Source organism: Zea mays, chromosome 1, assembly GCF_902167145.1.
Source record: "Zea mays cultivar B73 chromosome 1, Zm-B73-REFERENCE-NAM-5.0, whole genome shotgun sequence".
Taxonomy (NCBI): domain Eukaryota; kingdom Viridiplantae; phylum Streptophyta; class Magnoliopsida; order Poales; family Poaceae; genus Zea; species Zea mays.
Window position 1 is genome coordinate 92,848,646 of NC_050096.1, and position 72,089 is coordinate 92,920,734.

Consider the following 72,089-nt stretch of genomic DNA (forward strand, 5'->3'; position numbering starts at 1 on the left):
CTATTTCATCAACTTGAGCTTCATCCTCATTATGAGTTGGTGGAGATGCTTGAGTGGAGGAGGATGGTTGATCTTGTGCATTTGGAGGCTCTACGGATTCCTTAGGACACACATCCCCAATGGACATGTTCCTTAGCACGATGCACGGAGCCCCTTCAATACCTATCTCATCAAGATCAACTTGCTCTACTTGAGAGCCGTTAGTCTCATCAAACACAACGTCACAAGAAACTTCAACTTGTCCAGTGGACTTGTTAAAGACTCTATATGCCCTTGTGTTTGAGTCATATCCTAGTAAAAAGCCTTCTACAGTCTTAGGAGCAAATTTAGATTTTCTACCTCTTTTAACAAGAATACAGCATTTGCTACCAAAGACTCTAAAATATGAAATATTTGGTTTTTTACCGGTTAGGAGTTCATAGGATGTCTTCTTGAGGATTCGATGTAGATACAACCAGTTGATGGCGTAGCAGGCGGTGTTGACCGCCTCGGCCCAAAACCGATCCGAAGTCTTGTATTCATCAAGCATGGTTCTTGCCATATCCAATAGAGTTATATTCTTCCTTTCCACTACACCATTTTGTTGTGGGGTGTAGGGAGAAGAGAACTTATGCTTGATGCCCTCCTCCTCAAGGAAGCCTTCAATTTGAGAGTTCTTGAACTCCGTCCCATTGTCGCTTCTAATTTTCTTGATCCTTAAGCCGAACTCATTTTGAGCCTGTCTCAAGAATCCCTTTAATGTTTCTTGGGTATGAGATTTTTCCTGCAAAAAGAATACCCAAGTGAAGCGAGAATAATCATCCACAATTACAAGACAATACTTACTCCCGTCGATGCTTATGTAAGTTATCGGGCCGAATAGATCCATGTGGAGTAGCTCAAGCGGCCTGTCGGTCGTCATGATGTTCTTGTGTGGATGATGGGCACCAACTTGCTTCCCTGCTTGGCATGCGCTACAAATCCTGTCTTTCTCAAAATGAACATTTGTTAAACCTAAAATGTGCTCTCCCTTTAGAAGCTTATGAAGATTCTTCATCCCAACATGGGCTAGTCGGCGGTGCCAGAGCCAACCCATGTTAGTCTTAGCAACTAAGCAAGTGTCGAGTTCAGCTCTATCAAAATCTACTAAGTATAGCTGACCTTCTAACACTCCCTTAAATGCTATTGAATCATCACTTCTTGTAAAGACAGTGACACCTACATCAGTGAATAAACAGTTGTAGCCCATTTTGCATAATTGAGATACAGAAAGCAAATTGTAATCTAATGAATCTACAAGAAAAACATTGCAAATAGAATGGTCAGGAGATATAGCTATTTTACCAAGACCCTTGACCAAACCTTGATTTCCATCCCCGAATGTGATAGCTCGTTGGGGATCCTGATTTTTCTCATAGGAGGAGAACATCTTCTTCTCCCCTGTCATGTGGTTTGTGCACCCGCTGTCGATAATCCAACTTGAGCCCCCGGATGCATAAACCTACAAAACAAGTTTAGTTCTTGACTTTAGGTACCCAAATGGTTTTGGGTCCTTTGGCATTAGAAACAAGAACTTTGGGTACCCAAACACAAGTCTTTGACCCCTTGTGCTTGCCCCCAACATATTTGGCAACTACTTTGCCGGATTTGTTAGTTAAAACATATGATGCATCAAAAGTTTTGAATGAAAAGTTATGTTCATTTGATGCACTAGGAGTTTTCTTCTTAGGCAACTTAGCACGGGTTGGTTGCATAGAGTCAGATGTCTCACCCTTATACATAAAAGCATGATTAGGGCCAGAGTGAGACTTCCTAGAATGAATTTTCCTAATTTTGCTCTCGGGATAACCGACAGGGTATAAAATATAACCCTCGTTATCCTGAGGCATGGGAGTCTTGCCCTTAACAAAGTTGGACAATTTCTTAGGAGGGGCATTAATTTTGACATTGCCTCCCTGTTGGAAACCAATGCCATCCTTAATGCCAGGACGTCTCCCACTATAGAGCATACTTCTAGCAAATTTAAATTTTTCGTTTTCTAAGTTATGCTCGGCAATTTTAGCATCTAATTTTGCTATATGATCATTTTGTTGTTTAATTAAAGCCATGTGATCATGAATAGCATTACAATCAACATCTCTACATCTAGTGCAAATGGTAGTGTGTTCAACGGTAGATGTAGAGGGTTTGCAAGATTTTAATTCTACAACCTTAGCATGCAATATATCATTTTTAGTTCTAAGGTCGGAAATTGTAGCATTGCAAATATCTAATTCTTTAGCATTAGTAAACAATTTTTCATTTTCAATCCTAAGGCTAGCAAGAGACATGTTTAATTCTTCAATCTTAGCAAGCAAATCATCATTATCATTTCTAAGATTGGGAATTGAAACATTACAAGTAATAGAATCAACCTTAGCTAACAAATTAGAATTCTCATTTCTAAGGTTGTCTATAGTCTCATGGCAAGTGCTTAGCTCACTAGATAATTTTTCACATTTCTCAACTTCTAGAGCATAAGCATTTTTAACTTTAACATGCTTTTTGTTTTCCTTGATTAGAAAGTCCTCTTGGGAGTCCAAGAGATCATCCTTCTCATGGATGGCACTAATCAATTCATTTAATTTCTCTTTTTGTTGCATGTTTAAGTTGGCAAAAAGAGTGTGCAAGTTATCTTCCTCATCACTAGCATTTTCATCACTAGAGGATTCATATCTAGTGGAGGATTTAGATTTAACCTTTTTCTTTTTGCCGTCCTTTGCCATGAGGCACTTGTGGCCGACGTTGGGGAAGAGAAGTCCCTTGGTGACGGCGATGTTGGCGGCGTCCTCATCGTCGGAGGAGTCGCTAGAGCTTTCGTCGGAGTCCCACTCCCGACAAACATGGGCATCGCCGCCCTTCTTCTTATAGTACCTCTTCTTCTCCTTTCTTCTCCCCTTCTTGCCATCGCCCCTGTCACTGTCACTAGAAATAGGACATTTTGCAATAAAGTGACCGGGCTTACCACACTTGTAGCAAACCTTCTTGGAGTGGGGCTTGTAATCCTTCCCCCTCCTTTGCTTGAGGATTTGGCGAAAGCTTTTAATGACAAGCGCCATCTCCTCGTTGTCGAGCCTGGAGGTGTCGATAGGTGTTCTACTCGGTGCAGACTCCTCCTTTTTCTCTTCCGTCGCTTTGAATGCGACCGGTTGAGCTTCGGACGTAGAAGGACCGTCAAGCTCGTTGATCTTCCGTGAGCCCTTGATCATGAATTCAAAGCTCACAAAATTCCCGATTACTTCCTCGGGAGTCATTAGTGTATATCAAGGATTACCACGAATTAATTGTACTTGAGTAGGGTTAAGGAAAATAAGAGATCTTAGAATAACCTTAACCACCTCGTGGTCATCCCACTTTTTGCTCCCGAGGTTGCGTACTTGGTTCACCAAGGTTTTGAGCCGGTTGTACATGTCTTGTGGCTCCTCCCCTTGGCGAAGACGGAAGCGACCGAGCTCCCCCTCGATCGTTTCCCGCTTGGTGATCTTGGTGAGTTCATCACCCTCGTGCGCCGTCTTGAGTATGTCCCAAACTTCCTTGGCGCTTTTTAGTTCTTGCACCTTGTTGTACTCCTCCCTACTTAGAGAGGCGAGGAGTATGGTTGTGGCTTGGGAGTTGAAGTGCTCGATTTGGGCCACTTCATCCTCATCATAATCCTCAGCCCCTACGGATGGTACCTGTGCTCCAAATTCAACAACATTCCATATACTTTTGTGGAGTGAGGTTAGATGAAATTTCATTAAATCACTCCACCTAGCATAATCTTCACCATCAAAGGTTGGCGGTTTGCCTAATGGAACGGAAAGTAATGGAGTATGTCTAGAGGTACGAGGATAATGTAAGGGGATCTTAGTAAACTTCTTGCGCTCATGGCGCTTAGAAGTTATGGAGGGCGCGTCGGAGCCGGAGGTAGATGGTGATGAAGTGTCGGTCTCGTAGTAGACCACCTTCCTCATCTTATTTATTTTGTCGCCACTCCGATGCGACTTGTGGGAAGAAGTCTTCTTCTCCTTCTTCTTTTCCTTCCTCTTCTCCTTGTTGCGGGACTCTCCCGATAGGGCTTTCTCGTTGCTTGTAGTGGGCTTTTCGCCGGTCTCCATCTCCTTCTTGGCGTGATCTCCCGACATCACTTCGAGTGGTTAGGCTCTAATGAAGCACCGGGCTCTGATACCAATTGAAAGTCGCCTAGAGGGGGGTGAATAGGGCGAAACTGAAATTTTCAACAATAATCACAACTACAAGTCGGGTTAGCGTTAGAAATATAGTCGAGTCCGCGAGAGAGGGTGCAAAACAAATCGCAAGCAAATAAGAGGTGTGACACGCGGATTTGTTTTACAGAGGTTCGGTTCTTGCAAACCTACTCCCCGTTGAGGTGGTCACGAAGACCGGGTCTCTTTCAACCCTTTCCCTCTCTCAAACGGTCCCTTGGACCGAGTGAGCTTTCTTTTCTCAATCACTTGGAACACAAAGTTCCCACAAGGACCACCACAAGATTGGTGTCTCTTGCCTCAATTACAAGTGAGTTTGATCGCAATGAAGAATCAAAGAAAGAAGAAAGCAATCCAAGCGCAAGAGCTCGAAAGAACACAAGCAAATCTCTCTCACTAGTCACTAGGGCGTTGTGTGGAGTTTGGAGAGGATTTGATCACTTGGGTGTGTCTAGAATTGAATGCTAGAGCTCTTGTAAGTAGTTGAAGTGGGAAAACTTGGATGCAATGAATGTGGGGTGGTTGGGGGTATTTATAGCCCCAACCACCAAACTAGCCGTTTGGTGGAGGCTGACTATCGTATGGTGCACCGGACAGTCCGGTGCACACCGGACATGTCCGGTGCGCCTGCCACGTCACCAAACCCGTTGGGTTCCGACCGTTGGAGCTCTGTCTTCTGGGCCCGCCTGGATGTCCGGTGGCGCACCGGACATGCACTGTAGAGTGTCCGGTGCGCCAGCATGGGCGTGCCTGACTTCTGCGCGCGCTGGCGCGCATTTAATGCGCTGCAGGTAGCCGTTGGCGCCAAAGTATCCGTTGCTTCGATGTCACACCGGACAGTCCGGTGTACACCGGACATGTTCGGTGAATTATAGCGGACTAGCCGTTGCGAATTCCCGAAGCTGGCGAGTTCTAGAGCCGCTCTTCCTTGGAGCACCGGACACTATCCGGTGTACACCGGACAGTCCGGTGAATTATAGCGGAGCGCCTCTGGATTTTCCCGAAGGTGACGAGTTCGACTTGGAGTCCTCTTGTGCACCGGACACTGTCCGGTGCGCCAGATCAGAGGTGCCTTCGGTTGTCCATTTGCTCTTTTGTTGAACCCAATGCTTGGTCTTTTTATTGGCTAAGTGTGAACCTTTTGTACCTGTATAACTTATACACTAGAGCAAACTAGTTAGTCCAATTATTTGTGTTGGGCAATTCAACCACCAAAATCATTTAGGAAATAGGTGTAAGCCTAATTCCCTTTCAATTCCAGTAGGGAACTTCCCATCTGGTCACCCATCCTAGATTTCTCCAAGTTGAGCACGCTTAACTTTGGGATTCTTTCAAGCCAGACTTCCAAAAAGAAAGGCGAACCATGTTTGTATGGATACGTCTTCAATCCTATAAAACATGGCCCAAGATACCACATCCCACTCGGACCAGAATACCACAGCATTCCAGCTATTTAGGTCCCGCCTCACTGCTGTCTAATGTGACACAGTAGGTAGGAACAGTTTCCACCAACATAAACCTCTGCCCAAGAAAAGCCCAAAAAAATTCCTCGCACCCCGCCCAAAAATACATTTGTATTTTTGATTTTCCAAATATCTCTAAATATTCAAATTCTAGAATATTCCAAGAATATTCCTTTTCTTTTTCTCCCTATGCTTACAAAATCCAAAACTCCTCCATCCAAACTCATATTTCAGTCATTCTTGTTTCTAAAATTCTTGTCAAACTATTCCCTATCCAACCATGTCATCCCTTAAGCATGGTTCATATTCCAGAAAACTCCCAAAATACTCTTGTCCCATATTCTGCCTATAACTCTCCTATTCATATTAAGTCAGACGATTCATTCGTCACTATTCTCACCAACAGTGAACTTCATTATGCTACACCACATACACCAAGCTATAAATACACCCAGCTACCCTCTCCCTCTCCACACACACTCAACACCCTCGGCCAAGGCAAACACCCCACCCACTCAGTTACTCCGCTCTACCGGCTACACGCATAGTGTCGCTTCGTCTCCAGTCCACCCTCCTGGTAAGCACCTTTGCTCCACCACCAGCAGTATCTCAACACCACATGACACATATTCTACTCAAGACTCTACCCATCCATATATCGCTATTCTGACCACTATACTAAATATTTGTTGGTATACTTGTTGGTTTGTATGTTTGCTTGTTCATGTTGCATAGTTATCGGAGCGTTCGTGTCGTCTCGTGGAGGCCAGATCTGCAAGTCTACGCCAGACAGTGGAGCTAGAAGCCAGTTCCGCGAGCTCCTCTTCCCCCTTCGCCGAATAAGCACGGCAAGCTCACTGGATCCCTTTGATGCATAAATTACCTATGATTTTTCAACCACAACGCTCAGCCTGTTATTTTATGCATGATATGATTTTGACACAAGTTATTATGGCCACCCAGCCGCTTGCCGCAACCAATCCTTGATATATTTGTTACAAATGATTTGAGAAAAGGTGTGAGTTTTCAAAAGAAAATGTTTTTCAAAATGTGTATGATAAAGGGTTTTCACCCTTATCACCTTTGAGTAGGGATTATCAGGGACTCCCTGGTTTAGGGGAGGGCCTAAGGTGAAGGCTCAGCAGGTTTATGCATGAGCAGAAGGATTGTCCCCTCATATAAGGACCGGTTTGTCATCTTTCACTACCTGTACTCACGATAAGTACAACCACTCGAGACTGTGTGGGCAGTCACTCAATCTGAACTTGTACGGTCCAACCCCAGGGTTATGAAGGCTGGGGAGCACCGGGAGGATAAGGAGGGGGAATGTTTTGTCCGGTTTGGGCATGGCGGTGTCTTGACTCCTTCCGGTATAATCGTTAAGGTTAGGACGTGCGAGGAAAGAAAGAGATTCGGCATTTAGGTCTCATGACGGTGAGATCACAGAAACCGAACTAGTGGGTAAAGTGTACCCCTCTGCGTAGAGTTTGAAAACCTACTCGAATAGTCCGTGTCCATAGGAATGGACGAGTCTAGTATGGTATGGCAATTAATGTTTTGTTTTAAAAAAAAGGTGCGTATGAGAAAAGTGGTTTTTTTAAAAGGTCCGGCGGTTGAGCCGTGAGCTATGGTGGACGGGAAGTCCAGTAGCTATTTTTGAAAATGAAAACCAGTGGGAAACTGCTGAGATACCTGGATGGTTTAGTCCAGGGGATTTTGTTCTATATTGAAAAACCTCCTGCTCCTTTGGGAGAGGATGCGCTTTGCAAAATACAAAATGTTTTACAAAACAACCCTGCATAAAATATTGCTATTTCTGCAAAATATCCTAAGCTCCAGATATTCCATGCATTATATCTGATTTCCCCATTCCGCGGGTGAAGGTGGGCTGCTGAGTACGTTTGTACTCACCCTTGCTTATTTGTTGTTTTTCAGAAAAAGGAGATCAGGTAAGAGTTACGACTGTTCCCAACCATGCCTGTGGCTGTTGGACCGCTGAATTGCTTCGCTGCGTATATCGGGCTGCTTCAGCCCCACTCTGATGATATGTCCCGAGTTGTGGACCAACTCTTAAAGTTGTTCGCCACCTTTATAGGTTTGTATCGTTTAAGTAGATCTGTAATCATATGATGTATAAATGTGTTTACTAGCCTCCTAGGACTAGTAATTGTATCACATTTGAGTCCGAGAGGATTGGGGCGCTTCAATGACGAGGCATATGGCCAGTTAAAAGGTCCTCGGTCAGCAAGCCCACATCGACACGATCCTTAAGTGACTCAGACGGAGACACTACACCGAGACTCTCTTCTCATGCAAGTCACTCGTTCGGTCTCGTCTTTATCATTTACAACCCAAAGTTTGGTACCTGACAGAGGTACATCTTTTCCGATGTTGAACCCATCATGTCGATCCATGATGGATTCACCATCAAGTCTTTTCTTTGAAAACTTTCCATCCCATATGAAGCATCATCTTTGTTTAAAACAAGACATTTTGTTTTCTAAGGCAAGACTAAGCATTAGAAAACTTTTAAATAAAACAGGTATCAAGGAATGGTAAACAGTTCCAAGGAAAGAAATGCAGCAATTGTTTAGCACTCAACTCCTATCACCTAATGCATCATCTCAAGTGATAAAGAGTTTAAAACAACAAGGAAAGGGGTAAATGCACCGAGGCTTGCCTTGTGTTGTAGGAGGCTCAATGTCTGTCCCACAGATATCAAAGTAGAAGTTGTTCTCGATAGGTGGAATTTCAGCCTGCGCGGCAACTTCTTCTTCGACTACCACTTCTTCTTCGTTTTCTATACATAACAATACATATACATGAATGCTTATGTGATGCTATGAATATGCAGTTATAATAGAAGCACACTAAGTTGTATCTTGAATACAACTTTCCTTCAAGGTACACACTAGTCACTAGAGTTTCCTTGGGTTAGTACTCTATTAGGGTTAGGCAATTATACCCTAGGAAGCTAGTGTCTTAGGTTTGGGACCAAACAATGTCCAAAGCATGTCAAACTTTACCCAAGGGCTTTAATCATCAAACTAAGCTTACCCAAAAAAAAATTATTATTTTTGGAGCTACCAAATTAATTCTAAAATTCTAAAAGGCTAGGTTTAGGTATCTTTAAATGCCAAATAAATCCAGGTTTGGACTAAAAATCTTGGAACTATTTTTATTAAATACTAGATGAATTTACGAGTCTAGCAAAATTAGTTTCATAATTTTACCATTTTTCTATAATTTCCTATAAATTTCCAAGTCTAGCAGAAAAAAGAAAAAGAAAAGGAATGAATAGTACTATGCTTATTCTAGCCCGATCCGGCCCACGATCAGGGAAAACCCGCGCCCACGCGTGCCTGGGTTGGCAAACTTGCACAGAGACCCTTTGTTATTTGAATAACCGGAAAAGAATCCCTGGGACTATTCCTTTGTCTCACTTACGTTTGCACGAAGACCCCTAGACTTCTATTTCTTCACTGGATAAGCCCCTGGTGACGGCGCGTTCACCCACCGGCTATCTCTTCACCGGAATCCATCCTAAACGACGACGACCATCAGAACTAAGCATCAGATCACCATCCTGGAGCCCAGGCGAGTCTAGTCCATGCCCTAATTGAACTAATCCGACCCTGGATTCTCCTACCCACGACGACGGTGAACACCGAGGACGAACCGAGGCGTTCCCGACGATTAAGCGTGGTCTAGCTCAATTGGTTGAGCCGACAAGAATCACAAGCATGCGAGAGTGCTGAAACATAGATAAGGAGGGCGAGAGCGGACCAGGAGATGGTTGTCCACGGCGCGGCGTCACACGGTGGCGCGGACGACCGATTTGGGGGAAGAACTAAATTAGGGCGCTACGGTGGCTAATCGGAGGCGAGGGTTGGTGCTCTGGCTTCGTAACAACCTAGTGGAGCTAGCTGTGCACTCAATTTATAGCATCCGAGAGCGGTGGCTCTGAATTTGGAAGAGGAAAGCTGGCGGCCGGAGAGAGGGGGTGAGTCACCAGCGCGAACTACCGTGGCTTTCACCGGGGTAATGTCTCAAGCGATGGATAGGCTACCTACGGCGATCTACTATGATGTGGTAACTCTTCTAAGTACATGGCACGGCTACGAAGGGCCGCGAACTCCGGCGAGGACACTTCGGTCAATCGCGTGGCAAGTGGCACAGTGAACAGTCCAGTGATAAGGCTCCAACTCTTCCCTGTGATGAGATCTTTCACCGCCAGCCGTTATCCGCACACTAGGGCGCATGAATCGTGACGCCGACAAGGATCGCGGCGTGGAGTTCACCGGCGGCACGTTCATTGTATCTGAAGATCTTTTCGTTCACTGTACCGTGGCTATCTTCGTCACTGTGTCTGACCGAGCAACTTGTAGGGCTTTGTTCTCAAATTTTTGTGTGGAAACTCACTAATCCATCTGTAGGAAAGTTGATCTCCTACAAACCAGCTTTGATTTTGTTATAGCAACCATAATCAAACACTCACTGGATCCTACTCGAAATTGCTCCCAAAGTTTGTCCCAGTTCACTGTCAGTCAAACCCTGACACCTGATCCGACTTACAGCCTGACTTTTAGTCCATTTTTCTCCAATTTTTGTAGGCACCAATGCTTAGTCTCTTAATCAAACTTGTAATAGCTCTACAAGTTTATTGTAATGATTTGGGGCAAAATCTTCATGGATTAAGAAATACAAGGTTCCAAAGTCAGCTCAATCACACTAATTTCAGAGTTAGCCATATGGGTGTCCTTGTGGCTTTTTGCAATTAACTCCAATTTGTTCCACATTACTTGAAAATCCTCCAATGTAAAAGTTGTTTGGTTTTTGATGTTCTACCACTTTTATATATACACGTTGGTCCAAAAGTGTATAGAAATTGAAATCACTCCATATGACACAAATTAGGGTTTTCTAGGGTTCCTCTTAGGGTTTTGAGCACTCTATGGTTTTTGGGCCACTCAAATCCATCAAACTTAATCTCTTGTGAACATTTTCAATAACCTTTGAGGTAATACTCATTTTGGCTTCACATTTACCCATATGCCTAATCTCAGGGTTACGTAGCACTTCAAGACATCACATCACACTTGTTTTGAAGGTTTAACCTAGTGGATGCATTCTAAGTGTAACAAACATAATGACATGTCAATTCATATGATGCCATGCCCAAATTTTAGTTCTGGTAACACCAGGGGTGTTACAGGTATGCTGGTTTGTTGGAATCAAGGTAAAGCTTACCAAATTTCGAAGACTTGGTTTTGCAGAAAAGCTTACTAGTAATGAATCCTTATGCCAAATTTTTTATTAGCAATTTGAGTACTTTTCCTGAATCTAGATTTGCCTAATCTAGAGCATTCACTTGTCCTATACTAGCTTCATTTTAGCAGATTTAGTTTCACTTGTTATTACGATGAGGGTCAAAGATCCAGTCTTCATATCCGATAAGTTCTGCGATCCGAATCGATTAATACCCAGCTGGGGATCTCCAACCACCCGACATATGTAGCACTTAACCCTTGCATTTGTCAACTTGCCACCGGGTTTCTCAAGACCAGAACGGGTCCCCGCCAACCGAGAGCTCAGTACCCCACCATCCAGCCTCTTGCCAGGTGAATACATGATACTCTCGCCATCTCTCACTCCCATTGCGGGCTGACCTTTCTGGTATTGGTCCAGCCAAAGCTAAGCTTACCCATGATGAGGCATGTGGCCAGTTAAAGGGTCCTAGATCAGCAGGCCAACAATCATGCGGTCCTTAAACGACACAGACGGGCGACCTTTCCTACTCAACGTCTGGTCTCAAATTCAACTATTTCTGAAAACCTGGTACCTATCAGAGGTACCATTCTGAAATGATGAAGTCATCAAGGCCTTTGATACCTTCATCACTCCAGTCTCTTTTTTCTTTGTAAAACATGATTCATATATCAAAACATTTTGTTCCTTGTCTAGAAGCATACTAAGCATATCTAGCTTTTCAAATCAGGTATCAAGGACGATAATCAATAACTCAAGGAAGTTATGCAACAAAGGTTTAATCATTCAACTCCTACCACCTAATGCAACATATAAGTGATAAAAAATTTAAAACAACAAGGAGGTGGCAAATGCACCGGGGCTTGCCTTGATGAGGAGGAGAGTCAGGCTCTTCTACTAGGATATTGCAGTTAGCAGCAAACCCTATCGGGGCACCTTCAGAGACAACTTCAGTTGGAGCAGTTTCAGATGTGGGAGCAGACTCCTCTTCCACTTCCACTTCAAATTCTTCTTCTAGGTGCTCTACAAGTCAATTGCAAGTATATGAATGCTCATGTAATGATAGGCTATGCAATCTCTCACTTAGGGAGAGGTGGAAAGCTCACATACTCTCAACTAAGCATATGATAATTATACTCATATTTCTAGGTAATATAATCTTTGCCCAAAGGGATCAAATTAAGATTACTTTAGAGAATCAGAGAACTATATATATACTAAAGTTGATCAACTTGCTGCTTAGCATTTTGTATAACTTGAGTTTGACATAACCCTAGATTAGTATCAAAACTTTGGGTTTATAATATTTATACTTAACTAGTTGTTGGTTCTTTGGGTAAAACAACTCCAAACAGGCTCAAATTTTTACCAGGAGCTATTCTAAGGGCATATCATCTTTCTACAATTTTTTTATGATTTTTGGACCTATGGTTTTATTTCTAAAATTCCGTAAAGACTCCCAAGGGTACTTTTAAATAACTAGAAATTTACTTGATGCTGCAAAAATCTTACAACTAACTTTATCAAAAGTTACACAATTTTGTGGAATCTAAAAAATTGGTTCCACTATTTTATCATTTCCTACATTTTCTATTGTAATTTACTAGTTGGCAGGAAAAAGAAAAAGATTCAACAGCAGTGGGTCGAAACCAACGGGCTCGGCCCACGAACGTAGCACAGGTCGCCCGCGCCCATGTTATAGATTTGCGCGAAGACCCCTAGGTATTCTAATAACCAGTAGAGAACCCTAGGTACTATTTACGTGTCTCACTGACAGTTGCGCAAAGACCCCTGGACTTTTGTTTCTTCACGGCTCTAGGTCCTCGACGGAGTTGCGTCGAACACATAGCCAAACTCGTGGTTTCCCTGCAGCGGCGACCCCTCCATGAGACAACAAGCACTCGGACACCAAGCGTGAGCCTACCCAAGCATATGCCCTCACTTAATTGGACTGGTCCAACCCTAATTGATGCTTGTTCATGGCCACAGCGACACTAGAGCTCAGGTGAGCGCGTTCTGAACAACCAAATGTGGTAGTGTTTAAATTGGATCTAGGGTGAGTTTCACTGATTCACCAGAGGGAGGGTACACACGTGAATTTGAACGGAGCGGGTATGGGAAAGTGGGTCGACGGGAGCGCTCTCTCATACGTGTTTTGCGGCGGCGAGGTAAGGTTCTTGATGCCCTATCGCGGTAATATTCAATTGGTTGGGCCGACGAGCTATATTAACATTCAAGGATACTAGAACATGGCACAAAGGGGAAGGAACGAACCTGGGAACAGTTGGTCATGGACGGGTGCCTCACGGCGGGAAAATGACCACGATGGTGAAAATCTCGAATTTGTGAGCTCTAGTGGGTAATTGGAAGCGAGGAAGGGTGCGCTAGGCACGTAACCAGAAGGTGGATCAGGGAGAGCCTTTAATTTATAGTAGCTACGTGAGTGCTTCGCGAATTTGGGATGAGAAGATCTCACGGCCGAAAGGGGGTGAGTCACTGGAGCGCAACTGTCTTGGCGCTCGGTGAGGTAAGGCCCCAGGCAGTAAATGGGCTGTCCAGAGCGACCTATTGCGATGTGGTAACGTCTCCAAGCACGTGGCATCCTCGCGGCGAGTGGCGGATGCCGACGAGGACATTCCGATCGGTCGTGAAGCAAGTGGTTACGGTGGCCAGCTCACAAACTTATCCATAGTCATGATCTTTTCACTTGCCCGGTAATATCCGCGCTGATCCGTGCACGAATCTTCACGGCGAGCTCAAATCGCGGCACCCGATCACCGGCGGTGAGGTACACTGCACAAAGAATATTCTTCAGTGTATTGTACCATGGCAATGTTCATTCAGCGCACCTGACAGAGCCATTTGAGAGTCATTTCTCTTCGACTTTCGTTCAACAACCTACCAAGCCAACCATAGCAGAGTTGTTGTCCATCATGTCAACTTTAATTTTGTTATAGGGTTCTTGTTCATACCTCCACTCGATCAATTCAGCTCTCAAGTTGATCTAATGCCACTTTCAGTCTAACCTTCAGGCCAACCCCTGACTGACAGTCCAACTTCCAGGCCATTTTGCTCTAATTTCTATACAGCTCTAGGGCTCCATCACTTAATCAAACTTGGACTACTTTAATAGCTCTACAAATTTGTTATAGTGCCCCATGGCAAAATCACCATGGATCAAGAGATATAGGGATCAAAATTCAGCACAATATCACTGTTTTTTCAGAGTTAAGCATTTAGGTGCCTTTGGGACTTTTTTGCAATTTACTTCAATTTGTTCTATAAAACATGGAAATCTCCAAATATAAAAGTTGCCTAGTTTTTGTTACTCTACCACTTTGATATATGCACTTTGGTCCAAAAGTGCATAAAAATTGGAGTCACCTCATAAGGCACTAATTAGGGTTTCTAGGGTCCTCATTAGGGTTTGAGTGTTCTAGGGTTTAGGTGCCACTCCAACACTCTAAGTTTAGTCTATTTTGAACATCTTTACTAACCTTTGAGTTCATAATCAAATTGCTATCTCACACACCCACATGCTTCTAGTCATTGCGTAAGCACCCTACCCTAGGGTTAAGGATCAATTCAAGGCATCACATCACAACTTGTTTTGAAATTTTACCTAGTGGATGCACTCTAGGTGTTTCATACATAATGAAATGCTAGTGCAAATGATGTCATGCCAAAGTTTTAGTTTTGGTAACACCAGGGGTGTTATAGTCTCATTCATCGAATGCTTCTTGGCCCATGGTGAAAGTTCCCTTTGCCCAAGAATAGGATATGGATGTCACCTAGAGGGGGGTGAATAGGCGAATAAAAAATAACACTTAAAAATGGAGTTTCTTACTCTACTCGAAAACTGGATCGTAGGGGAATAAAAAACGCTTCGAGTAGATCGCAACGGGGATGAAGTTCCTATCTCAAAATACCCTGCACTTCAAAGACAACTTATACCATAGATAGGTATTGAAGTGCAAGTATAAAAGCAATAAAGACAAAGAGACAAATCACAGCATAGATCAGAGCACACAAACACAAGGATTTATTCCGGGGTTCGGCCAAGCCTGAAATGCTTGCCTAGTCCTCGTTGGAGTTAGCCACACCTTAGCTTGGAGTCTATTTCAACTCCTTGCTTCGGCTACTCAGATAGAGCCTTCCACTATGTTGATGTCGGTTACAACAATATCATGGCTGCTTACAATCTTCTCGATAGCACTCCGACAGAGTAACAATGCTAAAGATCTTGCTCTTGCACTCAGCAGCACTTCCCCTCCCTCTAAAGGCATATAACCAAGACTGTACACAAACTAGAGAGATACACAAGACAGGGAGAGAAAGAATATAATCACTTGATGTATCAACTTGTTGGCTTCACTTTCGCTCATCTTCATCAAATCGGTGCATGGGGTCCCTTTAATAGCCTCAAGAGAGCCCCTAGCCATTGCCCCTTTCCTTGTGAAGATCTCAATTTCCTTCTATCTGCGGGTGCACCAGACACTGAGTAGTCTCCGATTGCTTTCCTTGAACGGCTACACCAACCGTTGAGCCCACCATTGCATGCCACAACATTCTCGAGGCCACATCTCACCCGAGGCTATGACTCGCCTGAGGCCACAGCTCGCTCGAGGCCACGACTCGCCCGAGGCTAACCTCGGTGGGAGACACAGTTTCGATTCGCCCGAGCACAGTCATCGACTTGCTAGAGCGCAGTCACGACTTGCCCGAGGGCGTCTCGGGTGACTGCCCGGTGAGGCCTAGACAGAGCCAAACTTCTCCAACTCTTCTCCACTTGATTTCAACTCTTGGGAGGATCTTCCTGTGACTTAGACAACACACATGGAGTATAATTCAATTGACTGAGTCCCAGAAGATTACCTCTTCTCCCAGTTTTTCTGTTTCGCCTCAAACAGGGCTCTAGATGACACTTTCTTTATAAACATGGTTAGATAGCAAAACCAAAGTGCCATATGCATAGTAGAAGGTGTATGCAACATATTTGAACACTCAAACCTGTATACTTAACCTTCTTCACAGTTTTTCTCCTTTTGGCTTGTTTGAGGTCGATGTTGGACTCCAAGTCTCCAAGACTTGAATCAGATTGCCATCTATGAGCTCCAACACCATACATAGCTCACACATAACATATCCAAACACAGGAACAACCCAAACTAAAGGTCAAAGTGAACTTAGCTCTTTTGGGTTGCTTCCAGGTTCTGGCTTTGACACTACTCCTCATTCTAGTGACCTTGCTCTATGCCTTGAGCTTGATCTTGAGCTTTATGACTTACACCACATAACCATAGAATTACCTCATTGGTTATAAGTCACGTTCTTTAGCTCTGATCCTCGATGCACCATATCTCTTCTCAACTCGATGAACCTTGACTTTGCAAGTCTTCTTCTTTACCCCTGTCTTTTGGTTCCTTGGCCTCCATGACCTTCTCCTGTGCACTTAGTACCTCGAAGCTCTTCTTGCCTCCATCCTTGGCTTGACTGGTTGTCTCCAAGATATGCACACCAATTATCACATAAGCAATGTTTTTCTTCTCTTGTGATGTCCATACCCATAATCAACTCAGGCTTTGGATCATCACTCTTAAACACTTGTGGTGAACTTTACAAGCTTTACATTAAGCACATGTCCAACACTTAACACACCTATCAGTCCTTTAATTGGGTTGTCATCCAAACCACTAAAACCCACAAGAGAGCTTTAAATCTCCCCCTTTTTGGTGATTGATGGCAACACAATTAAAAGCTTACACAAGATTAAGACTTAAAGCACAATTTTGAATTCTAAGGTATAAAATGCTCCCCCTAAATATGTGCTTACATAAAAACCTCAACTTTGGCCTTATATGCCAAATAGCACATACTTAAACTAAGTGTGAAGCATTACTATAACGTAGCATCTGTGGTGTGCAAAGTGTCAAGAATCAAACTATGATGCGCATGACACACAAATGCACAAAATCAGAGTTAAACACTAATTAAACAGATACTATTCACCATCAAGATACTAATTTAAAGCACCATAAACACAAGAAACACATGGATATCTATCACAAGATAAACAACAAGCACAATAGATACCAATTGATCGATCTACACACCAAACACCAGATGATATCAATACTTAAACGTCGATTCACAACGAAAGCACCATTTATGCATTATCACCATATAATGCAACAAGAAGCATGTGATAAGAATTATCGACAACTAAAGCATTCTCCCCTTAAGATCAAAATGAACTCAAGGAAACCCCACCTTAACCAAGGTGAACTCATCCTCATTACAAGTTTGAGCTTTGAGCCCTTTAGCACACAAAAATCGTCACCCTAAAGATAAGCTTTCCTCTCAGGTCGAGGTAAGATTTAATGCACAAATTCTCCTCCTTTGACATCAAACACCAAAACATTATTCAAACAAGAACATAGGTGTCAAGGGACAGTAGGGTATGAAGTTGTGGCAGAACCTCCCAAGTTATCGGGCCCACATACACCTGCCCTTGTCTCAAAGACCTTATATGGCTATGCATGTGCACTAGATAACTTAACAGGATCTATCCGAGTGTCCCAAGGACCCCGGATAAACCACTTACAACCAGGACCGCAGGATTAAGTAAACACAAATCACACACCAACAATTTGCAGCGAAAATCTTATTACCAAATTTTACAAGTTACATCAAGTTTACATTGTACATGATCGGAGTGATTACAAAGGTGACTCAAAGAAATAACTTTAAACTGTTATAAATTATTTATAGTTTTGAAATATATGCTAGCTCAAGTGACCATCCTCAATAAGAAGTATAGAAGAGTTACTTAGACTTATAAGAAGGTCGTGCCCACCGGCGCTTAACACCAATCACAATCAAGTGACTTGTAACCTGTAGCAACAATGGTAATAAAACCCTAAGTACGCAAGTACTCAGCAAGACTTACCCGACTAAAGAAAAGATTCTCAAGGGTATGCTGGTTTTAAAAGGAATCAAGGTAAGGCTTATCAAGAATCAAGGACTCTGTTTGCATAAAAGCTTACTATGAGTGGATCCTTAAAAATCCATTTTTACTTGTCAGGATAAGTAAAGTTACCTGCATCTAGAGTTCTTTCTACCCTAGTTCAAGCACTTGGCCTACACTAGCCGTCTTTTTATCATCCCTTCAATTCACTGGATTGCTACGTGTAGGGCAGTGACCAAGTCTTCATGTCCGAGAAGTAACGGCGATCCAAATTGATTAATACCTAGCTGGTGATCTCCAATCACATGACATATATAGCACTTAACCCTTGCATATGTCAACTCGCCACTGGGTTTCTTAAGACCAGACCGGGTTCACGCCAACTGAGAGCACAGATACACCACCGTCCAGCCTCTTGCCACGGAGGGTACACGCTACTCTCGCCATCTCTCCACTCCCATTGCGTGTTGGTCTTTCTAGTATTAGTCTGCCCGAGGCAAAGCTTACCCATGATGAGGCATGTGACCAGTTAAAAGGTCCTCAATCAGCAAGCCTACATCGAGACGGTCCTTAATCGACTCAGACGGAGACACTACACCGAGACTCCCTTCTCGTGCAAGTCAACTGCCCGGTCTCAGCTTTATTATTTAAACCCAAAGTTTGGTACCTGGCAGAGGTACATCTTTTCCGATGTTGAACCCATCAAGGCCTTTGACGGATCCACCATCATAAGTATTTTCTTTTTGAAAACATTTCCAACCACTGAAACATCACTTTTGTTTTAAAACAAAACATTTTTTTGTTTTCTAAAGCAAGGCTAAGCATCATAAAATTCTTCTCAAAAAGGGTATCAAGGATGGGTAATCAATTTTTCAAGGAAAGAAATGCATCAACGGTTTAGTACACAACTCTTATCACCTAATGCATCAAACAAGGTGATAAAGATTTTAAAACAGCAAGGAGGTGGCAAATGCACCGAGGCTTGCTTGGAATAAACACTACGTTAGTGTTTGTTAAGTGGCGATCAGCTTTTGTTCTGATACTTGCTTCGTCTGTCCATCTTTAGTTTCATCCGTCAACATCATCTTGTGGAAAAGCTCACGCGTAACATTATCTTGTGGTCGACTCGGCTCTGGTTCTCCGTATCACGTGGTTAATTCACGTACCTGAATGAAATGCATTATGCACATAAATGCATATAGACAGGAATATTACAAACCTAAATAGTGCTACGCGATAGCGAATTAAACACCTAGCGGCGAGGCGTTGTAAAATTTCATATGGAAACACTAGTTATCGACATACGACTACGCACAATAATCACAAAATAATAAACTATACATACTAATTACAGCACGCGCATTTCTCCTGTTCAATCACATCTAATTTTATTATCAAGCAAGAACAAATTATAAACACACACTATCATTTTAGTAAAATATACTTCAGAGGTCTAGTAAAACCTGAACTCGCTATTATTAAATGCCAACGACTTAAAATAGTTATAGAAACAATCTAATTAAATCTAATTAACTCTTTAAATTGTGTATCTTAATTAACCTGATTTACCGATTTATCTAAATCGAACATCACAATATACGTATATGTTAAATTAATAACAATTATCGCGATCAACAATTCTATCTAATCTATTTATATACCTAGTTGACTGGAATAACAAATCAACTTACCATCAATTAAATCCGACTTGAAACCACGAAATCGACGATGCCTTTCAGCTCAACATTTCACCGAAAATAGGGTGAGTGCTGCGTCGAATCGCGCTTCATCTTCATCCACATCGAGAATTCTCCGATCGCGTACTGATTTATTTTCTTCTGCGCCTAATCTTCTCGGATCTTGGCGTAGACGAGGATGACGATCGACGACTTGTTCGAGCTTTTTGTCGAGCACTTAGTGAATATCACGCTATTAGCTTCGTCTTCGCCTGACCCATGAGATTTCTTAATGACATACAGAACGACGACGAGATCGAGTCTAGAGCGAACTAGTGAGGTGGGGTCGAGCAGGTTAGCGCGAGCTCCGGCGAGGGCGAGGACACAAACTCAGTGAGGGAGAGGGCGACGCGAGCTTCGGCCACCGGCAAGCGCAGTATCGATGACAATGACCGAGGTGGGGTTGACTAGCGCGACAAGCACGTGCAGGGGGCAAGGGCAAGCGGTTGGGAGACAGCAGCACGGTTCGGGCAAGGTCGTGCGAGCACTGGACGAGGAAAACAACGGCACTGCAACGAGGTGGTGAGATGAGGATGGCATCCGGCGATAGAGGGCAACGACGCGCGAACTTGCAAAGCTTTCCCACTGGGAGCGGCGTTCAGCAAACTCCGAAGAGGGCGATCGGCGAGGGAGCGTCCACGTGGATGTTGAGAGGGAGACGACGGCCACGAGCAGCAAACAATGACCACGGCGAGCTGACACCAAGTGAACTGCTGCAGATGACCGAGCACGAGCATCAAGCACTCAGCTGACGGTTAGAGCCCACGCCGGGTTGACAAAAGGGAGACGCACGGCGCGCGACGCCGCGGACAGGAGCTGGGCGCAGAGATCAAGGTGAGCGACTCCGGCCACACATGCGAGCAATCCAGGGACACACACAGAGAGAAAGAGAGAGAGGGAGAGAAAGAGACCGCACGACACGGCGAGCTGGAGCAGGGAAAGAAGCGACCGGCGCAGGGGCGAGCTCGGGGAGATGGGCACCGAGCAGGAACACGGTAGGGAGGAGCGCGCGCGGCGAGCAGAGCAGGCAGCTGAGGGGCGCGGCTGGAAGAAGTGGGAAGAAGAAGCCGAGAGAAGGGCGAGCTCGGGGAGCAGGAGCAGGGCGCAGGGGGGGTGCTCCACGGAGGGGAAGCAGGAGCTCGGCAGGGAGGAAGAAAGTCGAGCAGAGGAGGGAGATGGGCGCCGAGCTGGAGGAGGAAGCCACGGTCCGAACGCCGGCGAGCTCGAAGCCGGCTATGGACGAGCTCGGGCAAAGGGGCCAGGGGCACGGTGCAGAAAGGAGCGCGCGGCAGGGAGAGGGCAAAGGGAGCAAAGGCGCTCGCCAGGGAGCTTCGCGAGAGAGAGAGATGGGCGCGGTGTGCAGGGGAAGAAGAAGCCCGGCTGCTGGAGATAACGACGACTGGGGCGGCGGAAAAAAATATGTGCGCGGATGAGAATGATGACTGGAGAAGGAAAGAAAAAAATCTGGACATGGGGGCGGCGGCCGGCGGGGATGGGATATTTTCCCCCATTTTTATTTCTATAATCCTTTCTCCAATGTATTTTTTAGCACATTAATTATTCCCTGTTTGAATCTCATGGCTATGATTCCTCTAGATTAGAATTTATACTGCCATATTTTAAACAATCCGTGTTTGACTCTCGAATTTTTAAATTCAACACACGTCAGTCTGAATTATTGTGACACGAACCGCGAAAATCTAATCTGAGTTCTAGGGTTATGATTTAGATCGAGGCGAGAAGCAACGGACCAAATTAAATGGATTTCGGCTTCGATAATTTACTCTGCGTGATTCGACTAAAATTAGCCGAAACCATATCTGCTATTGTATACGCAATTTTGTCACCAAAACAGCGTGCTGAAGAATGAATGAGATCATAACCTCGCGCACGATTTCTCTCAGACAATGCACGATTCAGATTATTTTGCCCCGAACATTTTAGTCGTCGAGTTCAACTTAATCTGGTCGGGATATAAATCAAAATCATTCAAGTGGGTTGAGCTTCCGAATTCGTATTCGCGCGGACGCACTGATTTTTGGGACAACTATGTTCCGAACATCACGAAAATTTAGGAAGAGCCCGGATAGATAAAAACGATGTAGAACTCACGACAGACGAAACAGATGCGATATTAAAATCGCGATAGGCGAAGATGATTAAAATTTAGCATCTGTTTTATCCACTGATATTACATGCTTAAATCCATAATCGTTGTTGAGCAGAATATAAACACCAGGGGTGTGTGATATCCTGGCCCCTGGGATGATGATTTCCTGGCCCAAGGCTTAATAGAATTAATAGAGTATCTATACCAACAAGATGCATCTTCTTTTTCGGAAGCTTATCTCGAAAGAACCTCAAGTTAAGCATGCTTGGCTTGGAGCAATTTGGGATGGGTGACCGATCGGGAAGTTTTCTCGGGTGTGCATGAGTGAGGACAAAGTGCGCACAAAAGACTTGTGTTGGTCTGTGAGGACGATATTTGATCCTAGAGAGCTGCCAGGAGTAAGTATCGTTGGTCCAGTGATTGGATGGGGTGTTACAAGTGGTATCAAAGCCGACCCTCGAGGTTTCACGGGCGTGTGTGGGCTAGGGGGTTCGGGTATATGGTGCATGGCGCATGTGGGCCCGGAGTGGTCACATGGCATGGCATATGACGACACTAGACACACAGACGTGGCTAAGAGGGGAGGTTCCTGGATTGGGATTGACCGACGAGGACGTCGGTCTTCTAAGGGGGGTGGATTGTGATATCCTGACCCCTGGGATGATGATTTTCTGGCCCAAGGCTTAATAGAATTAATAAAGTATCCATACCAACAAGACGCATCTTCTTTTTCGGAAGCCTATCTCGAAAGAACCTCCAAGTTAAGCGTGCTTGGCTTGGAGTAATTTGGGATGGGTGACCGATCGGGAAGTTTTCTCGGGTGCGCATGAGTGAGGACAAAGTGCGCACAAAAGACTTGTGTTGGTGTGTGGGGATGATATATGATCCTAGAGAGCTGCCTGGAGTAAGTACCGTCGGTCCAGTGATTGGACGGGGTGTTACATAAGTAGGGAAAATGCAACACACTAACATTATTCTCCCTTACATATTAAACATATGCAACACCAGTATCGAAGGGAAATCAAATACAAATACTTAATATAAGAAAGTCAATACCTACTTTTGTACCTTTACCATGTGATGGTCTCCTTTCCATCTAGGTTGGCGGAGTTCCCTTTGTCATTAGTTTAAGATTTCCACCTTGAAAGCTTTATCTCTAGGGAGCTCCTCCACACTTATGCCTCATCCTTTATCTTGATCTTTTCTTGTTACTAAGACACCAAACTTAGAACAAGTTATAACTTTGTGGCACAAGAGGAAACTTCTATTCTAGCGATCACCAAAAGGTACAAATTGGAGCACACTACCAAGGCTACCAATTGAAAGATCATCACTAACATAGCTCCATATCTTGCTCGACTTTAAATACGCTAAACCCTAAACGAGCAATATTTAAATACCTTTAAATGTGCAATTAGTCACAACTTTAAATACACAATCAGTCACAACTTTAAATACCAATTACTCAACTTGCAGAGGTACTCAAGTCCTGATTGCTCCATATATTGCTCATCTTCCCTTTTCCACCATGAGACTATATAGGATCACTCAAGATAGAGTTATTCTCAAAAGACACAAGTTATGTGTGCTCCCCCTAAAGTTGTGCATCAGGTCTTTGAATGACTTGCACCCAGCACATTCTAGCATCCTCAGAACTAGAGGGGATCACAACATACCTTGGTCTAGGCATAATATATTAATTGCATCACAAAAAGATACCAATTGAAAAATGACATAATACAACTTATGCCTAGTGGAAACAAAGCATGCTTCTGGAGATATGACACTTTAAAAGCAACATGTGCATGTTATACACAAGATGATCATTACAACACATATACCAATTGAAAAGGGCAAGATCATACATATAAAGCCCAATATCGTAGCACACCATGATTAAGAAGAATTTTTCTTAGGTACACCAAATGAAAAGAATCAACATATTAAAGCACCTAAGCCAAGACACTACCAATTGAAAGGCAAGAAAACATTTATGATCATAATCATTGGAACTTCAAGATTTTCAAAGAATTACATAGTTCCATACTCCATACCTTTGCTTTTTACCTGAATACCATGAGATCCACTCTTTTAGGTAGTGTGGAGAGGACGACAACTTGAGAACTAAGACAACAATATCTCTTGTTCTCCTTGGTTTTGGCTGAACATGGAGAAATATCTCTTGTTTGGGGGCGGCAGCTCCGTTGCGGCGAGCTCCATCACGACGAGCATGTGTGCGTAAGCCGTCGTCTTTTGGATCTTGTCTCCGATGGCCGGAGGTTCAACGTGTCGCTTCGATTTAGTGCTATTGTCACCAATTGAGGGCTCCTTTTGCTCATGCACCTCCTTCCTTAAAATTACCTCGACATAGCTCAAAGGGGGTGCATTAGACACACAACATGGATTTCTTGTTTTGGTATACACAGAGTACCAAGACAAATAAATCATGTTAATATGGGCTAAACAACACAATCAAGCTTACACATAGATCAAAATTAATTGAAGCATAAACACTGCATGATTTACAAAAGATACAGGTTTAGCCATAAACATCAAGAGAGCTAACCATGGCGCATAAATATATCAAATGAAAAGCTACCAATTTGAAATTTTCAAGAGATATAAACTATAAAGCACATAGACATGATCAAGCAAGCATGATTATTATATTCAAAAACATAGATTGCAAGAATACCAATTGAAAGATACACAACTCAAGCATATATGAAAGTCATAATTACTCTAAGGATAGGTCAAGCAAGACAACCCAACTTAAGAGCAATACCAATTGAAAATAATGCACTTTAAAATACAAGGTTACCGTTTGTGCTCGCCCTCGGTGCGGCTGTGCCCACCCTCGACGCAGCTATGTCTGCCCTCGACGCGGCTATGTCTGCCCTCGATGCACTGTGCCCGCCCTCGGCGTGGCTATGTTCGCCCTTGGCACGATTGTGTCTGCCCACGACGTGGTTGTGCCCCAACATGACCGAGCCGCCTAGCTTGGTCCCACTAATGCCCTATAACCTTGGTCGTTCATATGGTTCGCATTCGATTTGGCTTCTGAAACCAGATGTGACACCGTCCTTTGGAGAGCAAGTTGTAGATTCTCATCAAAGTCCTTTGCTTGATTCACCAGTAATGATTAAGGACCTCTACAATTTATTTAACTCGAGATGAACATGGGATTAGTATTGCACAATAATTCAACCTTGGGTCAATATATAGACAATAAAATTGATGACTTAAGCATAGTGTTTGAATTAACCATTTTAAGCTCTCCCAAGGTCTCCAGTCCATCTTAGGGCACCTGCATGGTCTAGGTGGCATAGTTTGGTACCCATCTCAGGATGGGTCCATAGAGATCATTTAAAAGAGCCTTGGGTATCCAAATAGCATTTGTGCTAGTTCTAGGTGATCTCAACATGGGTCTAGCACAAGTGTATGATTTGGGTCTCCTAAGCGAATAAGAATGAGATGAATTTATTTGCTTAGGAACCTTACCCTTTTACATACCTTTCATAGATGACCTTGCTCACCACACTTGTATAAAAAATGTCGCTCAACCTTACATGACGCTTGTTGTTCATTCTTTGTGTTGGTGAGGGTCATCATGGGGGATGCACGTCCTTGATTCTTCATGAGCAGACATGAAGCAATCACATGGTCCTCATTGTTGCATCCAAAGCATCTTCTCATCCATTCCTCCTCGTCTTTGTGTGGACAAGACGCAATGAATTGACCTAGCTCCTTACACTTGAAGCATCTCCTTTTGCCTCTTCCCTTTTTGTGCTTGGAGGACATAGAGGTATTGTTAGCGCAAACAACATGACTAATTGAATCTTTACCTTTTTCCTTGTTCATGTTGATTGCTTCATTTATTGCTTTAGGAAATTCCTTCTTGTGGAGTTTGACACTTGCTACGGTCTCTCCCTTCTCAAGCTTCTTCACCACGCGTCCTTGGATATCTTGAGGAGGTTGAGCAATGCATCTTCTCCTTAGTTGCTTTGCTTTCTTGTTCCTTTCTTTATTTATGAGCTACTTTTCTTTGGATCCTGCATCTTGATGCTCAATCAAGGATTGTCCTTCCTTGGAGCATCAGGGGTTAGCACATGACAGAATATTATCTTGATGTGCACATGTGCATGAATGAGGTTCACCATAATCTAAGCTAGTCATTACAACCTCATGAGGAATGTTAAGCATGATATGATCATCAACCAATTCATTATGAGAATAAGACAACATATCATACTTTTCACTAAGAGCAAGTTTCTCAAGACTTAGCAATTCTACTTGACTTTTAAGCATGACATTTTCAATCCTGAGTTGAGCAACACAAGATAAGACATCATCATCATTTCTTTGCTCAATTAAAATTGAATCATACTGTTGGACCAAATCATCATGAGAGCACCTTAGCTTCTCATGTTCTTTAGTCGTCTTCTCTAGGCGGTTGTTTGTCTTGATGAGTGTTTCCTCTAGCCCGAGAAGTGTCTCGCCTTATTCCTTGTTCATTCTCAACAACTTCAGCAAGAGCACCTTGTCTTCCTTGTTGAGATGTCCATAGAGCTGGTGAAGCTCCTTTTCTTTTATGTCCTCTGTCTCATCTTCCCTATCATCATTATAAGCGGAAGCATGCAAAACAATATAGGAAGATGCACCTTGTGATGATGTGGATTTGGTTTCATCCTTGCTATCATCCTCATATTCCTCCTCATCATCGCTTTCGTCTCCACTAGCATTGTTAGCAACAAGGCATTTATAACTAGTGGGAGACGAACATCTCGGTGAGGTAGATTCATCGTTTGGTTGACATCGTTCTTGTTCTTCTCCCTTTGACAAGTTAGTAGCACAAGCTTTAGAGGGAGCAGGAGCAATGCATATGGACTTAAAATATTTTGACTTAATTCTAGTCCACAAATCATGAGCATCAACAAAACAATCATTGTCACTACTCATGATAGCAAAATAAGCATCTCAAGAAAGGGACTCAACTAAGATGTTGCAAGCATGGTGATTGAGAGATAAACATCTTAGTTCTACCTCAGAAGGATTTTTACTAATATCGAAGGGAAAATACTTATACTATAAATATGTATCAACTCTGGATTAATATACATGAAATCATTATAAATAGAGACAGACTAAGATTTATAATTGGAACCATCCTCTAAAAGAAGTTGTAGAGTTACCTCTTGTGACGACATCATCTTCTCCGGACGGCTCAGCCCACACTAGAGAGCCAAGCTCCGATACTAATTGAAAGTTCCTTTTGCCCATGAACATGATCTGGATGTCGCATAGAGGGGGGTGAATAGGCGAATAAAAAATAACACTTAAAAACTAGAGTTTCTTACTCTACTCGAAGACTAGATCATAGAGGAATGAAAGACACTTCGAGTAGATCGCAGCGAAAATGAAGTTCCTGTCTCAAAATACCCTGCACTTCAAAGACAACTTATACCATAGATAAGTATTGAAGTGCAAGTATAAAAGCAATAAAGACAAAGAGACAGAACACAACACATAGCAAAGCACACAAACACATGGATTTATCTCGAGGTTCGGCCAAGCCTAAAATGCTTGCCTAGTCCTCATTAGAGTTAGCCACACCTTGGCTTGGAGTCTATTTCAGCTCCTTCCTCCAGCTGCTCAAATCTATCAATGCGACAGATAGAGCCTTCCACTATGTTGATGTCGGTTATAATGATGTCGTGGTTGCTTACAATCTTCTCGACAACACTCCAACAGAGTAACAATGCTCAAGATCTTGCTCTTGCTCTCAGCAGCACTTCCCTCTCTCTAAAGGCTTATAATCGAGCCTCTACACAAACTAGAGAGATACACAAGAGAGAAAGAGAATATGATCACTTGTTGGCTACACTTCTGTTTATCTTCATCAAATGGGTGCCTGGGGATCCCTTTTATAGCCTCAAGAGACCCCTAGTCGTTGCCCCTTTCCTTGTGAAGATCTCAGTTTCCTTCTATCCGTGGGTGCACCAGACAGTGTGTAGTCTTCGATTGCTTTCCTTGGATGGTTGCACCAACCGTTGAGCTGATCATTGCATGCCATAACATGCCCGAGGCCTCTGCTCGCACGAGGCCATGACTTGCACGAGGCTACAGCTCGCCAGAGGCCACGACTCACCCGAGGCAGCAGCTCGCCTAAGGCCAACCTCGGCGGGAGACACAGTTCCAATTCACTCGAGGCCAACCTCGGCGAGAGACACAGATCCGATTCACCCGAGGCCAACCTCGGCGAGAGACGCAGATCTGATTCACCCGAGGCCAACCTCAACAAGAGACGCAGTTTCGATTCGCCTGAGCGCAGTCACCGATTCACCCGAGCATAGTCTCTGACTCGCCCAAGCTTAGTCATGACTCGCCCCAGCGCAATCAGGACCTGCCCGAGGGCATCTCGACTGACTGCCCGGTGAGGCCTAGACATAGCCAAACTTCTCCAACTCTTCTCCACTTGATTTCAACTCCTAGGAGGATCTTCCTGTGACTTAGATAAACACACTTAGAGTATAATTCAATTGACTAAGTTTGAGAAGATTACATGTTCTCCTAGCTTTTCTGTTTCACCTCAGATAGAGATCCAGATGACACTTCCTCTATAAACATGGATAGAGAGCAAAACCAAAGTGCCATATGCATAGTAGAAGGTGTATGCAACATATTTTAACACTCAAACATGCATACTTAACCTTCTTCACCGTTTTTCTCCTTTTGGCTTGTTTGAGGTCGATGTTGGACTCCAAAACTCCAAGTCTCCAAGACTTGAATCAGATTGCCATCTATGAGCTCCAACGCCCTGCATAGCTCACACAGAACCTATCCAAACATAGGAACAACCCAAACTAAAGGTCAAAGTAAACTTATCTCTTTTGGGTTGCTTCTAGGTGTTGGCTTTAACACTACAACTCCTTTCAGTGACCTTTCTATATGTCTTGAGCTTGATTTTGAGCCTTACGACTTACACCATATAACCATAGAACTACCTCATTGGCTATAAGTCACATTCTTAAGTCGTGATCCTCGATGCCCCATATCTCTTCTCAACTCGATCAACCTTGACTTTGCAAGTGTTCTTCTTCACCCCTGGCTTTGGGTTCCTCGGCCTCCATGAACTTCTCATGTGCACTTGGTTTACCTCAAAGCTCTTCTTGCCTTCATCCTAGGCTTGACAAGTTGTCTCCAAGATATGCACACCAAGTCTCACATAATCAATGTTCTTCTTCACTTGTGATGTCCACAACCATAATCAACTCAGCCTTTGGACCATCACTCTTGAACACTTATGTTGAACTTTACAAGCTTTAGACTAAGAACATATCCAACACTTAACACATCTATCAGTCCTTTAATTGGGTTGTCATCCAAACCACCAAAACCCACATGAGAGCTTTCACATGGACATCACAAACATCACATATTGTTCAACATCATAAGCAATTATTACAGACTATCAAATAGTTCATTACATAAATAAAGATAAAAGTCCCACAACTCCCAAATAACCACAAACACATAAACATTGTCTTCATCTTCATCTCCTCCAAGCGCTCCAAGCAATTGACTTCTCCCCATTTTTTGCACCAAGCACCAAAAAGAGAGGAAAAGCAACCTCACTAATTAGAACAACTAGGGCCACCATAAGAACCAGAAGGAGGGTAGGAGGGAAAAAGAGTCTCAGCCCAATCATCCGTAAACAATGACTCGTGAGGAGGACCTCTTTTTTTATCTCTTGAGCTTGTTTCAAACATCTCTTGTGCAGATTTGTTACTCTTGGAATCTTGGATTCCTTGATGGTTGAGGTTGCTTGTGAGTCTCCAAATTTGTGGATGACCCTAAGAACTTTTTTCACCTGCTCGTTGAGCACGATTGAGAAAGTGGTTGCCTTGACCTTGGTGGTTGGCTTGTGGAGGATTAGGGTTGGAAAAGACTCGACCTTTATGGAATCCTCGATGGGGACTAGAACACCTTTGTGGTGTGACCGAACCTCAGGATAAATCTCGTATCTTTGTGTTTTTTCTTCGATTCATTTATTGCGCTTTATCTTTGGCAAGAAAGGCATTGAGTGATTTACTGTGTGTGTGGATTTTGTGGAGTTGCTCCACATGGATCCACCATGATTTTCACTTAGATTATTCCTTGTGTTCTTCATCTAAAGTAAAATCTCATTATTCTCCATGTTGTTCATGGCCTAGATCTATTCTCATAGTTGGACTGGTTCAGAGTAGTTCAACTGCCACTGGTAGCATTTGAACTGGCCTGAACCAGTTGAACTGTTAATGTAACTTTATTTCGAAACTTGCAGTGAAAATTTCAGATGTAGCCTATTCACCCCCTCTAGGCTACTTTCACTATTGTTGGAGGTTGTGGAGGGTGAGTATTTATATCCTAAAGCGGGACTAGCCATTTTTAAGAATCTGCACTTTTTTGTGTGCATCGGACCTCCAATAATGCTAGGCCAGTGCACCATTGGACCCCACCACATCATCACCACGTTAGCTCGACTGTTGAACTCTAGAAAGTAGCCATTGAACTCAATAGGTCCAGTGCACACCAGACTAGGTCCGATGTGACATCGTCTTCGTGCTCAAAAACATCCATTCTATGTAAGTGGTCCAGCATACCATCAAACTAGTTTGGTGCGCCAGCCAACCCAAGCCTATAATAGGTCTTCTCTACATAAGTGGTCTGGTCGACCACCGGACTAGTCCAATGTGCCAGCTGACCCAAGCCCAAAGAAAACCTTCTATGTGTACTCGGTCCGATGCACCATCGGACTAGCACATTGTGCCGAAGACCAGCACACTTAGTCCATTTTGGGCTTCTCTTATTGTTCTCGATTTGTCTCTTCTCTTGGACACTTCCATGACTTAGATAAATGTTCCTTGAGCGTATCCAACCATTCTAAGTCATCATATTGGCTTAACCAAATCCTCCAATTCATTCTCCATGTTTTCTTCAACTTTTTGTTCCAACTAGCACTTGGAAACTCAAACTCCAAATCTGAGCATTCTTGCCATTTCATTGAGTTCCAATACATTGAAATGATCATCAAGAACTTTTCCAAACATTAGAATGACCCAAAGTCCAATTCCTTCTTGATTTGTCATTTTTGTCTCTTTTGACCAAAATTTGCAAAACAAGTGAACCCTTCCAAGTTCTATCTTTGATACCTTCTGCTTGAACTTGTGACCATGCTTATCACTTAAGCTAGCAAACCTTGAGGCTTATGATTTGAACCATCTTATCACATGTGAGTTAAACTAATGGCTTCAAATCATGTCTTCTAATGATGTGATCTTTAGCACAACATAACTCTTCAACAATTTGATCAAACCTTGTCTTCCTACAAGTATTCTCTTCTGTGTCTCAACCTTGGTCCTCTGTCCCCAAAAGCCTTTTGCTTTGACCTCCACAAGGCTAGATCCTTTTAAGCCCTTTCCTTGCCTTGTCCTTTGTTTGTTAGACTATCTTCAAGTCACATCACATTGAATAGTCAACATAATTAATGTCCATCAATATCCTTTGTTCATAAGTAGACCTACTTGAGACTTTTCCAATTCATCGTCGTCTTAAGTCTCATATTGAATCTATCAACTTGTTTGCTTTCTCATATCGCTTAAGTTATTCCACAGTCATATATCCATTTCACCTTATGTGGAATATCCCAATATTGCTTTGTGTTAATCCTTTGATTGCTTTCCATTGCCATGCTTAAGTATATCCTCTATGCTTAACTTTTCAACACTTATCAATCTAGTTAGACCTTTAATACTGTTGTCATTCAATTGATCAAAACCCACAAAGGGCTATATACACTTTCACTAGGTAATCCTATTAAACCCTAAAAGTTTGAAAACAAAAAAGATTTGTACCTAGGCTCATAGTTTAGGTAGGATTTTTCCAACAAGAGATAAAATGATAGATCACTTATTATACTATGACACAATCAAGACTTAGGACCAATTTAATGCATTAGTGCTAATTGTTAGTAGCTTAAATTAACACAAGTAGATACAAGCACACTACCGAATAGTTGAACTAATAGTTCATAATGGATTATCTAGCTAATAAAAAGTACTAGCTATAGCTTCCTGTCACACCCGGGTTTCAGGGGTCCAAAACCCAGGCGCGAAATAATCACCAAGTGTGCTAGGACCAAGTCTTACACATATGATGACTCATGGTACAGAAACGAATGTCACAACATTAATATATAACATAGTTCTGTACAAAATAGTTATATAATTACATCATATGAAGACAACGATCCAGCAACCAAAGTTGACTGGGAGACAACGACCTAGACCTCTCACGATCTCATCGCAACATCCTCCATGTGCCTCATCCTGTGGTACCTGTTCTTGACTTGGGGGGGGGTGTGAGTATAGCAAGGGTGAGCTCACATACGTTTATCGCTCAACAAGTTGTGGGGAATAATGTGCATGAACTCACCAAAGGTGGGGGCTCATGTGAAGTGTAAGGCTTACCAAAGAGGATGGTTAAAGCTGAGCATTACTTTTAACATTGGTCAAAATTTTATTAGCAGTTACTAGGTATAAGTAGGTACCAACCCAATTAAATAAGAGTTCAAGATAAATTACAACACACACAATGCAATGCAAATGACAAATTGAGTTTAATTCCATAAGTTAATCATGTGAGGGTCCGAGCCGCTCATGACCGTGAGCACGCTGATATACCAGGTTTACACTCTGCAGTGGTTGCACATCTTTACCCACAAGTCATGTTACCCATTTGCCACGGGGTTGATTGGACCCATACATCTCTACCAAGGAAGCGAGGCAGGGTACCACTACGAGGCCTTAACAAAGTTCCACTAGCTTTAGAAAACACGCTACAAAGAGTGCAATATAGGAATCCCCCCGTCTTAAAAGCCATCGCAGCAAAATCAACCCAAGAACCTCCCTATAGCAACCACTCCCCTACTTCCCTTGCCCCTTTAAGGTAAGGTAGTCGTCCACTAGCTTTCCTAATTAGTCAGCCAATGGCATCCCAAACCACCCTTGTGGTAGCACTGTTTTCTCGGGTGGTCGCTCCATGTTCCAATTAACAATATGATCTTATCATGAACAATAATTAAACAACAACATAATTGGAACATGATCATAATATAACATTAGTTTCCCAAACTAGGTAGAGCAATAGCAAATCTACCCAATAATTCATCTGTTTGCAAGGTGGGGGAAAACAATGCTAGGAAAACCTATTAGGTCCCATCAAATTAACTTAAGCATGTCACAGTGATTAACAACAAACATTATTAGGTAAAATGAGTGATCAAGGGCACAACTTGCCTGAGACTCAAGATTCCAGGTACCAGGATGATCTTCAGATTCTCGTGACCTCACTGCTATTCGTAGCCATACAAACAAACATGGTATAGGCACAATTAATATCACACCAAACATAAGCACAAACAATATAATATTATTCTACGCGCTGCTATGAGGGCGTAGGCTCGAGAATTACTAGAATTAGAGTTACTGTTATAAAGATATGATTTTCGGAAGATCTTTTGTGATTAATTTATAATAACTATAGTCTTTGTTGATTAGTGTAAATCATATAGGAAAAGATATTAAAGAAATAATTAATTCAACTTTTATCTAGGTTATAACTTAAATAGAAATCTATTTTAGTCAAATTATAACTCTAGACAGGTTGACTTGACTAGATTGATTAATCAACTAGCATAAACTAAATAAATATTCAATCATAAAAGTATGCAGAATGATAAAAATAATGTCCTTACCATATAAACAATTTTATTACGAAGTTAACGCAATTTGTATGTGTCAAATTAGAGTTAGCACACAAAAGATATGGATTATCTAAGTTTCTAGGCTATTTTTATTATTAAAACCAAGTTCTAGGGGTTCACTTGTAAATTCTAGGGGCCTAACTGCTATTTCTTTCTATAGTGGAGGGATGGCGGGTTGATTTTGTGAACTTCTAGGGGCCAAGGGGTACGCACTGATCTGAGCCATTAGATCCGAAACACGCGACCTAGATTAAATCTTCACCTTATCGAACCGGTACGCAACGCTATCCGTCGGATTCCAATTCAGTGCTTAGGATTTTAAGACACCGAGATTGATCTGGATCTGTCCGATCAGATATCAATGTCCCTAAAACACTCGCCCGAAACGGTACGGGCCCAACATATACTATGGCATGATCTAATCTCCAACGTGAACATCGATCGACGATCCAGATTGAATCTGGCTGAATCGTTATCACATTTTAATCGTGGCCACATGCCCACGATCCAACGACCCCTACATTTCTTCCTCCTTACACCCTCCTATCGTCCTTTCTCTCTCTTCATGGCCGCCTGACGCCGATAGCCCCCCACGGCGATGAGCACACCGGCGATCACGGCCCACGGCGAATAGGTGACCAACCACTGCAGTAGCAAAGACGCATGTTACACGGGTACAAGACTCACATGAAGGTGACGTACCGAAGATCGAGATGGTGACCAGGATGATGGCCGCCTGCGATGTCTGATGAGGACGACCAGCCCCGGCAAGCACCGCAGCGGCTTTGGCATGAGTTTCCCTCTCCCTCCTTCTCACGGGTCAACGATACGCCCAGTCTTTAAGGTCAGTAGGCCGCGCGCAGGTGCGCCAGGCACGGAGGCCGTTGGGCGAGTATTCAATGGAGGCGACCCGCGGCACTCCCACGATAACTGGGCTCTCATTTCAGCATCACCCTGTTCTAGCTCGGCTCATGGACATAGGGATTGGCGCTCGAGTTTTATGCCCCAAGGGTCCCCATCCGAAGGATTAGGCTAATCCCCAACAACCCGCTCGGATCACCACATCGCGGCGAACTCCTCACAACAGACTCCAGAGTAAGAAGGCCCCGAGCATTGGGTCCCACACGTCAGCGACTGGTGCGCTTGCGTGAGGCCACAGTGAGGGGCTGACTCCCCGGACCCACCCGACAGCGACCTAGTGATGGAAGAGAGAAGGTGAAGAAGTGGGCCGCGCAATGGGGCCCACTTGGCGGTGATGGGTGCAGAGCGCAACCGCGTGTGAGGATGGGCCGCGAAGTGGGTTTGGCCCACACGGCGCGCTGAGGAGAGTTGGGCTGAAGGGGAGGTTCTAGCCCAGACTCGAGGTAAGTCTTATTTTTTTTTTCTGATTTCTATTTTAAATTCAAATCAAACTCAAGTTTAAATTCCAAACTTTTACTTTTAGATGCACAAATAAAACACCAGCATGAATGAAAACTATATTTTTTATATATTTGTTTTATTTTAGTTCTTTTATACATGATTCCAATCATAAAATAGAGAATAGTTCACATCTTATGAATTTTAGGGAAATATAATTTATATTGTAGATTATATATTAAGAAATAGTTTAATCATAATTCTTCTATATAATTTGAATCCAAGGATAATTTAGTTTATCTAGATGTCTTTTAAAAAAATATTTATATTAATTTTGGGAGTAGTAACTCCGAAATTATGAATATTTTTAAGGAAAGGTGTTTTGATTTAAAACCTTTGGGTAATTTTCCTTATTTTCACAAGATTGAACTTTAGGGTGTTACACTTCCCAAACTAAATACTAACGGTCTATTTGGATCACATGTGCTAAATTTTAGCAGGGTGCTAAATTTTAACTCTCTCAAATGGAGAGCTAAAGTTTAGCACATGAGGAGTGTTTGGATGCAAGTGATAAAGTTAAGTATATGGATATAGAAAGACATTCATACCTCTAACTAATGCGAGGTGGGAGAGAGAGCGAGCGAGGGGTTGGCGATGCCTTATCCTCACTCTAGACCACTTTTAGCTCGCTTAGTATCTCTTGGAGGGGCTAAATTACTAATTGATGCTAAAGTTTAGTACTTCACTTTTACTACCTTTTAGCACTACTGTTTGGATCTTCAAATACTAAAGCTTAGCTAAAAGTGTAGTGATAAACTATAGCACCATGGATTCAAACAAGCCCTAATACTCTTCTTATATCGAAATATAATGGATTTTCAATTACCATAAAGCTTGACCAACGGTAGAAAAGCTCAATATTATTTCCAAAAATAAACTTTATAAGATAAGTGATGAAATATATTTTCATAACTTTTCTTGTCGATCCATGTTATTATTCTTCTCAATAAACTCGAATGAATTTAGAATAGATACTTAAATAAAATAACTAAAAAACCATTGTATTGAAGGAATAACTCTAAAAATATAAGATTCAAACACGATTTAACTAATAGATTAGCTAATACATTACATTTGTGTAAAAACTATCGGTTAGTTTTCTTTTGGTAGTTGCTACTAATATAGTAGGATGTATGACCTTTAGTAAAATTGAATACAAAGTTTTGGTTGCAAACATGTGTTTGGTTTCTGACTAAAATAGAGTTTGTGCCACATCGGTAGTTTGAATGTCAATTATAAATATCAAATATATTCTAATTATAAAAGTAATTTTATAGATGAAACTAAAACAAAGAGACGAATGTATACTATATCATCATAGGAGCGAATTCTTACACTAATTATGTTTAATAGACTCGTCCTATCATTTAACTTTTATATGTAGTTATTAGTTTTATAATTAAACTATATTTAATATATGCAACCAGTATTCAAACATCCATATAATGGGACTAAAAATTAGTTTCTTGATCCAAAGTCCAAACGGGGATAGCTTAGTGAAGTTTGAGATGTAATTCACAGCAATTTTTTCGATCAAAAGGCTGGGAAAAACTGTTGGGCCAAACAAAACCCGCCCAAAACCTGTATTTTTATTGTAAAAAGAAAAAAAACAAACAAAGAAACCCTCACGATTCACTAGGAATTCTTCCAGATCCAGCCCTTGGCTCGCAGTACACCACACCACGCCCAGATCTCAACGTGCCCCTTCTCTCAGATCTCAATTCCCAAATGCCCTCGCCGTCGTAGCTGCACCCCGACCCCGCGCGCTCGCTCGGATCCATGGGCGGGGTCAGGGCAGCATCGCCATCAGGCGCAGGATCCGGAGCCGTCGCGGGGGCGGGATCCGATCACGGGGCGCCGCGACTGGCTATGGCGTGTGTGCTAGCGTCAGAGGCCGCCACGGTGCTCGCTGTCATGCGCCGCAACGTCCGCTGGGCTGGCGTCCGCTACGGCGGCGGCGACGGTGGCGCGGGCGACGACGAGCACCTTGACCACCCGCTCGTTGCGGGGCTCAAGGTTCTCCGCCGCCGCGCTGCCGCTTGGGGCCAGGGTAGTTGGGCGGGCGTTGAGCCGCTCCTCTACCTCCGACCCTTCCTCGATATCGTCTGCTCCGACGAGACTGGGGCGCCCATCACGGGTGCTGCGCTCTCGTCGTTGCACAAGATCCTCACCCTTGATGTCGTCGGGCCCGGCGCACCAGGCGCCGCCGGGGCCATGGCCGCCGTCGTCGACGCCGTCACGGCTTGCCGCTTTGAAGTCACCGACCCGGCGTCCGAGGAGGCCGTCCTGGCAAGGGTCCTGCAAGTGCTGCTAGCCTGCGTGCGCAGCCGTGCAGCACCGGCGCTTGCCAACCGCCACGTCTGCACGATCGTCAACACATGTTTCCGCGTCGTGCAGCAGGCTGGAACCAAGGGGGAGCTACTGCAGCGTGTCTCCCGCCAGACAATGCAGGAGGTTATACGAACTGTCTTTGCCCGCCTGCCGGACATCAATGTCACCTTGTTGTCCGACGAGCAGGTATGGTGCATTGTTATACTCAGTATTTTACTTTGCTGTGCTGATGAACATGGAAATTGTTGCAATACCATTCCTCCCTCAGCATAATAACTCAACTTACTCCTACTATGCTCATGTGCATTGGTCTGAAGTGTAAACAAGTGAAATGTTCTAGTTTTTTTGTCCTTTTTATCTTTAACATTTTTTGTCATTTGAGCAATACGACCACATTGCAAATACTCACATTCTGACACTAAGATCAGCTTTTGTTAGTTTGTAACCAAGCTTTTGTTAGTAGGAACTTGGAAGGCTCATATCTTCCTTACTAAATGAATTTTATTAATTTTGTGGTAGCATTGTTACGTAGGTTGCTGGTTGCAAGAACCCATGTTTGGGTGCTGAGGAGACTGAGAACGGGAAGAGTGACTACGTATGTTTGAACAGCTCTGGCGATGAAGTGGGAGACGGTTCTGGTGTTATGCAAGACAAAGACTTGATGGAGCCCTTTGGGGTTCCTTGTATGGTAGAGATATTGCAATTCTTGTGCTCCCTCTTGAACATAGCAGAAGACATTGAGTTGAACCCAAGGATGAGTCCAATTGACTTTGATGAGGATGTGCCGCTCTTTGCTCTGGGGTTGATTAATTCGGCTATTGAGTTTTCGGCTTCGTCTATACACAGACATCAAAAACTTTTAGCATTTGTACAGGATGAATTGTTCCGCAATCTAATGCATTTTGGCTTGTCAATGAGCCCTCTGATCCTGTCGACTGTGTGCAGCATTGTTTTTACTCTCTTTTACCATCTGCGCCATGAACTTAAGCTGCAAATAGAGGCTTTCTTCTCATGTGTTATCCTAAGATTAGCACAGAGTAGATATGGAGCAAGTTATCAGCAGCAAGAAGTTGCCCTAGAGGCTCTAATTGATTTTTGCTGGCAGAAAGAGTTTATGGCTGAGATGTATGCAAATATGGACTGTGATCTACAGTGCTCAAATATTTTTGAAGAGTTAGCTAACCTTCTGTCTAAGAGCGCATTTCCTGTGAATAGTCCTTTGTCAGCTTTAAATGTGCTTGCTTTGGATGGTTTGGTTGCTGTCATTCAGGCAATGGCACAGCGGACTGATAATGCACCTCAACATCATGATCAAACAGTTCCAGAAATAAGTGAATATTTTCCTTTCTGGCAGTTGAAATGTGAGAGCAGTAATGATCCTGACCAGTGGGTTAAATTTGTTCACCAGCAAAAAAGCATCAAGACAAAGCTAATGATTGGCGTTGAACATTTTAATAGGGACAAAAAGAAGGGTTTTGAGTACCTACAAGCTGTTCATCTTTTGCCTGAAAAACTTGATCCACACAATGTTGCTCTGTTCTTCAGGTACACACCTGGATTGGACAAGAATCTTCTTGGGGACTACCTGGGTAATCATGATGAGTTCTCTATCCAGGTCCTTCATGAATTTGCTAGAACCTTTGACTTCAAGGATATGAATTTGGATGCTGCCTTAAGGCTCTTCTTGGAAACTTTCCGGTTACCTGGTGAGTCACAGAAGATACAGAGAATTCTTGAGGCCTTTTCTGAGCGATATTATGAACAGTCACCACAAATGTTTGTTAATAGAGATGCAGCTCTGGTGTTATCATATTCTGTAATCATGCTCAATACTGATCAGCACAATGTAAGGGTTAAGAAGAAGATGACTGAGGAAGACTTTATTAGGAACAATCGCCGTATAAATGGAGGAAATGATCTGCCAAGAGAATTTTTGTCAGAGCTTTATTATTCTATTTGCCGGAATGAGATCAGAACTATTCCTGAGCAAGGAGCTGGGTGTTCTGAGATGTCTTTCAGTCGCTGGGTTGATCTAATGTGGAGGTCAAAGAGAACATCATTGTACATTGCTTGTGACTCCTACCCTTTTCTTGATCATGACATGTTTTCCCTTATGGCCGGACCAACAGTTGCTGCCGTGTCTGTGGTTTTTGACAATGTTGAGCATGAAGAGGTTCTTACAGGATGCATTGATGGTTTTCTATCGGTGGCGAAACTGGCTGCATTCTATCATCTTGATGATGTTCTGAATGATCTTGTTGTGGCACTATCTAAATTCACTACTTTGTTGAACACTTCCTACATTGATGATCCTGTAATAGCTTTCGGGGAGGATACCAAAGCTAGGATGGCAACAGAAGCTGTTTTCACTATAGCAACTGCTTATGGTGATCACATACGCAGTGGATGGAGGAACATAATAGATTGTATTTTAAGATTGCATAAGATAGGACTTCTTCCTGGTCGCCTCACTGGCGATACAACTGATGATCAGGAATCCTCTTCAGATTCATTACCTGGCAAACATACTTCATCAGCTCCTCAAGTTTTGCCAATTAGCACTCCTCGGAAAACTTATGGACTGATGGGGAGGTTCAGCCAACTACTGTACTTAGATGCTGACGAACCAAGGTCCCGACCAACTGAGGAGCAACTTGCTGCTCAGAGGAATGCTTCAGAGACTGTAAAGAAGTGCCAAATAGGTATCATCTTCACTGAGAGCAAATTCTTGCAAGCTGATTCACTCTCAAATCTGGCAAGAGCTCTCATTCAGGCAGCAGGCAGACCTCAGAAAATCACCAGCTCACTTGATGATGAAGGCGTAGCTGCCTTGTGCTTAGAGCTTCTAATTACTGTCACATTAAACAACAGAGACAGGATTGTTCTTTTGTGGCAGGATGTTTTTGAGCACATAACCCATATTGTCCAGTGCACGGTGATGCCCTGCAACCTAGTGGAGAAGGCTGTTTTTGGGCTCCTGCACATATGTCAGAGGTTGCTTCCCTATAAGGCGAACTTGGTAGATGATTTGCTGAGGTCATTGCAGCTGATTCTAAAACTTGATGCCCGTGTAGCTGATGCTTACTGTGAGAACATTACCTTGGAGGTCACACGTCTTGTCAAGGCCAATGCGACCCATATCAAATCCCAGATGGGCTGGCGGACTATCATTTCCTTGCTCTGCATCACCGCACGCCATCCTGATGCTTCTGATGCAGGATTTGAAGCCCTGGTTTTTATCATGTCAGAAGGTGTGCACCTCTCACCTGCCAACTTCATCCTTTCAGTGGAGGCATCAAGGCAGTTTGCAGAATCTCGGCTTGGGTCTGCAGAAAGATCTATCCATGCTTTGAACCTAATGGCAGACTCAGTTAATTGTCTTGTGCGATGGTCACAAGAGGTTAGAGAAGCTGGTGGAGAGGCAGATAGAATATTGGAAGGAATTGCAGAGATGTGGCTGCGGCTGGTGCAGGCTCTACGCAAGGTGTGCATGGATCAAAGAGAAGAAGTGAGGAACCATGCATTGTTATCGTTGCATAGATGCTTGGTAGTTGATGGAATATCAGTTAAGTCTTCAACATGGTTGATGGCATTTGACATTATTTTCCAGTTGCTTGACGAACTGTTGGAGATTGCTCAGAGCTACTCACCAAAGGATTTCAGAAACATGGAGGTATCTCTCTTGCATGCTGTAAAACTGTTATGCAAGGTGTTCTTGCAGTCACTTAAAGACCTCTCAGGACAGCACAGTTTTGATAAGCTGTGGTTGGAGGTTCTTGACATGATAGAGAAGTTCATGAAAGTCAAATTGAGAGGCAGGAGGACAGAGAAGCTACAAGAGGCTATTCCGGAGTTAGTCAAGAACATACTAATGATGATGAAAGCTAGTGGGATCCTGTCAAAAACAGGTGCCAGTGAAAACAGTTTCTGGGAAGCAACATGGCTTCAAGTTAACAAGATTGCACCCTCTCTACAATTAGAAATTTTTCCTGACAATGAGGATGGCAGCACAACTCAAGTTGAAGAAAACAAATTGGATACACAAGTGCAATCTGACCAGAACAATGATCGATAGGACATTATACTTTCTCCCATCCTATCAAGTTAGTTGCAGCTGGAACCTTTCAACTTTTTGTTCCAAAACCATACACAGATGCTTGGCAGTTCTGTATGTGCCATTAGGAAGAGTAAGATGGTATATTGTAATTTTCTTAGTTTACATATATAATTTTGTTGTTGACAAGGTTGTTGCTTTGTGCTTTACTGTTGCAACACCGAAGTTGTATGATATATATACTGTGTTACTGGCCTGGGAGAATCAAAGCTTTTGGCTGTTTATTGATGTGGTCCAGGAACCTGTGTACTGTACTGCTGTGGAAAATTGCTTATAGCAGTAGGTGCGATGGTTTTCTCTTGCCATTGTCTGGTGTTTCAAGGTGCCCAATATGAATGTGCTCTTCAGTTATTTCATATATGGGTGATATGCTGGATTGCTGGTTCATATGAATTTATTCACCTGTGAATGTGAAAGAGCTCAATAAAGATGCCCCTTTTTCCTTTATTTATTAGGCCAGGCAGGAAAGATAAGCAGCTGAGAGCATGCATGCTTCATTGCTCCTGCTGCATTCTTTGTTTTTTTTTGCTTTATGTACCTCCTGCATTCCTTGTTTAATTTCTAATCATAATGATGTTTCGTAGGCTCAAATGAGCATGCAGTGCTGTTGCCAAAATCTGCAAACAATTTTTTTGCTAACTGAAATTCTACTTATTTTCAGAGTGGCATGTCCGGAACAAATCAGATTTGGTCTGCAAACTTAAGGAAATCGCATATCTTTTCAGATTCAGTTTGCAGAATTTGAAGGGCCTATTTATTCTGTGGAAGGTCTTACAGATAGGGATTATGGTTTATGTTAGAATACCCGATTAGGGTTTGGGGTTCTCCCCGTGTAATTACTGTCTCGCCACTCTGTAATGGGCCTGGCCTAGTTACTCCAGTCTATTTAATAGATTGCCCAACCCCTGTTAGGGTTAGGGTTTCCAATATGGTATAGAGGCAGAATTTTTTTTTCCTCTCCCAGCCGCCACCTCCCCTGCCCAGCCGCCTGTGTCTCCCTCCCCTGCGCCGCCGCCCAGCCGCCGGCGCCCTCCTCCCCGCCGGCGTTTCGTTTCATTCTCTCGCGTCTGCTCCGGTCGCAGGAGGCAGGATCGCTCGGCTGCTCCGTCCTCCGTCCGCACGGCTCCGCTCCCTGCTGCCGCCACGCGACCATCGCCGCAGCCACCTCACCGAGCACCCCCGTGCGCCCTCTCCTCCCTGCGCCGCCGGCGCCCCACCCCCCTGGCCCGCCGCCGCCACCCCGTTCACCTCCCTGCGACGGCCGCCGTCGGTCCGCTGCCCGCTGCCCTTCCCCGCGCCTCCAACTCCGGCCGCCCCTTCAGCCACGCCGTCCCCCACGTGGCCGGCGCTGTTGCTCCGCCCCCCTCTCCTCCAAGGTCGGCAGCGACGCCCCCTGGTCGTTTCCCCAGTCCCGGCGCGCTGCTACTCAACACCGGCACACAGAGCCTGCTCCCATGGAGCACAAGCGTGTCCTGGTCGCGCCAACAGCAGCACGCCGAGCTCCAACGGTCCCTTCCACCACCTCTGGTGCGACCGCTCTGCCCCCTGCAGGGCTCGGTCTCCTTCCCCCACTGCCGGAAGCTATCCCCTGGCCCTCCAGCGGTATGGCACCCGCCCAGCTCCCACTGGCCCGGCCCGTGCTGACCTCTTGCGGTGTCGTGCCTCCTTCATCCCCGGCCTTGGGCCTCCCCTCCATGCTCTCCTCGCTGTCCTCGACGGCCACCACCGCTCCTCCCGACCTTGCTGCTGCTGTATACAGTAGCACCTCCCTCGGCGTGCCACCCACCACTCCCCATCCTGCCGTTGCCATGACTGTCGGCGCCACTTCTTGGCGGGCTCCGCCCAATTCTGACGGGATCGTTGTGTGCGTCCTCCTTCACGATGGCCAGCTTGTTCGGGGCATCTTTGTATCCTTCGATCAGGCCATGAACCTTGTTCTTTGTGATTGCATTGAGATCCACCCTCAGGCGGGCCGTCACGTTCCAGGACCGCTTATCTTTCCCCGTGCTGAGGTCGCCTTCATGGCGATCGAAACCTCGTTGTCTACTTCCCCTCTCAGTGGCTCTGTCAGAGCCCCTCCCCTGGCCCTCTCTGCACACACTGCGCCTTCGCCACCTTCTCCCTCTTCCACCGATTGGGTGGTCGACTCCGGAGCCTCCTTCCATACTACTCCCACTACTGCCTCATTATCTTACTCCCATCCTCCACACCCTTCCCATCCTCCCTCTATCGTTGTGGGCAACGGTTCCACCCTCCCGGTCACCTCGGTGGGTGCATCGGTCCTTCCGGGACCATTCCACCTTAACAACATCCTAGTTGCTCCCGGTCTAACTCATCCCCTCCTCTCGGTTCGTCGCTTCACTAGTGACAACCACTGTTCTATGGAGTTTGACCCCTGGGGTCTCACCATACGCCACCTTCCCACACGTACTGTGCTCGCTCGCTGTGACAGCTCCGGTCCCCTCTATTCTCTTCACTTGCCCTCCACTCCCCACACCAGAGTAGCCTCATCTCCTGCCCTTACTACTACCACCACATCACATGCTCTTGCTACTACCACCACCTCCTCCGCCATTTGGCACCGTCGCCTCGGGCACCCTGGACCCGACGTCATGTCCCAGCTTGCCGGCCACTCAGACATATCCTATACTCGGGGCTCCTCTGAGCGCCTCTGTCATGCTTGTCAGCTCGGTCGTCACTCCCGCCTTCCTTTTTCCACTTCCACGTCCAGGGCTGTTCAGGCCTTTGATCTTGTCCACTGTGATCTCTGGACGTCTCCTGTCCTTAGCCTCTCCGGCTACAAATACTACCTGGTCATTCTGGACGACTACTCCCATTTCCTTTGGACTTTCCCCCTTCGGCTGAAGTCCGACACGTTTACCACTCTCACTCACTTCTTCGCCTGGGTATCCACTCAATTTCGGCGCCCGGTCCGTGCCCTGCAGTGCGACAATGGTCGCGAGTTCGACAACAACGCCTCCCGTTCTTTCTTCCTCACTCACGGCGTCCAGTTGCGTCTCTCGTGTCCCTACACCTCTGCTCAGAACGGCCGGGCCGAGCGCATGATTCGCACCACCACCAACATGATCCGCTGCCTTCTTTTTCAGGCGTCTCTCCCTGCCACCTACTGGGCAGAGGCCCTTCATACTGCCACGCATCTCCTCAACCGTCTTCCCTCGAAGGCGGTGAGCCACCCTACACCACACTTTGCCCTGTACGGCACAACCCCTTCCTACGACCACCTGCGCGTGTTCGGCTGTGCCTGCTACCCCAACACTTCCGCTACCGCCCCTAACAAGCTTTCTCCTCGCTCCACTCGCTGCCTCTTCCTCGGCTACTCCCCTGACCACAAGGGGTATCGGTGCCTGGACCTCACCTCCCACCGCATCATCATCTCTCGTCATGTCGTCTTCGACGAAGATGTGTTTCCCCTTGCAGGCTCCACCCTACCCACCGATATAGACTCACTCCTCGAGTCTGACCCGGTTCCCCCCCACCCCCGGCGCCCCGCCTTGCGCCGTTACCCGTACCTCGTGCGGCCACGACGCCACCGCTTGCGCCCATTCCCGCGCCACGCGCGGCCCCGTCGATCACGCCTGCGCCACGCGCGGCCCCGTCGACCCCGCTTGCGCCACGCGCGACCCCGACTCGCTTCGCCGACCCCGCGCTCGTCTACCACCGTCGCAGCCACGCCGCCGCCCCGGCGCCTGCCGACCCGGGCCCGTCGACGAGCACGGCCCGCTTTGACGACCCCGCCGTCGTTTATCACCGCCGCGAGCCGGCCATACCCGCCGCTCCCGCCGTTACGGCAGCCCGCTCCGAGTCGTCCGTGTACCACCCGGTCGCCATCCACCGCGACCCCGGGCACGTCCACCCGATGGTGACTCGGCGCGCCGCTGGCGTTCTTCGCCCCGTCGACCGGCTGATCCTGGCAGTGGATACGACCTGCACTCCTTCGGACGCTTCCCCTGTGCCCTCCTCCGTTCGCGCTGCCCTTGCCGACCCACATTGGCGTCGCGCTATGGAGGAGGAGTACGCGGCCCTCTTGGCCAACCACACCTGGGACCTGGTGCCGCGTCCACCAGGCACCAACGTGGTCACCGGCAAGTGGCTCTTTCGCCACAAGCTGACCTCGGACGGCTCCCTCGACCGCTACAAGGCCCGTTGGGTCCTTCGGGGCTTCACCCAGCGCCCCGGAGTGGACTACGACGAGACCTTCAGCCCCGTCGTCAAGTTCGCCACTGTTCGCGCCGTCCTCTCCCTCGCCCTCTCCCGCGACTGGGCGATCCACCAGCTCGACGTCAAGAATGCCTTCCTCCATGGCACTCTGACGGAGACTGTCTACTGCAGCCAGCCCACCGGCTTCGTCGACGCTGACCGTCCGGATCTGGTCTGCCGGCTGAACCGATCCCTGTACGGCCTCAAGCAGGCGCCACGGGCATGGTACAGTCGCTTCGCCTCCTACCTGGCCTCCATCGGCTTCGTCGAGGCCAAGTCGGACACGTCCCTGTTCATCTACCGCCGTGGCGACGACACTGTCTACCTCCTGCTCTACGTCGACGACATTGTGCTCACGGCATCCACCACCGACCTTCTCCAGCGCACGATCGTCGCCCTTCAGCGGGAGTTCGCGATGAAGGACCTGGGGCCCCTACACCACTTCCTCGGCATCACCGCCGAGCGTCGGCCTCAGGGTCTCTTCCTCCACCAGCGCCAGTACGCCATCGACATCCTGGAGCGGGCTGGCATGTCTGACTGCAAGCCCTGCTCCACGCCTGTCGACACTCAGGCAAAGCTCTCTGAGGACGACGGGCCTCCGGTCGCCGACGCGACGTCCTACCGGAGCCTGACCGGCGCGCTCCAGTACCTCACCTTCTCCAGGCCCGACATCGCCTACGCCGTCCAGCAGGTGTGCCTACATATGCACACTCCGCGGGAGCCCCACCTCACCGCTCTCAAGCGGATCCTGCGCTACCTCCGCGGCTCCCTCGACTACGGCCTCCTACTTCGACCATCCCCGACGTCGGAGCTCGTGGTCTACACCGACGCTGACTGGGCTGGCTGTCCCGACACGCGCCGGTCCACCTCCGGTTATGCTGTGTTCCTGGGCGCCAACCTCGTCTCTTGGGCCGCCAAACGGCAGCCCGTCGTCTCTCGCTCCAGCGCTGAGGCCGAGTACCGCGCCGTGGCCAACGGCGTGGCAGAGGCCTCCTGGCTGCGACAGCTCCTCCACGAGCTCCACAGTCCCCTTCAGCGCGCCACCCTCGTCTACTGCGACAACGTCAGCGCGGTCTATCTCTCCACCAATCCCGTGCAGCATCAGCGCACGAAGCACGTGGAGATCGACCTGCACTTCGTCCGCGAGCGTGTTGCTGCCGGTGACGTTCGGGTTCTCAGCGTCCCCACCACGCTGCAGTTCGCTGACATCTTCACCAAGGGGTTACCGTCGAGTGTCTTTTTAGACTTCCGATCCAGTCTCAACATCTGTACAGGATAGAGTTGTGACTGCGGGGGGTGTTAGAATACCCGATTAGGGTTTGGGGTTCTCCCCGTGTAATTACTGTCTCGCCACTCTGTAATGGGCCTGGCCCAGTTACTCCAGTCTATTTAATAGATTGCCCAACCCCTGTTAGGGTTAGGGTTTCCAATAGTTTAGTTTATTCAGTATGCTAATTTGCATCCATTAGTAAGTAACCTAGAAGTACTTTTGTTTTCGTTCCTAACGGCCGTGTAAATTAAAGCTTGTTTATGCTCTTTGTAACATTAGAATTGTAGCTTGACTGCAGAACTTGAGAAATGAAATGTGCAATGTTCTAGTTGCAGGCTCTAACTGAAAACTATGCATTACACAAAAGTAACATTCCACATTGTTGGAAACTTCCAAAAATGTGCATAATGCAGATAACTAAGAACCAAAATTATTACTTTCTTCCCTTAATAAAAAAAGAGAGGAACCAAAAGAGTTTTGTGAAAAATGTATACATGGAGCCATTGTGATAAAGTCATTTTGGACAACTTTTTTACTGCAATCTGCTTTTATGTGCCATAGAATTCTTAGTACTTGGAAGCAAAGCTCGAATTGCATGTTCGTTTCAACGTGTGTCTGCAGTACCACTCCGTCAAGTTTTCATTTCATTATTTGATGGTCAAAAATTGTTCTTTGGTTCATTGTGGTTCAGTTGTCAGAACGAAATTTAATATCTATGGGCTGACTTGTCAGATACATGTTTGTTGCAACCTGATTCATGCCAATTCGTGGCACGCACGAACGTATAGAGCTTTTATTTGTGATGTGCTTCTTATCTGGATTAGCTTAGGGCCTGCTTGGAACTACCCAGTTTTTAAGAAACTAGTTTATGAAAATTGAGTTGGTTCCAAAGATACCAGTTCATGACTCAGTTTATAGAAATTGGATTCATAGTTTCTTAAATACCATAAGCTAGCATCTTCTAGCTTAAAAAATAAAAACTGGTTTCTTAAAAACTGAGTTGCTTCTAAATATGACCTTAGTCGGACCATGTAAGGTACTGAAGCAAACTTTGTTGCATAGACTTGCCATAGCATTGAACAGACACTTGATTCCAGTACATACAAGAAATTGAAAGATGCACATGCAGCAATGTTCTTAGGAAAGGTTATTAACCTGAAACAAACAGACCGTTAGTGTTGGATTAGCTGAAACCTGAAAGCGATGCTAATTTTTTTCTGCGCGATTAACAAATCATATGCCCATGGATTCTGGCAATGAAGTATCAGAACTAGTAAGTTAAAATTCATTTGGTCAACTAGACCCTTTTTCATAAGAGCGATGCTACCGTACATAAGTTCGTTACAATATACTGTATGATTTACTATTATATACGGACCAGTGCGATCACCCTTGCTGCTTGCTTGATTGCCATTTTTTGTTCTTTGTAAAACTTACCTATTCCTGATATTTTGTATTGGTTTCATGCGTTTATGTTCAATTGGGCTACACTCTTTAGGAAAGACAGTTGGATAATTAGTAGCATCTAGATTATATACTATGCTCATACTAGAATCAGTAAATTAGTTACTCCCTCGAAATAACACTATATATATAGGTGATCGTGAAAAAGTAAGGTCCCGTTTGGTAGGGCTATTCCTCCGCCAGCTTCACCTCTGATTCCGGCTCCTCTAAGAAAACAGATCTCTCCTTATTTTCAAGAAAAGCTCTGAAAAAACACCCTGTTTGGTTGGAAATATAACTTCTCTTGTAGCTTCTTCTACGATGTAGCGTCGACGAAGAGAAAAGTATAATAGAGAAGCCAATAGAAGCTCCTTTTTCTAGTTATCAGCTCCTACTGGTTTTTGGAAGAGCTCCTCCCTCTTTTCTATGAAGAGCCCATCAAAGAGCCTCCCTTTTGGTAGATTTTTTCAAGAAGTCGTTGAAGGAGCCATTAAAGGAGCCTTACCAAAGGGGGCAAAATGTCTTTAGTCAAAAATAATTTATTTTTAACGGCTACAAGATTATTTTTGGCGGCAAGACACTCACTAAAGTTCGACACTAAAAATAGTGTTTATTTTCTGTGGGGGTATCCAAAAATAAGTCTTTACTATATTAAATCACCACTTTTCCTGTTTCCATGGTTTCTACCGTCGTCATGGCCCATTTAAATTGTAAAAATTCTAAAATTTTGTATAAATGAGGATTCAAACCATGGTTATTGGCTCTAAGTCCACATTCACACCCACCTATCCAACACAACACACATATATTTATGTTTTATATTCTATACTTAAGTATAAATGAAAATTGTAGCAATGTACTTGCACTTTTCTAGTTATTTTTTATGACCGAGATACAACTGCCGAAAATAAACCCGATGTGTGTAGTTTCGACGGTTTTAGCCAACCACCAAAAAATAAGATCTACTATTTTTATTGGTTACTTAAGGTCACCGAAAATAAGTTGGGCCTATTTTCGGTGACCTACTCAGTCCTTCAAAAATAAGTCATACCCAGGGTCCAGAATTCTCCTGTATTTCCTTGCATATCCATATACAAATTACATATCATCTTACCATTCAACATCACGTATATATTTATATCATTGAATATCCATCGAATATCATTAATCTATCACATTCAAATAATCAAGTATACACATATCATCTATTCAACATCACATTCAACCATCACATTAAAATGACCAATCTCATTCATAAATACAACAACAAAGCAAGTCTGATAAAAAAAGCAAATTTTATAGGAACTAAGGGTTATTGGACTTGTGTTCCCACATCCGAGAGTGAATATATTATTGATAAAGTCAGTAGCCTGTTCATCTGTTCATCCTGTAATAAAGAGCAAATTCCACCATTAGAGGAAAAAATATGAGTTATATTATTATAAGTAACGAAATAAATATAGTTATTGAGATCTAATAAACTAACCTCATCTCAAGATAATGCTACCACTATTGGAGAGGTTTGATATATATATATTTGTCATATCTACTTTTGATCCCCAGAATACATAAGTTTAAATAGATTAAATAAATAGGATTGAGTATGTTAAGCTAGAACAGAACCAAAATAGTTTCATTCACTAAATTTGTACAAATAAAGCTATAATTTACTAAGTTCAGTTAGATTGACTAAATATGTCTAGAATTTACTAAATTGAGTTGCATTGACTAGACTAAACTGAATTTGAGGAAATTCATTGAACCTCAGCTCCAGAAGGTCTCAAAGGATAGAATTGCAGGAATATTGATGGTGGTGGTGGTTGCCACTATGACAAGATGTTTGTTTGGGCATGCTGCTGCAGTAGTGATTGTAAATACACTTATTAGTAATAAAAGTGCTAAATGGACGAAATACTAATTATTCTAAAATCACACTTACAATAATACATTTTAATGAGCGGTGTAATTAACAAAGTACTCTTGCTGCTTCATGTTGTACTCGTTTTTTGCCCTTAGCGCCTCCCGCGGATTCTTGATGACAATATCTTACTCCATGCGGCGACATTGCCTACTACTACCAACCTGAGTCCAAGTTCGAGTCAGAGTTTGAGTCCACATTTGAGTCTGAGTTTGAGTCCACGTTCGAGTCTGAGTCGGGGCTAGGGTTAAAGTAGGATGTAAGTCGATCTTGAGTCTGAGTCTGAGTCAATACTGGAGGCAAACTCGAGTCGGTGTCATGAGATCTGAGGGATGCAAAGTTGATGTGATGGTGGTTGAATCTTAGTGATCCTGATCGTATGTTGCGGACATTCCCAAAAGGTCTAGGACGAGCCATACATTGCAGATGATGGGGTCGCTGAGCATGTTGGTACGAATGTCAAGGTACTGAACATAAACTTGTATACCAATGTGAACTTCAAGGATGCATCAACTCTTAGTTGATCTTTGCGACAACACCTACTTGGTGCACCAAATCTCAAAGATGTTCGATAGTAGATATATGGGGTGGGTTACAAGATCAAAAGTTGTAGGTACATGCATGAAGGACACCAAGATTTAGATAGATTCTGGTTCTCGATGTGATATGATACCCTACGTCTTGTATGGGGTGGATCTATTGATGTATTCTTCAACTACGATGTGATCTGATGCCCTTAGGGGTTCCCATGTCCCTCTTATTTTATATTCCAAGGAGAGACAGACGAAATGACCAACTTTCATCTCGCAACCGAGTTAAGTGGTATGGTTCCGACATGAAATGGAGGCAACATGTGGCATCATCACAAAGGGTCTGTCAATGTGAAGCAACCTCGTGTGGAGCACGTGGCCATTAGATGGAAATCACAGGAGTTATCCATTTCGCCCTGGCTAAGTGCATATGCTCTATGTATGTAGGGGTAGTTTAGACTAGTGAAATAACCCTTTATAAATAGATGGTGGCCATTGTGGACAACCATCTTTTTGGTTAGCATATTAGTCTCTTGTTTACAAAACCCTAATTTCTATTTTCTTAGTTTAGCCGAGATCCACATATGTTTTGAACTCGATGTCTGTGCTTTTGTATTCTTCATCGCATTATTCAAAGGTAGGGTGGCCATATCCATCCACAGAGTTTGTCAAATCATGTTCTTAGTTTTTGGATGTGCTGAAGTTTTTTATTCGATTTTGTCTCTGCCCCCGTTCCCTCTCTTCTCCTTTGGATTTTGGAAGAATCCTTGCTTTCTTGAGTTGGGGTTTGTTTTGGGGATTGCATTGGGATAAAGATCACTCTAGATCAATGCATACACCCAGTTTGTGGTCGTCATCCAAGTTGATCTCATTTAGAGGTTTGAGAAAACCCCAACAAAACCCCACTCTTCTTGATATTTTGGATCTGTGCGGTTTTTTGAAGCCCTGCGAGGTTTGTGCTAAATTTGGGATCAAGTCACGGTGCTCTCGAGTAGAGAAATTTTTATGACTCCTATTCAACCCCCTCTGGTTGCCTCACTGGTCCTTGAAAAACTCATCTCCCACTATTAGTATATCCACCGCGCTAAGTCCACCCAATCTCCCTTCATTTTCACTATACCCACGCCCGTAACTAGTTTCATGCCGTCACTACGGGAACTCACGTGCTAGCTTCCCTCACAAACTCAAGTTCTAGAAGCCGCATGCCTGCTATGTGCTCGTCCTCAGCGATGACTTTAGGCTCCACTCAGACTCCGGTAGTTCAATCTTGGGTATATGTCTCCATGTTGGGAGCCAGCAACTTCAGATCCAGAGAAGTCATTTTGTCAGATTGTACAAAGCATCCCATCATAAACTTTTGGAGTAGATTTCTGATAGATTTTGGAGCCCAAATGACTCATTCAGTGTCACCAAATTGGATGTAGATATTACTAATTAGTATACATCAATCCTCTCTCTTTCACCTCTGATAGAGAGTTAATGTTTAGATATGAAACACAAGCGGCCAAGAGCTATACTGTTTGTGGTTCTTCATCTTTTTACAATGCAAGATCTAAGACTTATAAATAGACGGGACGATGGACGACCACTAGACGAGGGGCGAAGGCAGGTCTTGGAGAGTGGATGAAGGAGCGAATTGTTGCTCGGTCGCTGCCACCGCCAGACATTGGGGAGGGAGATGACTATTAGGCACTAACACGCGGCGACACTGTTAGGTGGACCCAAACACTCGGGGAGCAGGAGAGAGCTCAGATGCACAACAAAACAAATTGCGGGAAACCAAAACTTCTTGGTATGCGTGTCCCATCACGTTATAGGACGAGGGTATTTATAGGCCTATCGGGGGGGGGGGGGGTAGGTGGTCCAAAGTACATCTCTACCCCTGGCTACCAACTATATTCGAGTAACAGAGTAATTACAGTGCTGCCCATACAGTAATCCGCATACACCAGATAACACACCCACACACTACGCTGACAGGTGGGCCCTTGGCGATGTCTTGTGGTGCTTCAGGGGAGTACATGGTGGACCTGTAGCCTCCACCCTGAGAGCCTTCATGTCAACGCTCCCCTTGGTCGCGACTGGCTGGGCGAGTCTTTTAGTCGATGTGAGGCGAAGGCCTCAGCTATCGACGACTTGTTGTGGTTGCCCGCCGGATCGAAGACCCCTTCGCTTGTGATCCTATGTATGGTCAGTACAAGTAAAAAGTCTGGTCTCTGTCGGATGCTGCTCGACCGTCCTGAGGCCTCCGTATGACGTAGTGCCTCCTTGGCATTCTGTCAGGTCGGAGGATGCCTTTGCTGATGGTCCCTTCACTCATGGATTTGTGAAAGTTGTTAGGACAGAAACAAGGTCTTTATCCGAGTTGGTCGAGGGTGCGTTCGGCCTTTGCCCAACAGTAGCCCCTGAGGGAGTGGTTCATCCTGGTGGGCCATTCCCAAAGTCTTGATTTAGAGGTGGACGAACTCTGCCCTCAACCAACCGGTGAACCGCCTCGAGGGGAGCTTGATGTGACAGATGGAAAACCAATGTGACACTATTTTCTTGGTGCCATAGGTATAAAATGACCATGTGATCACGTTGCTAGGCCACCACACTCTACTTTCGCAACTGTTATCGCATGTAAAAAATCGTCGGATCGCCGCCGCCTGCGATTGTCGTTTTCACCGCCAGTGACAAGATCGGCGACTAGCTCATTGACGCTAGCCCGTCTCAAGACTGTCGCTCATCGACGACCCCGGTATGTCATCATGCCTCCGTCTCCCAGCAGTGATGCAGTTCCATCGCTGCCGCCGCCACCGCCGTGGGGCGGGAAGAGCGCTGGCTCTTCTTCTGCTAGGGTTCCATGCTCCATTGGGCTGGACTGGGAGAGTTATGAACTAGGTCATTCTAAGATTACATCACGGAGGGTAAGGGAGATGGCGAGTTTGGGCTACTTCCCATGTGGATACAGGCGTACCACTGGGGTGGAGACTATGTCGAGGCCAGATGGTGAAGTGCTCGTTTTTTAGGGTTGTTCGCTGCAAGACTTCGTCTGCCGTGTCAAGATTTTTTGACTAAGGTGCTTGAGAAGTTTAGGGTTCAAATTCACCAACTGACGTCAAATGCCCAAGCATCGAGGTCTTCGCCAAGAACTATTGCTTGCACTGGCAGAAGAGGTCTTCAGGTGGTGGAGTTGATCAGTTTGGAAGCTATACTTTTACCTTGAAGACTGGGAAGACGAAGGAAAAAGTTGTTCAGTTAGCCCCTTGTGCGAAGAATAAGTGGAGGGATGGACAAAATTGGTTTTATGTTCGGTGCATTAAGGGCAAAGGGTGGCCTCGGGCGAGTACCCTGAGTCCATTTCAGTTTGAGGCTTTCCCACACTTTGCGGTTGAGGAGAGGGACCAAAATGACTATTCCTTTGATTTTGCTGTTGTTGCCTGCATTGGCCAAGATCTGGTTGATGAGTATTTGGCGTGTGGGGTCTTGTCGCTTGGTCAGGGCTGGGTTGTGGGTCCGGTTGCCCGGAAACACTTCACTAGTTTTGATAGGCAGATTTTGAGTCCTATCTTCACAATTGAGCTTAGGGACCATTCTCGGGACATATTTTTTGCGGAGACATAAGAAAGCAGAAGAGCTTGTCAGTCCTGTTACTGAGTAGGAGATTAAGAAGGTGGTCGAAATTCACGAAGGCCATGTGCGTGTGAACCTTGTGTTTAGCAAGATGGGGCTTGCTTAAGAAGAGCACATGGCATGCCTGAAGAGGAGGCGAAAGGCGTCGGGGGGGGGGGGGGGGGCCCAGTCACAAATGTTGATAGAGACACTGTCTGTCACACCCGGTTTTAGAAGGCAAACCGAATGCAAACCATGTAGTGCCAGGATCAGCAATTCATGTACACAACAGTTACATAACTGAACATCATCACACAATGCTCAAATAATAACATAAAAAGGGAATAATAGTCAATTACATCATATGTCTCAGACATCCACATAGTCTTTAACAATATTCAAAGTGCGAAAACGAAACGTAGATACACGCGGCCTTCACAGGCAGCCGACTGGGGGTTGCCGCTAACCCACGCATAAAACTCGTCATAATCTTGGAACTCCTGGAAGTCTTCCTCCACGGCTTCATCTTCTCCTGAGCAGTGGTTGCAACGCGAACAACCTGGGAAGGGGGGTTTGGTGTGTAGAGCAAGGGTGAGTACACATCAACATACTCAACAAATATCCTGTTTGGCTGTAGTGGACTAGCTTTATGTGGGGGTATGTCAAGAAGTTGCTTTTAGTTGGTCAGATTATTATTACTAGTAGAGAGAGGGCCAAGTTTTAGTATTAACCCACGTTGTTAACCCAAACGTACCCTTTCCAAACGGAAAGAATACCACTTACCATTACCGAAGTCAATACCAAAACCATCATTCTCATCACCACCTGTAATCCGAACATCTTTGATCGAGTGTCACTAATCAATGGAGCTCCCTTGGCCACTCATAACCGCGAGCACAGCTGATATATCAGTTTTCAAACACTCTGCAGAGGTTGCACACTTTACCCACAAGTCGTGATTCCCTTTCTGCCCGGAGATCATGACTCTCCATTGATCACTACCAAGGTGACCCAGCAGGGTATCACTACATAGCCTTTACAAAGATTCCCCAGGGCCGTAGCCGCCCGTTAGGTTTCCTAAATGCACCGCACTCCTCCCCAAGGGGCGAACCAACCTTGGCAGAGCGAGCCGCATACACCGAGCCCCATTAATGTCACGACGGCTAAGCGAACTACACCCCGGTTCCTCTAAATATTAAGCTAAGGGCGTCTCGTTCCACCCTCATGGTTGCACTGTTTTCCCGGGCGGTCATCCAACAAACAGGTCCTTACGAAGAGGCACTCGAGAAACTGCTCGAGTCCCCTTAAATGCCACAAGTATATCATCATAAGTAAGAAGGAAAACAACGTATCATAGATAAATCTCATCATGTTCATTGATTAATGTTAAGCACTAGCATAAAGCTAAACCATAATAATCCAACCCAAATAGGTAAGTAAGGACCTGGATAACAAAAGCTAGTCAATCCTTAGGTATAAACTGTGTAAATGCGGAAAGTGAATTATAGAATTGTATAGGACATAGATGGGTCAAGGGACACTTGCCTCCACCAACCAGCTACTGCTCAGGGTCTTCTCCTGCGAGTTCTTCGGACTCCTCAACCAGACCGTTATCTATGCGAGCGCAAACATACATCCATCTCTTTGAATTAGGAAATAAACAGTACACCATAGAAGAGAGCAGATAAATCAAATATGCATAAGATATGACATACAATTTGCATTCGCAATTGCTAGAAAGAGAAAAAGAAAGGTCTCGCAGTGGTTAAAGCTATAGTCGAAATGTATTACGTGTAAGTGTGCAATTAATCATTACCTCGTCTAGCTCTGCTTAGTCATACTAACAGGTATTAATCACATGCACTGATAGAGTTACAACTGTTTCCAATTGGTTGACATTAAACAAAGTCGATGATTAACTACATGAGATAACTAACGTGATCAATTTTTAAGTAGAGTTCAATTTCATTAAAACAAATAACATGATCAACGCACATAAAATACACGGGAGGGGGGGGGGGGGTAGACGGGCACGTCACGAGCATGGTAGGGCACCACACGTCGCGACGAGAGCACGACGAACCACGCCAAGACACCGGGCACACCACGCGAGCACGCGCGCGCGCAAGGCTGTGCTGACGCGCCGTGAACGAGCCGCGCCGGGGCTGAGCAGCGTGCACGCCGCGAGTAAGGCAGCGGGGCCACGCCTGACCGAGCTGGACCGCGCCACGCCGTGCGGGACACCACGGTCGGGAGCCGCGCCGCCACGGACGCGCGTGCCGCGCGTGGGGAGGGGCGGCCGAGCTGGGGAAGGCCGCCACGGGCCGGCCGGGGCCGCCGCGGCGGGACGGGGCGGGGCGCCGAGGTCGGGGTAGGGGAGCGCGCCGGGGCGAGGGAGCTACGCGCCAGGCCGGGCGGGCGCGCCACAGCACGGGGAGGGAGAGGGAGGGCCGCGCCGGGGCCGGGGCTTGGCTGGCGCGCCAGGTCGTCACGCTGGGCGGGATGGGGCGGACGCGGGTGAGGGCGAGCGCGCGGGGCCGCGCACTAGGCGGGACGGGGAGAGCACGCCGTGCCGAGGGGCGCCGAGGCCGGGCCGCGCTACGGCCAAGGCAAGCCGCGCGAGAGAGCGCGCCATGGCAGGGCTGCGCCCTTCGCCAGGGTCGCGCCATGGCCGAGGAGGGGAGGTTGGGCACGCCACGGGGAGGGGGCCGCCGAGTCGGGGGAAGAAAGCGGCGAGGGAGGGAGGAAGAAGAGGAGTCGGGGCTCATCGCGGGAGGAGCGAGGGCAGACGGCGTCGAGGGGCGGCGAGGGCGTCTAGGAGAGGTGGGAGAGAGAGCTCGCGCGAGGGAGAGAGAGACGTGTGTGGGGGGTAGAGGGGAGAGAGAGGGAGGCAGTTTTGGGGAGGGGATGACAGGGGCCCCCACCAGGGGCAACGACGGCGGCGGTGTAACCGCCACGCGCGCCGCACATGGGGGATGCAGGGGGAGGGGCGGCTGGGCCACGCGCCGGCTGGGCCGCACGGGGGGGAGCGGGGCAGGGGGCGCCAGGGGCCGGCTGGGCCGCGCCGAGCGAGTTGTGCCGCGGGGAGCTGGCTGGGCCGCGCCAGGGAGCCGACCCCGGAGAGAAGGGGGGGGGGTTCTTTCTATTTTCTATTTTCTATTTATCTATAACCTTCAATCCAAAGATACTTTTCACAACTCACTCAACTACAAGCAAGAAAATCATGATCCGACATGATGCAACAACTGAGGAAAATATTTCTAGGGTTCACTCACACAAGGTCTCGAGCTAAATCTCGCTAGAATCTTTGAAAAAGAACCAGGCATAGCGAGAAGAAAAAGAAAGAGGAAAGGTAACGCCCGAATTTGGTGAGTGCTGGAGAAAGAAAAATTCAACTCTCAAATTCGGGGCGTTACAAACCTACCCCCCTTAAAAGAATCTCGCCCTCAAGATTCAAGGTTGGCTAGAAAAGAGCTCAGGATATTTAGCCATCAGATCATCTTCACGCTCCCAAGTTGCTTCTTCTTCGAAGTGTTGACCCCATCTGACTTTGCACATTCTGATAGTCTTCCTTCGGGTGACCCTGTCTGCAGTCTCAATAATTTGCATTGGCTTTTCAATATAGGTCAAGTCTTCTTGGACTTCAAGACCTTCCACTGGAAACTGCTCTTCTGGCACACGCAGACATTTCTTCAACTGAGACACATGAAAGACATCATGCACAGCAGACAAATTTTCTGGCAGGCTGAGCTGATAGGCCACTTCTCTACGCCTTGCGAGAATCTGATACAGACCAATGTAGCGGGGTGCTAGCTTGCCTTTGACTCCGAATCTTCTGACTCCTCTGATAGGCGATACCTTCAAATAGACAGAATCTCCAACTTCGAAACTCAGCTCTCTTCTTCTTGTGTCTGCGTAACTTCGCTGCCTTGATTGCGCTATCTTCAAATTCTCCCGAACCATCTTGATGTTCTCTTCAGCTTCCAGCAAAATGTCTGGCCCAAACACTTGCTTTTCTCCAAGTTGATCCCATTGCAATGGAGTTCTACAACTCCTTCCATAAAGCGCCTGAAATGGTGACATCTTAAAGCTGGCCTGGTAGCTGTTGTTATAGGAGAACTCCGCATAAGGTAACCTCTTGTCCCATCTGGACTGATCTTGCAACGCACAAGCTCTCAACATGTCTTCGAGGATTTGATTAGTTTTTTCGGTCTGACCATCTGTCTGCGGATGATAAGCTGAACTGAAATTTAGATGAGTACCCAAGGCTTCATGCAACTGCTGCCAAAAATGAGAGGTGAACTGCGTTCCTCTGTCTGACACTATCTTCTTCGGTACACCGTGAAGGCAAACGATCTGGGACATGTACAACTCTGCCAATACTGCACTACTGTAGTTGGTCTTAACAGGTATGAAGTGGGCTGACTTGGTTAAGCGGTCCACTACTACCCAAATGGAATCGTAGCCGGCTCGAGTGCGAGGCAATCCGACTATGAAATCCATTCTGATTTCAGCCCATTTCCACTGAGGAATTCGCAACGGTTGCAACAACCCAGCTAGTCTCTGATGCTCTGCCTTGATCCGTCGACAACTATCACACATCGCCACATGCTCTGTGATTTCCCTCTTCATTCTGTACCACCAGAACTTTTTCTTTAGATCCTGATACATCTTCTCACTTCCTGGGTGTATCGAATAAGCTGTCTCATGAGCTTCCTTGAGGATCAACTCCCGAATAGACTGGACATTGGGAACACACAAGCGGTCCTTGAACCATATCACACCTTCTACATCTTCCCAAAAGTCTTTACCTCTGCCTTCTAGAATCAGTTACCGGATTTCACTGATCTTCTCATCATTCTTCTACGCTTCTTTGATTTCCTATTCTAGGGTTGGCTCCAACTCAATTGTCACTCCTCGCATATTGTTCAGAAATCTGAGACTCAGCCTGTCAAACTCTTTGGCCAACTCATAAGGCATCGGATGAGCGACCATCATATTGACTTGACTCTTCCTGCTCAAGGCATCTGCCACTACGTTCGCTTTGCCTGGATGGTAATGAATCTCCAATTCATAGTCTTTGATCAACTCTAACCATCTTCGTTGCCTCATATTCAGCTCCGACTGAGTGAATATGTACTTCAGACTCTTGTGGTCTGTGTAAACATCACATTTCTGCCCATACAGATAGTGCCTCCATGTCTTCAGTGCATGAACCACTGCTGCCAACTCTAAGTCATGTATTGGGTAATTCTTCTCATGAACCTTCAGCTGTCGGGATGAGTAAGCCATAACTCTTCCCTCCTACATCAACACACATCCCAAACCAGTGTAACAAGCATCGCAATACACCGAGAAGGGCTTGTGCACATCAGTCAAGACTAAGACAGACGCTGTAGTCAACTTCTCTTTCAGCGCTTCAAAGGCCTCTTAGCATTTCTGGGTCCACTTGAACTCAACTTTGTTGCCTAACAAAGCTGTCATCGGTTTCGCAATCTTCGAAAACCCTTCAATGAATCGCCGATAATATCCGGCCATTCCAATGAAGCTCTTGATACCTCGAGCATATGTTGGCACTTTCTAGTTCAGAATGTCTGCCAGCTTCTTCGGATCCACAGCCAATCCTTCTTTGTTGATTATGTGACCCAAGAATAGGACTTCATCAATCCAGAACTTGCACTTGCTCAACTTTGCATACAGCTGGTGCTCTCGCAATCTCTGCAAAACCATCCTCAAATGACCCATATGCTCTTCTTCGCTTTGAGAATATATAAGAATGTCATCAATAAATACTACCACAAACTTGTCAAGATAATCCATGAATACACTGTTCATCAGATTCATAAAGAAGGTTGGTGCATTGTTAGACCAAAAGACATCACAGTGAACTCGTACAACCCATACTTGGTAATGAATGTCGTCTTCGAAATGTCTAAAGGTCGAATCCTGAGATGGTGATAACCTGACCTCAGATCTATCTTTGAAAACACACTGGCTCCTCTCAACTGGTCGAAGATATCTTCTATTCTGGGCAAGGGGTACTTGTTCTTGATTGTGACCTCATTCAAAGCTCGATAATCGATGCACATCTTTCTAGTACCATCCTTCTTCTCCACGAATAGGATAGGGGCGGCCCAAGGCGAGGTGCTTGGCCGGATGTAACCTTTCTCTGACAGCTCATCGATCTGCTTCTTGAGTTCAACTAACTCTGGTCCAGATACTCTGTAAGCTCTCTTAAAGATGGGGGCGGTTCCCAGAAGAAGCTCTATGGCAAACTCAACCTTTCTCTCAGATGGCATGCCTGGTAAGTCCTTTGGGAACACATCTGGGAACTCGGACACAACCTTGATAATCTCAAGTGGATCTGCTTCACTGCTATCAATAGCCATCTGATAATAACTTCCTTTATTTGGCTCAGGCGGGACTAACTCGGTCACCACTTCCTCTCCTAGTGGGGACATCAACTTGATTGTCCTCTTATCACAACTGATAACTGCCTGATACTTATCTAGCCAATTCAACCCTAGGATGATATCTATTCCCTGAGTACCCATTACTATGAGATTAGCGGGAAACGCTATCCCCCTTATTTCCACACTTACATTCAAGCAAATGCTATCGGCTCGAATTCTACCACCGGCTGAGTCAATTTGAATGGGTGTTGACATGGTAGTTATTGGAAGATTATGTGCTTCTACCCATGATGTAGTTATAAAAGAATGTGTTGCTCCAGTATCAAATAACACTTCTGCAATATGGGAGTCGATTGGAAACATACCTACTATCATGTCGGGTGTTTCCTGAACTGCTTCAGCCTCCAAGTGGTTCAGTCTCCCATGATTGTAGCGTGGCTGGGAGCGGTTGCCTGCTCCAGGCTGAGACACATTCTGCTTTGCTGGGGCACCATGGCCTGACTGCTGCTAGGTTGCCTTCTTCGGACATTGCATCACCCAATGGGCTTGCTCTCCACAGTGGAAACACGCTCTGCTTCCGCCTTGAGCTGGGTCTGCTTGACTGTTCTGCTGGGTCGCTGGGGCAGGAAGACGAGGTGCCTGCTGATTCTGCCTCTAGAACTGACCTCCTCCTATTGTTGTGGCGATTCTACTACTGGTGTTGAGGGTACTGTCTTTGAAACTGCTGCTGCTGCTGAGGTTGGCGCTGGTTCTGCCTAAACTGCGAAGGTGGGTTGCGTGAGAAACGAGGGCGATTTCTGCTTCCAGACTGAGGTCCACTGATCTTACGCTTGCGATCCTTCATCTCTTTGCGCTTCCTCTCTGTCATGATTGCTCTGTCAATCAGGTGCTGAAATGTGGGGAAGGTATGATTCATCAACTGATACTGCAGAGGGTCGACCAAGCCTCTTAGGAAACGATACTGCCTCTTGGAGTCGGTGTTGACATCTTTAGGAGCATAGCGGGACAGCTGCAGAAACCTGTCTCGGTACTCACTAACAGACATTGACCCTTGCTTGAGTGCCAGGAACTCCTCCTTATTCACTGTCATCAGACTTGCAGGAACATGGTACTGACGGAAGCTATCTCTGAATTCGCCCTAGGTGATGGCATCGGGGTTGGCATGGGTGGCGAGATAGGACTCCCACCAAGACTGAGCGGCTCCTCTCAACATACGGGGACCATATAGAACTTTCTCCTTGTCATCACACTGGGCGGTGTGCAACTCCCGCTCCACAGTGTGCAGCCAGTCTTCAGCATCCATGGGGTCAGAATAATGAGCAAACACTGGGGGATGACCTCTCATGAATTGAGCACGCTTGCCCCTAGGCATCTTAGGCTAAGGTGGTGGCTGCTGCTGCTGAATGGCGGCCATAGTCTAACCAATGGCTTGAACTGCCTGAGTCTGCATTAGGAACATCTGCTAGATGGTCATCGGGGGCGGTGGTGGCAGCTGTTGACGGGGTGCCTCATCCTGTGGGGCTGCCTGCTCCTGTTGAGCACGCCTTCCTCCTCTGCGCATGTTTTCTGACATCTGCAGAATGCAATCACATATCAGAACTGATCTTGCAAGCTTGCAGCATAAGAAAAGAGTATAGAGTCCTTCCACCAAGACTGAACAGATGAACATCTTCACTGATCTCCAACACAGACTAACACAGTTTCTCAGATAAAGAGGAAAGTGGAATAAAAGGCTTCCCAACTAGATAACTAACTTCATTAACATTTAATAGGTAAACAAGGGTGCAGGGGATGCCCACACTCTGGTGACAGTCTTTACAAAGATCCAAATCCAACATAGTTCATCATAACAAACATAAAAGCACACGATAAGCAAACTACCCTGTCTAACTAAGACTAACTAAAAGTAAGACTGAGACTAAGACTAAGACTAAAACTTCTATATTAAGCATTTATTACAGGAGCCAACACTGACGATCTATGGTTCTAAATTTATCTTGGTCCTGCAGTCGGGGTTGCCATAAGCCTGGTGTCCATGTCGAGGTGAGCGGTACGGGTGCTGAGTCCCGACGGTAGCGGGGGAGCCATCCTCCAGGTGACGACGCTCCGCGCGCTCAGCCCGCAGCTGGGCGATCTCAGCACGAGCCCTACTCAACTCGTCTAATGCATGGTCCAGCTCCGTGTTTAGCACGACGACTAGGTTGACTATGCTGCTCAACCTAGGATTGTCCTCACCAATATGTGAGACAATCATGCCTCCTGTGCTACCAGATGGACGGCGAGGGTAATACTTCAGGTTGAGACCATCGGCTACCCCGCCGAGCACTGAGTAGTAGTGTGAAAGCGCACGCCGTGCGACATCTTGCATGACCGCCTCAGCTGAGTCCCCCTCAGAGATGGAATAGTGCTCTGAGCAGATCTCCGCACCCTGGAGACTGTTCTCCGGACGGCGCACCAAGCAGGTCGCCTCCCAGCGGTCCGGGTAAACCCCGTGATTGTGCTGGAAGACCACACAACGATACTCTATGGACCAAGTACGTCGGTCGAGTGCCTGGCGTAGCATGGTGTCGAGCGCGTCGTGGAAGTGACACCCGCGAGCGGCGTCGCGAGTGATGGGTCGAGCAACCCATCCTTCCGGCTCCTGGTCAGCTGAAAGGTCGGTGCTGAAGCTCGAGCTGTCGTTGCCGCCTCCGTTGTCAGAGTCTCTTCCAGCAGCTACTCCAGCGGCTGGGGCGCTCAGTGGTGGTGCGGGGGGCGCCTCCAGTGGGAGCACAGGGGAGCAGCTCCTCACGGACTCTATCTCCTGCTGAAGCGAGAAAGAACAGCCCTACTGCTCCGGCTCCTGTCGTTGACACTCTTGCTCCTCGTGCAGGCGGTGGTGCAGCCTCTCTAAGTGGCTAGACTGACCTGTCACTGGACGACGAAGCGGGCGCTCCGCGAGACGAGAAGGCAAGAAAGGAATGACTGACTTCCGTGCAGTGTGTCTAAGACGAGCCATCTACAAAAGACATCGTAAGCATAAGAGTGAGAACAGAGCTAATATGACTAGCAAGTAAACCATAAATAAATGAGGAATTGGAATGAACAAACAGATTTTTAGCAAGGTATATATATATAGTAGAACATAGGTTTGGTCGATATGACCAACTTTTGAAGGGATACCAAAGTCAAGGTAAGGATAGGGGTCTATAATCCTTAGAATGACCATTCTACTCTAGGTTAGTGGTCCTACAGTCAGCACGGCTTTGATACCACCTATGTCACATCCGGTTTTAGAAGGCAAACCGAATGCGAACCATATACGTGCCAGGATCAGCAATTCACGTACACAGCAGTTACATAACTGGACATCATCACACAATGCTTAAAAAATAACATAAAAAGGGAATAATAGTCGATTACATCATATGACTGAGACATCCACATAGTCTTTAACAATATTCAAAGTGTGAAAACGAAACGTAGAGGCCTTCACAGGCAGCCGACTGGGGGTTGCCGCTAACCCACGCCTAAAACTCGTCATAATCTTGGAACTTCTGAAAGTCTTCCTCCACGGCTTCATCTTCTCCTGAGCAGTGGTTGCAACGTGGACAACCTGGGAAGGGGGGGTTTGGTGTGTAGAGCAAGGGTGAGTACACATCAACATACTCAACAAATATCTTGTTTGGCTGTAGTGGACTAGCTTTATGTGGGGGTAAGTCAAGCAGTTGCTTTTAGTTGGTCAGATTATTATTACTAGTAGAGAGAGCCAAGTTTTAGTATTAACCCACGTTGTTAACCCAAACGTACCCTTTCTAAACGGAAAGAATACCACTTACCATTACCAAAGTCAATACCAAAACCATCATTCTCATCACCACCTGTAATCCGAACATCTCTGATCGAGTATCACTAATCAATGGAGCTCCCTTGGCCGCTCATAACCGCGAGCACGACTGATATATCAGTTTTCAAACACTCTGCAGAGGTTGCGCACTTTACCCACAAGTCGTGATTCCCTTTCTGCCCGGAGATCATGACTCTCCATTGATCACTACCAAGGTGACCCAGTAGGGTATCACTACATAGCCTTTACAAAGATTCCCCGGGGCTGTAGCCATCCGTTAGGTTTCCTAAATGCACCGCACTCCTCCCCAAGGGGCGAACCAACCTTGTTAGAGCGAGCCGCATACACCGAGTCCCATTAACGGCTCGACGGCTAAGCGAACTACACCCCAGTTCCTCTAACTATTAAGCTAAGGGCGTCCCATTCCACCCTCATGGTTGCACTGTTTTCCCAGGCGGTCATCCAACGAACATGTCCTTATGGAGAGGCACTCGAGAAATCGCTCGAGTCCCCTTAAATGCCACAAATATATCATCATAAGTAAGAAGGAAAACAACGTATCATAGATAAATCTCATCATGTTCATTGATTAATGTTAAGCACTAGCATAAAGCTAAACCATAATAATCCAACCCAAATAGGTAAGCAAGGACCTGGATAACAAAAGCTAGTCAATCATTTGGTATAAACTGTGTAAATGCGGAAAGTGAATTATAGAATTGTATAGGACATAGATGGGTCAAGGGACACTTGCCTCCACCAACCAGCTGCTGCTCAGGGTCTTCTCCTGCGAGTTCTTCAGACTCCTCAACCAGACCGTTATCTATGCGAGCGCAAACATACATCCATCTCTTTGAATTAGGAAATAAACCGTACACCATACAAGAGAGCAGATAAATCAAATATGCATAAGATATGACATACGATTTTCACTCGCAATTGCTAGAAAGAGAAAAAGAAAGGTCTCGCAGTGGTTAAAGCTATAGTCGAAACATATTACGTGTAAGTGTGCAATTAATCATTACCTCGTCTAGCTCTGCTTAGTCATACTAACAGGTATTAATCACATGCACTGATAGAGTTACAACTATTTCCAATTGGTCGACATTAAACAAAGTCGATGATTAACTACATGAGATAACTAGCGTGATCAACTTTTAAGTAGAGTTCAATTTCATTAAAATAAATAACATGATCAACGCGCATAAAATACACCGGGGGGTAGACGGACATGTCACGAGCATGGCGGGGCGCTACACGTCGCGCCGAGAGCACGGCGAACCGCGCCAAGACACCGGGCGCACCAGGCGAGCACTCGCGCGCGCAAGGCCGTGCCGCGAATGAGCCGCGCTGCGCGCCGCGAGTAATGCAGTGGGGCCGCGCCGGGGGCCAGCCACGCCGCGCTGGATCGAGCCGGACCGCGCGAGCAGCGGGGCTGCGCCGCTGTGGACGCACACGGCGCGCGTGGGGAGGGGCGGGCGAGCCGAGGAAGGCCGCCGCGGGCAGGGGCGGGCCGGCCGGGGCGGGGCGGGCGCGCTAGGGCTGGGCGGGGCGCCGGGGTCGGGGCAGGGGAGCGCGCCGGGGCAGGGAAGCTGCGCCGGAGCGGGGGAAGAGGCCGGGGCAGGGGTGCGCGCCGGCGCGGGGGAGCCGCGCGCCAGGCCGGCCGTGCGCGCCACCGCGCGGGGAGGGAGGGCCGCTCTAGGGCCGGGGCTTGGCTTGCGCGCCAGGGAGGGCGAGGGCGAGCGCGAGCGCGCCGTCCCGGCGCGCCGGGCGGGACGGGGCGGGGCGGACGCGGGCGAGGGTGAGCGCGCCGGGCGGGACAGGGCGAGCGCACCGTGCCACGGCCGGGGCAAGCTGCGCGGGGAGAGCACGCCATGGCCGAGGAGGGGAGGTCGGGCACGCCGCGGGGAGGGGGCCGCCGAGCCGGGGGAAGAAAGGGTTGAGGGAGGAAGAAGAGGAGTCGGGGCTCACCGCGGGAGGAGCGAGGGCGGACGGCGTCGAGGGGCAGCGAGGGTGTCTGGGAGAGGTGGGAGAGAGATATCGCGCGAGGGAGAGAGAGACGTGCACGGGGGTAGAGGGGAGAGAGAGGGAGGCAGTTTTGGGGAGGGTGATGACAGGGGGCCCACCAGGGGCGACGATGGCAGCGGCGTAACCGCCACGCGCGCCGCGCGCGGGGGACGCGGGGAGAGGGGCGGCTGGGCCGCTCTGCCGCGCCAGCTGGGCCGCACGGGGGGGAGCGGGGCAGGGGGCGCTAGGGGCCGACTGGGCCGCGCCGAGCGAGCTGTGCCGCGGGGAGCTGGCTGGGCCGCGCCAGGGAGCCGACCCAGGAGAGAAGGTGGTTCTTTCTGTTTTCTATTTTCTATTTAGCTATAACCTTCAATCCAAAGATACTTTTCACAACTCACTCAACCACAAGCAAGAAAATCATGGTCTGCCATGATGCAACAACTAAGTAAAATATTTCTAGGGTTCACTCACACAAGGTCTCGAGTTAAATCTCGCTAGAATCTTTGAAAAGGAACAAGGCATAGAGAGAAGAAAAAGAAAGAGGAAAGGTAACGTCCGAATTTGGTGGGTGCTGGAGAAAGAAAAATTCAACTTTCAAATTCGGGGCGTTACGCTGTCAGCTTGTTCGTTGGAGCCGGTCGCGGGTTGTTCTGAGGCCTTCGCTGCTGAGCTCGCGGAGACCTGCTGTCCTATTGGCTTGGTGCCCGATGTGGAGGCTAGGTCCGTGGAGAACTTCACCGAGCTCGTTCCAGGGGTGAGTTGGCGAGGGATTTGATTCTGATGTGAGTTGGCTCGGAGAGTGCAAAGCGGTGGGTTGTAAGGGAGATGGCTGCGGCGTGCGGCTACGAGGATGTTGCGCTGGCCCGCGTGGCGATGGTGTTGCTTATATTCCCTTATTTGCATAACATCCTAGATGTGATTGCAGCAGCGATGGATCCGAAGGTGAAGGCGCCCACTCCAATGTACGGGGTGGTCAATATGACCAACCGGTCGAGGAAGCGAAGGGCCCCTGTTTGTTGAGCCTTTGGACTCTGGACGATTCCCGAAGGGGGCGAGGGTGGGGCAACCAGCGAGGAGAAGAGGGCTCTGGGTGCATAGGGGACTTTGACTTCTCCGATAAGAAGTTGGTGATGAAGTTGCCGCTAAAGATGGCGTCGCCAGTAGGTTTCGTTGTCTCCGTTTTTGGTTTTTTTTGACTTTCTGCATGATGCAGGTGAAAGGGTGAACTTCCAGGGGTCTTTGGACCCGAGTGTTGGATCTTTTATGGGCTTGGCCCATTTATTGAATAAACTCTATGGTGTGTAATGGTGGAGAATACCAATAGTACCACATTGGAAGTCCAAGGGTCTTTTGCCTTGACTTATATGGTGGGATTTATTCCACTTAACTTGAGAAGTCAAGAAATGGACAAGGGCGTGCCACACGCGCGCGCGCGCGCCGCCGCCGCCGCCGCCGGCCGGGCCGGGCCGGGCGAGGCGAGGCGAGACGAGGCAGGCAGGCAGGCAGGCAGGCAGACAGGCGAGCGGGCGTGGTGTGGTTGTGTTAATTTTTAGCACTCACTAACCGCGTCAGCCGAGTGACCCTGTCTCTTCGTCTGCCGAGTGACCCTGTCTCTTCGTCAGCCAGCCGAGTGACCCTTCTCCTTCAGCTGCCGACTTATGGCGTGACTCGGCAAGAGCTGGCCGACTCATGACATAACTCGGCTAGAGCTGGCCGACTCTTGGCGTGACTCGGCGACCTTTCTCCTTCAGCTTCCCTCTGCGAGAGGTTAAATAGAGGAGCACCCCTGTCACTCGGTACACGCGAGAAAACACTTCTAGAACACAGTCCAGCAGCCGAGTGAGGGTATTTCCATCTCGTAACTCTGCGCGCACAGAGAAGCGAGAGGGCAGGTGCCTCCGGAGCCCTTGCCGTTCGAGACCTTGCACGAGGGATCGGCAATTAGGTTTTTGGGGAGCGTCTACGCGACTGCCCAAAGTCTTCTTCCTGCTGACATGACAAGTGAAGTTGGACAAGGATCTAGATCCTCGGAGCGCATGGCAGGGTATGATCAATTCATCTCCTTACTGTTTTTCATTCTGCAAATTATATATGTTCATACCTGCTGTTTTATTTATAGCCATAAATTTATCCAATCTGTTTTGTCGTATTATATCATGACGTGTCTGATGCCTGCTCATACTAGTAATATGATAAATCTGTTTGTCTTAATTTTACAGTCATGCTGTTTATGTTGCTATCTGTTTATTTTCAGTTGTTCCATAATAATACATGTTCCATGTTTATATGCTTATAGGATTCATATGTTTCATGTTCTCTTGATCCATATTGTTATGGATATATTTGAGATAATGATTTCTATGATTAAACATATTTTATATGTCATCATCATAATGTTAATTTATGGAATTAAAATAATACGGAAAATGCCTATATTTCTAACAATCCAAAAAACCTAATGTTAGGCATTTTTCTGTCAGAGGTTTTGCTGCTGTGCTAAAGCCTGATCCTTTTGATGGTAAAAACTTCTTGATATGGAAAGCTAAAATGGAATTGTGGCTAACTGCAATGTCTTGTTTTCATGCCGCTGAGGGCAAGCCTGCCAACTTACCTCCTGAGGATGAGGCTAAGTTTAAGGCTGAAGACAACCTCTTTCGAGGAGCAGTAATTAGCGCACTGGACACAAAATTCCAGAAAAGCTATATCATCCTTCCCACGGGGAAAGAGCTGTGGGATGCTCTTGTTGGAAAGTTTGGAGTTACTGACGCTGGTAGCGAGCTATATCTCATGGAGCAGTTGTATGACTACAAGATGGTTGAGAACCGATCTGTAGTGGAACAGGCTCATGAGTTTCAGGCACTAGCTAAGGAACTCGAACTTTTTCCTTGTCCTTTGCCTGACAAGTTTGTGGCTGGCGGTATAATCGCAAAGTTGCCACCTTCTTGGAAGGACTTTGCTACCTCTCTCAAACATAAGAGACAGGAGTTCAATGTGGAAGAGCTCATTGGTACTCTTGATGTTGAGGAAAGGGCTAGAACAAAGGACAGTGGAAAAGGTGTTGAGACCTCTACTGCTAATGTGGTGCAGAAGAGAAACTTCCGCAAGTTTAACAAGAAGAAAAACCAGAACAAACCAGAGAATACGAATAAACCTGTTCTTACAGCACAGTTTAAAAAGAAGAACAACAATAACAAGGGAAAGGGAGGATGCTTTGTCTGTGGCAGTGATCAACATTGGGCAAGAGAGTGCCCTGATCGCAAGTTCACTCAAGACAAGAAATCAGCTAATGTTGTAACCACTGAAACTGAAGAAGGAACATCTGGGTATGGTAATTCTTTACCATTTGTTCTTTCAGTCTGTAATTCACCTGAGTGGTGGATGGACAGTGGTGCAAACATTCATGTGTGTGCTGATGCATCTATGTTCACTTCCTACCAGGTCGGGAGGTCTGGCGCCTTGTTGATGGGTAATGGGTCGCGTGCTCATGTTCTTGGTGTTGGTACGGTCATTCTGAAGTTTACTTCGGGAAAGACGGTGCCATTGAAGAGCGTGCAGCATGTGCCCTCTATCAAGAAGAATCTCGTTAGCGCTTCGATGCTATGTCGAGATGGATATAAAGTTGTTCTTGAGTCTAATAAATGTGTTGTGTCGAAACATGGTACCTTTGTTGGTAAAGGATATGATTGCGGAGGCTTGTTCCGCTTATCACTGCATGATGTGTGTAATAAACTGGTGAATTCTGTTAATTTTTCTGATGAGTCAGATTTATGGCATTCATGGTTTTGTCATGCAAGCTTTGGCTGTCTTATGCGGTTAGCAAATATAAATTTAATTCCTAAATTTAACTTGGTCAAAAAGTCTAAGTGCCATGTGTGTGTTGAATCAAAACAACCCCGCAAGCCACACAAGGCTGCTGAGGCGAGGAGTTTGGCACCTCTAGATCTTGTTCATTCTGATCTGTGCGAGATGAATGGAATTTTGACCAAAGGTGGTAAAAGATACTTTCTCACTTTTATAGATGACTCCACTAGTTTTTGCTATGTGTATCTCTTAAAAACAAAAGATGAAGCGTTCAATTATTTTAAGGCCTATAAAGCTGAAGTTGAGAACCAACTTGAGAGGAAAATAAAACGGTTAAGGTCTGATCGAGGTGGAGAATATTTCTCTAATGTGTTCGATGAGTTCTGCGTGGAACATGGTATTATTCATGAGAGGACACCGCCATTCTCACCACAATCCAATGGGATTGCTGAAAGGAAAAACCGCACTCTAACAGATTTGGTGAATGCCATGTTGAGTACAGCGGGATTATCCAAGGCATGGTGGGGTGAGGCGATTTTGACAGCATGTCATGTCCTGAATAGAGTTCCAACAAAGAACAAAGAGATCACCCCATTTGAGGAATGGGAAAAGAGAAGATTAAATCTCTCATATTTGCGCACTTGGGGTTGTTTGGCTAAAGTGAATGTGCCAATCAACAAAAAGCGTAAACTTGGGCCTAAAACTGTTGATTGTGTATTCCTTGGGTACTCTTTTCACAGCACTGGGTATAGGTTCTTAATTATAAAATCTGATGTGCCTGATATGTATGTTGATACTATCATGGAATCAAGAGACACAACATTTTTTGAGAATGAGTTTCCCATGAAGAATACACCTAGTGATATAAGTCATGAGACTATAATTCCCCATGAGCACGAACTGTCGATTCCTATAGATCATGCTGAGGATTCTCACATGCACATCCCTGAGGAGGATGATACTATAGTCACTCGAAAGAGCAAGAGACAGAGGGTTGCAAAATCCTTTGGTAATGACTTTATAGTGTACCTTGTGGAAGACACACCAACTACCATTAGTGAGGCATATTCCTCTCCTGATGCTGACTTATGGAAAGAAGCAGTAAGGAGTGAGATGGAATCTATTATGTCTAATGGAACTTGGGAGGTCGTTGACCGTCCTTATGGTTGTCAACCTATAGGTTGCAAATGGATCTTCAAGAAAAAGCTTAGGCCTGATGGTACAATTGAGAGGTACAAGGCAAGGCTTGTGGCCAAAGGATATACCCAAAAGGAGGGTGAAGATTTCTTTGACACCTACTCACCAGTGGCTCGATTGACTACAATTCGCACATTAATAGCCGTGGCAGCCTCTTATGGTCTTATCATTCATCAGATGGATGTTAAGACAGCTTTCCTAAATGGAGAGTTGGATGAGGAGATCTATATGGATCAGCCAGAAGGGTTCATTGCGGATGGTCAAGAGAACAAGGTGTGCAGGTTGATAAAATCATTGTATGGCCTAAAACAAGCACCTAAGCAATGGCATGAAAAGTTTGATAATACTCTTACAGCAGCTGGCTTTGTTGTAAATGAATCTGACACGTGTGTATACTATCGGTATGGTGGGGGTGAGTCTGTTATGCTGTGTCTTTAT

The 72,089-nt window shown here is 46.0% G+C and overlaps 1 protein-coding gene and 1 long non-coding RNA gene across 2 annotated transcripts; one reads left to right on the top strand and one right to left on the bottom strand.

Annotated features, from left to right (window-relative positions):
* Positions 1-18,666: 18,666 nt before the first annotated feature.
* On the bottom strand, positions 18,667-20,951 carry LOC100193427 (uncharacterized). Its single transcript, NR_160013.1, has 2 exons — positions 19,613-20,951; positions 18,667-19,087 (listed from the first exon to the last, which is right to left on the bottom strand). It is a non-coding gene; the product is annotated as an uncharacterized lncRNA (long non-coding RNA).
* Positions 20,952-36,480: 15,529 nt separating this feature from the next.
* Positions 36,481-41,671, top strand: LOC103637660 (ARF guanine-nucleotide exchange factor GNOM). Its single transcript, XM_008660175.3, has 2 exons — positions 36,481-37,506; positions 37,853-41,671. Exons 1-2 carry the CDS (start codon positions 36,769-36,771, stop codon positions 41,393-41,395), a joined length of 4,281 nt encoding a protein of 1,426 aa, XP_008658397.1. The 5' UTR covers positions 36,481-36,768; the 3' UTR covers positions 41,396-41,671.
* Positions 41,672-72,089: the final 30,418 nt, after the last annotated feature.

What these genes read in the sequence shown, in the direction of transcription:
- LOC103637660 (XM_008660175.3), top strand. Translation starts at nt 36,769, where the DNA reads ATGGGCGGGGTCAGGGCAGCATCGCCATCAGGCGCAGGATCCGGAGCC. An exon ending in CCTTGTTGTCCGACGAGCAG is followed by an intron (nt 37,507 to 37,852) that starts GTATGGTGCATT and finishes ATTGTTACGTAG; the next exon opens with GTTGCTGGTTGCAAGAACCC.